Source organism: Hyalella azteca, unplaced genomic scaffold (genome assembly GCF_000764305.2).
Source record: "Hyalella azteca isolate HAZT.00-mixed unplaced genomic scaffold, Hazt_2.0.2 contig12810, whole genome shotgun sequence".
Classification (NCBI taxonomy): Eukaryota; Metazoa; Arthropoda; class Malacostraca; order Amphipoda; family Hyalellidae; genus Hyalella; species Hyalella azteca.
In genome coordinates, this window is record NW_025942756.1 from 97298 (window position 1) to 164360 (window position 67063).

Here is a 67063-nt window from a genome sequence, read left to right on the forward strand (position 1 = left end):
GTATGTTCTGATTTGAAATGCCTCGCAGTCTGTAACTTTAGTGTAGTCTATAAATTTTGCTTCATAGAATGTTGTAGACTTTCTTTATGATTTGGAATATATTGGACAGATTTGACTAACAACCAGGACGTCGAGCCGCTGTCTCATTAGCTACCCTCAACCCGGAGGATAAGTGAACCACGACAGACAAGCTCACAACCACACCGACAAACGCTCTGTGCTGGAGGAACCCACCAGCATCGTCATCATGTAGTGGCCCAACAACATCTGACCGAGGATAGGTGGAGCCTTCATCTCTACGGATTGGACTCCAGTATCTCATTACGACCCGATTTTCTTTATTCTGAGATTGTTTCAGAGTGATTTTTGTTACAGATTTTCGTGTTGCATCATATTTACGTGTATCATGTACTTAGAGGTCCATCGAAGTTTTATTATAGAATGCTTCTTGAGAGTTGAGAATGTATGTTGTTGCATTCGAAAAGTCGTTAATACATTGAAATTACTTCCTTGAAACTGCCTTGTGATCAATCAACGTTATCTGAATTTATGTTCGGCTTGCTAAAAATTTAAATCAATGAATTATCTGATCAATAATTACACGTCACCGAACAACCATATAGAATTAAAAGTGAAATGATTTTCAAGTACAAAGATGTAAATTTATATTACTTCTCCTGCGTAGATATAACGAGAAGCTATCAATATTCAAAAGCCTTCAAACATTTCTGTATCTTCAAAGATTCTTACACCTATGCAAACAATGAATTTATTGACAAAGAACGCCACATTCAATGAACGGTCTTGAAAATGCTATGTGCTAGAACTCACCTAAAATATCCTGTTGAGGTACCATGCCTGTAAGGAGAACATTACCGCTCCTACCACTTGCTTGTCCGTACACATTCATTATGACTTTGTAGGGAAGCTTCTTGGAGACTGAGAGCAGAATATCTTTTTTGTCTCGAGGAATCGAATCGTTACGTATGAACGATACACCAAAACTAATATATATAACCGACGTGTTGCCGGACATGAAGTCTAATATGTCCTGAAATTAAAATTTATTGGCTAAGTTATTCAAATGCTGTGAAAGTAACTGTATTATTTTCAAAAATCCTTTTAATGAAGTACAGTAAACTGATAATTTCTGTTAACAAAGGACACCGAGGACTTAAATAGTCTGGAGATCGGAAAATTTACCCGTTATAACATTAGAAGGAATGTTCTTTATATCAGAATATATCCACTCGCGGTTTATATGGCTGGACTGCCAACATACAAATGAACGTTTTTCTTGTAATTTTATTGTAATGTTATTATTTCTTCGTATTGTGTTATTGCTATGTAACTTGTTTCTATTTACGCTACTCATGTACTTATAAAGTAGTAAGTAAGAAACCTTGGGTAGAGGTTGTGGCGGCCGCAGCACGAGTCCGGCGATGGGCACCTGATTAGGTAGCAGAGCCAGCGGACCATCCAACGCCATGCTGGACGTCACGAGATGCAAGCTCGCATTCCGTTCGATTTCTTTGAATGAAGGAAGCCAAGGGAAGCGTTCGCTCATCTGTATAGATCAAATGAGTTCAATTCTCCGTTGCGCATGCCACTTTATATGTAGATAAACTAATAATTTAATCGAGTCAAAACTGGCAATACTGATAAGAAATTCATTGCGATTAAGGATTTCGGCTGATCTCGGTGTCTAGGAATTGATGTGAAGTTGACATGTTCGTTCGATTAAAATTTCAACGAATTTTATACTTTTCATCATTTGTTAACATCTATGATTTCCTGTCTCAGTGCCATGGCAGCGAGGTTGAGAAAAGAAACACGGAATTCCTCGTGACCATTAATTAATGTTACACTTCTTATATGTCTCTTTTTTGAATAGTTGGAATATCCATGATGATACCCTGCCCAATTCCTTTCTTGCTATTGAACACCACGAAAATCTTAATTTAAATGCTGATATTTTAATGTATTAAGCGCTTACAAGGGTCTCACCACTATTTCTGATTGGGAGTGGATCGCCCAATAAACGTAGCACTGAGCCAAAGTCAGTACAATGTTCTTGAGCCGGTCGAAAGTTCCATAAGGTTGCTTGAATTCCATGAGAGCACTTGAAACGAAAGCTGGATTTGGGACGTTCCCCAAGCTTGCGCTTTGACATGGCAAGAGAGGTGAGCACGACAAGATTGCGAACGGCGTGCCGTGCGCGAAAGGGTAAAACATCTGCAAGTGTGATGACGTTACATATAATAATAGAATGTTATCGAAGTATTTTCATCAGTAGTTTGATTAAATAGCACATTAGCGAAGAACCTAAAAGCAGAGATAGTAGCATTAGTACGCGTAACTTGAGCAAATCTTTATTCGAATTAAAACATTTCAGAGACCAGCTCTATCACCTCTTCAAACCTTACAGATTCCAAAAACTAAGGAAATAAGGCAAAATTTTCTAGGAAGAGATTAAAACATAGTCCTAAAAACATATCACCCATTATAGCCCATTAGCGGTAAATGGTTGGGAACAAAAAAATATATTTATTACAACCAATAAATTAAATGCATCTAAAATGCAGTAAATTCAACCCACATGCGATAGTAACTTTGCCATTCGGCTCGTTGGGCTCAACTATTTCATCGTGCGTCGAGATTTACTAATTAAAAAATCATGTTAAAAACAGTTAATAATTTAACTTACCTTCGCATTGGAACAGAAAAATTGGTGTTTTGAATTTACGAGAGCCTCTAAGAATTTTCAAAAAAATGCATATCATATCGAATTTAAAAATCAAACATATGTTTTCATGACATTCAAACTTTTCATGAACTTTCTGTTTTAAAAGGAACAAAGTTGAACTCTAAAGCAAAGTAACTTTCACGAAAGCTGATGATTTATTGATCCTTTAATTAGTTATTGAGAGAAACTTACCGACAAGCCCAAGTGATCAATCACGATCAAGTCGTATTCTCCCCGACGCTCGAAGACTTTCATGGTTATGTCTGAATTGAACATTTTCTCTGCATCGTTTGCTGCCGCATTAGTGAAAGTTTTCAGAAGCGAAAGGGGATTTCGCACGACGTCAAACGTGTCGACATCTTCAGGCGCGGAAAGTCTAACGCCATGATTAATGCACGTCACGTTAGGGATTTTGAATTGGTTCCTAGAGTCGCAGAACATGTGCACCTGAGGGGAAATATGTAACTAATTCAAGTCTCCGCAGCCCTCGGTAATATTTGAGAGTATAGATTTGCAACGGTTAAGTTCACTCCACCTGTCGCGATGAAACTATTGATGGTGTTATACGATGACCAGCTATGAGGTGGGATTTCAAATCAATCACGCAATTACTTAATGGCATTATTCAACCAAATATCATTTCAACTTTTACACCAAAAATTTTAATTGTTGATATGTATTTCAATTTGCTTAAATCCTCGTTCAATTTTAAATTTTTACTTAGTAAATCAGATAGTTCACAATTCCAATGTTTTTCCTATGATCATAATATTCATTCGTATTTTGGGGAGTATTATTCTCTGAACTGCAGGAAATACTCATCAAACAGGTGAACACTTCAGTGTAAACAGTTCCTATTAAATGGCGTGGTATTGCAAAATGACCCTACATGAACAGGACACACCTAAAAATGTTTCAGATACCTGAAAGACTGACATTTTACATCGTAATCATCATGACAGACTATTTGACACAAAATAGTTTTTTTCGGTATACATTTAATTAAAAAAACAATTTAAAAACCAGCTATTGAATTTTAATTGAGTCGATTCTTAAACAATGGCTGCCCGTCAATCTTTACCTCATGTCCTCTTCTAGCCAAGTCGACCAGCAAGGGCGCTGCCATCCAAATGTGACTCTTAAAAGTGGTTGGTAACAAGAACAATATTTTGAATCTCTCAGTAGGAAGTGGGACGGAACTCGTGAAGTATCCTGAATTCCAGGCTGCAGTAGCCGTGCTCAAAACTGATAACAGCATCAATAACTGTAAACAAAACAACGATGAAGGCAGGCATCGGACGATTGCACTGTCAATATCTTATCAAGACATAATTATTTACGAACGAATCTGTCAACGTATTAGAGGGTAAATTATCAGATATCCAGAGTTAAGGCTGCTGCGAACAAGTTTTGATTCAAAATCCAAACCATTAGCCCTGTTAATTTTATAAACACACAAAGACTTATTTGCGCTTGAATATAACTCCATGGAGCAAATAGTTGGTTATCACGTTGTATGTACTGATTTCAATGAGCGCATTTTAATGGGATGACCTCTGCCTAGCTCCTATTATGCCTCCGTATATATGGGTGGTTCCCAAAGTGGGCGGTACCGCCCCCCTGGGGATGGAGGGTGGTGGAAAGATATGGGGAGGGGGCGGTGAGGAAGAAGAGAGCGGGTATGAAGGCGGGAGTCCGAAGTCGAAGTCAGAACTTCGAACGTTTGTTTGCCGATTTGTACACAACACGTGCGGCACATGACTCCCAGCGATGGGTTTTTCCACCCAGATCTGTTTTTTAACATCTCCTGGCTTTACGTCTCGAACAAATTTACGGCCGGTCTCACGGCCAATTATCAAATTCAATGATCACGGAATATATCCCAAACTATATAACGAACGTAACGCGTTGAAACTTGGTACACGGACGTATTTATTAGGACCCAACGGTGATATTTAGCTCGTGAAATTTTTTTCGATTTTGCCTTCGTTCGCGTGTTTATTTTCATTTCACCTTCGTTCGTGATTTAAACGGCAATACGTGCTTAAATTCGCAGTGTTCAAGAAATTTATTCTATATTACCGAACAGATTTGAACGAAACTTTGTATATAAATACCTAACCTCCCAACGGCGATGTTAAGCTCCTGACAATTTTTTCGATTATGTTCTTGGTAAAACCGGCCAGTCGAAATGCCGGTCGCTTCTCCGTATATCCGTATAACTAGCGAAAGAAGGCAAAATATAAAAAAAATTGTCACGAGCTAAACATCATCGTTGGGAGGTTAGGTATTTATTTATAAATTTTGTTCGAATCTTTTCAATAATTTAGAAGAAATTTCTTGATCACCGCGAATTTAAGCGACAAATTACCCGGTGATAATGGCCGAATAAGGAAGTGTGAAATGCCGAATGACGGTGAAATAAAAAAAAATTCGCAAAGTAAGGCATAATCGAAAAATTTTCAGGAGCTAAAAATCACTGCTTGGTAGTTGGAATGTATATTCAAAATTTCGTTTGAATCTGTTTAGTAGTTTGGAAGAAATTCTTTGATCACTGCGAATTTCGGCCCGTATCGCCACATAACTCACGAATGAAGGTGAAAATTAAACAATTTTCTCGAACTAAACATCACCGTTTAGTGATGTTTCTTTGAACTAATGAACTAATTTTGAATTAATGAACTAACGTTTTTGAACTAATGAATACCTGTTCCAAGTTTCATCGAGCTGCGTTCATTAGTTTGAGATATAGTCATTGATAATTGAATTTTGAGATTGGTCGTGAGACCGGCCAGTAGTCCGGTCGTAAATTTGTCCGTGACGCCCTATAAATTTCTAGAGCTGAAACATTTAAAACTGCTTAAAAGTATATGTATTGGTTTAACAAATGGAGTTGTATTTGTGAATTTGAAATACAAATTTGTGTTCAACCTTACTCTCTTAAAATTGCAGCGTATTAAATATCTAGAAAGAGGTATTCGTTTTTACATGTGTATGTGTGGGGGCGCTAGAAATTCACTGGGGAGCCAAGGGAAGAGCCAGCCTGAAAAAGTTTGGGAAGCACTGGTATATATATTCACTGCCGCACTCGTCACTGGCGGGCAAAACCAGTTTTAGACGTTTTTCATCACCTCCACATCAGGGCTCCCAGCGCTGGGTTTTTCCACCCAGATCTGGGTTTTTTGCCGTCCCCTGGGTGTCTGGGTGGATTGTTCTTTTAAATGGCAAGGTCTGGATTTTTTCGTTAAGGAAGTTAATTTTAGCCAATAATATAATTGAAATATTCTCAATGCCTTAAATTAGATTATGCAATCAATACACAATGAATGGAGTAACGCTCTAACCGTCAGACTGTATATTTTCCCTAGCTAAGAGATGGTACTGGTATTGTATGCGTTCATTACCAGTCAAAGCAACGGTTCCCAACTTCTCGGCGCACACTGCACAGTACCGCGCTCGCTATTGACAAGTGACAAGTTATAGTTGTGTCGTGCGTTACGTTGAGCTTACTGTTGCTTCTGTACCTTTGAACATTGAGTTTCAATCAGAAAATTTCAGACTTCATGTGTTATATTCTATGGTGTATTCTGAATAAAATGACATTTTGAGTTAATTCATAAGAGAAGAGGCAGTTCAATCCACAAGAGCTTCAGATATTGATCCAAGTGATAAATCATTACATGAGCATGTTAACGATTTGTATTTGGGTGGACGTTGCATGAGAGCGTTATACTTGCTTCCAATCGGGGAAAATCACGTTAGATTTAAAACGGGCTGTTTGAAATTCTTAGTTGAGTTCAATGAGTTGTGCTTACAAATCAAAAAAAGATTCCCATTAGAAGAAGATGGCATAGTTGCAAATTTATATATATTAGACCCCGCTGCCTCAAGAGATATTACCAAATCTCCGAGTTCCATAGTGAACGTAGCACAGAATTTTCCCCATCTTGTTCCTGAGGATGTTCTTGACAAACTCGACGATGAATGGAGGCTCTTTCGGCAGTTTATCTTTAAACTACACTTCAGTCCCTGGCTTCTGGCATTCACTGCGTAACATTAAAGACGGGATGAATCGACCAAAGTTTGCAACTCTGTCTAGTTTTTTGACAAATCTAACTATATTGCCTCACTCATCCGCTTGTGTTGAAAGGATTTTTTCGCTCGTTAACCACGTTAAAACGAAGCAAACAAACTCGCTTAAAACTGAGACAGTGACAGAAAGATTATTAGCACGGCAGTTTCTTACGAGGAAGCAGCCAACAGAATTGCTACACATGGAAGCCGAAACAAGAGTTGGTGAAAGACGTTGTAGATGAAACCTGCTATCTATACGATATGAACAGCGTCCTAAACAAAAAAAAACAGAGAGAACATCAATTTAGCAGCAGCCGAATACTTATAATTCCATCAGAAGTAAGTAAAATTACAATGTTTTTGATGAAATTTGTTGTCTGGGTTTTTTCCCACAAAATCTGCAGAATCTGGGTATTTTTCAGCAACCATCTAAGTTTTTCTCAAATTATTGGCTGGGAGCCCTGCTCCACATGACCGCAAAAACAGGAGCAGTTACATCCGACTGCCGTGTTTCAATCCTCTATTATTTTCCAACAGTATTTTCATTATTCATTAATTTTTTCATTTATTAGCCATGCTTAAATTTTAGTCAATGGTTCTTCTCAGTGGAACATTTTTTCTCTGCTCTGAAGGGCAGAGGATTAATATAATACTGCCATTTGATTACCTGGAAACCTAATTTATTACGTTTATTTCGACAAAACTTCTTAATTGACGTATTATGCATTCGTATTATTTTGAATGCAACAACAATTTCATAAATTAATGAAGCTGGAACTTTCATTAAGAATGTCAGGAGTGATAGAAGCATATAACGATTACATAATATACATATACTGTATTACGTGGCAGTCATGACAGTCTCAATAACCTTGAAAGTTGGTTATCTCTGAACATGTACGATATATTTCAACAGATTCGTTATATATTTCATCTATAGAAAATAAATATTCGTCATTGTAATAATGAGTCTACATAGGTAGTATGAATGAATTCAATGAATTCAATGAGTATGAAGTATGAGTCTCATACTTCATGTTGTTGATCGGGCCTCTGATTATAAAAAATTGTACCGTTCGTGCATAATTAATGTTTTAATCATAAGTTTAAGGTAAATTTGAATCTGTGTACAAAGTAACAACCCTGAATTAGAACATATTTTGTGACATGTCATGATTATGAAGATCCTATTCATATTCAGCAAGGCTGCGGCTCATCAGATTATTCTCCCAAATCATATATCAATGTGTAATATGAATTAGGGAAAAGTAAATATATCAGAGAAACTTTATATGGCAGTTCAAGTGCATAAATAAACGATCGTTTGAAGTAAAACCTAAACACATAACGCGAGCGTTTAATATCTGAAACAATTTATTTGCAAAAAAATACCTTCATTTTTGTTCGAGCTGATACTTGCGCCCCAATGCAAGTTGTGAATCAACCTATGAGGAGAAAGAAGACGAGTTTGATAATTAAATTACACATGGATGATTGTAGCAGCATGGAACAGAAGTAATTTCTATGGAATGGAACCATAGACTGGAGAAGAATTTATCGTCAGTGACGATAAAAATTTTAGGGTATACCTCCCCCTTAACGAAAACGTTTCGGAGCCCAGCTCCATCGTCAGTTCGAAAATTCTTCTTGCCTGTGCTATAATAATTAACCTGTGTTCTAGAATTTCCGAACTAACGATGGAGCTGGACTCCGAAAGGTTTTTAATAAAGATAGAATACGAATTTATGTGGAATTTTCTTTGCTTATAAGTTTCTAGTGAATTTGCGATTAGAGCAAGCGAAGGATTTTTTCTGATTACGCAAAATTTTATTCAGTAATAATAAGAAATACATTTTTAAAGAATTCCATTTAAACAAATATCAGCTAACTTAAGAAATGTCAGCATCTAACTAAAATAGAGGTCTAATTAATCCTGATTGGGATTAATCAATTATTGATTAGGAACTTCTGATCAGTGTAGATCAAAAATTGCACGAAGTGGAGGTGAGAGCCTCAAATTTAGCCCTTAAAGTTCATTAGTTGTCAAGTAAATAATCCACAAACATTTAATAACTGCCCGCTAGCACCAGCCATCTTACCTTGGTCAGCGATGGCGTGTGTGTGCGCAGTAATTAAGCTCTGTCAAGGAATATAAAGGCCGCAGCTAAAATGAATACAAGCATATTACCTTGTCAATGCAGCTGGGGATTTCCATGTCCACTTTTTCCGCAGCTGCTTGGAGTCGTCCATGGAGAAAACTGGTTTTATTTAGTGACGTCTGCGACTGGCAAGGGATGATATTGTTCATTTTTTATTGAAATGTTTGCTTTTAAAATAGTGATTATCAGGCGTGGAAAAACTCGTTATTTGATGCGAAGAGCTGGAATCGATTTTACAATTCTTTTTTTTTTTTTTTGCTTTGCAGTATCCCCTTTATACATTTTTATCAACAAAGGAAAAAAACAGCGCAATGGTAAATTAATATGGATCAGGATTTTATGAATATATAATGGGAATTTTTATCATTTATAAGCAAATTGAGGAGACATTGCTTCCTAAACAATTCATTGTATTTCTTAATGATGATGCAATATTGTTATGATCATATTATAATTCCCCATACAAACTTGCACTATTCTATCCTTGATTTACATCTGCAACTGAAGGTCGTGCTGAGTGCTGAAAATGAACATAGTCCACTAGTTATTTCATTAACGGACCTGAAATTGGCATACGGTTTACAAAGCAGTGATTTGGCATTAAATTGGTTCTCGTTGCTAGGGACACATTCAATCAAAAAAACAATACAAAGCCATCTTCATCCCCGCATTGTTGAACCCGGCCATCGATTGGGTGGGTTCCGAGTGCTAAAATGAAGTACTGATCGGCGTTTCTTTTTATAGGCAAGCTAATTACATTAGAGTTAGAGCCATGATATTAATTTAGAAATCATCACAAGTCTTAGACTAATTTCAAAGCTGTCACTCATAATCCTGAAATAAAGGAGTGAAATTATTATTTAATAAAGAAATTGGATTTAATTAAACTTATGCATTCAAAAAAGCATCATAGATAATGGCATGAATGTTGAGCAGCTATGAAGACTAACCTTTAAATGCTTTCTATACATGTACATAAAAAGTCACGCTCGACGAATGCATCAACTAGGCCTAATATGGCCTAAGGTTTGCTGGATTTTCACTCATTTCTTTTTACACAAAAACGTGTCTGGCACATCAACGGTACACAATATATGATAAGATGGATTAGGTGATGCGGCTAAGCTCTTATATCAACTAAAATGAATACACGATCTAAAATGAATACACAATCGCTCTACGTAACTTAGTACGTAACTTTAAGGTGCTGCCTAATGAGCGGCCTATAAGTGGCAAAATATGTCTGTAATTTATTATACAGGGTGCATGGGGCAGAACCGATTGAGCAGTTTAGAGCAGTCAGTGCTCGCAGGGAAGCAAAGGGATGGGCTTGCGGGTCTTTTTTTCAGCCTTCCGGTTCCGGTATTCCCATTTCAGTAGCCAACATGGTGTGGTCAGGACAGCCTCTTAGCTTTGCCGTACGCGCATATTTCGAGAACAATCAATCCGTGATTGCAACGCAAAGAGCTTTTCGGCGGCGGTTCAATACAGTATTCCACGCAATGATGCTCTTCCTCAGGCGAACACAATTTGGTCCTGGGTTAGGCAGTTGGAAGCAACTGGTAGCACACTAAGAAGAGATACACATGGCCGACACAGGCCCATCAGAACTCCAGAAAATGTCGAGAGGGTGAAAGCTGCAGTCATCAACTCGCCAAGACGTTCTGCACGAAGGCATGCCGTTGTTTTGGGAATCTCTGCATAGGGATTTGCATTTCCATCCCTACAAAATGATGATGGCCCAACAATTGAACGAAGCAGACTTTGCCAGCCTCCGAAATCTGTGTGGGACCATGCATGAACAGATTGCTCCCGACACAGCCATCTTCAGTAGTCGATAAGGCGCATTTTCACTTCTGTGGGACTGTAAATAAGAAAAATTTTCGTTACTGGGCTGAAGATAACCCACAAATTATCCATCAAAGACCACTACATTCTCCCAAACTAACGGTCTGGTCTGCCATCTCACAATTTGGTGCGATAGGCCCATACTTCATTGAGTAGGAGGGAGTAACCGTGACAGTGAATTACAAAGGCAATGCTGCAATGTTGCAAAATTTCTTGCAGCCCTGGATGGAAAACAAAATGAAGCATTTGGAGACGTGTGGTTCCAGCAGGATGGGGTTACAGCTCACACAGCCCGAATGTCACTCAATGTTTTGGGACGCATGTTTCCCGGACGTCTGGTGTCTCTGAGGGGTATGCTGCAATGTTGCAAAATTTCTTGCAGCCCTGGATGGAAAACAAAATGAAGCATTTGGAGACGTGTGGTTCCAGCAGGATGGGGTTACATCTCACACAGCCCGAATGTCACTCAATGTTTTGGGACGCATGTTTCCCGGACGTCTGGTGTCTCTGAGGGGTGATTTACAGTGGCTTGCGAGGTCACCTGATTTGAGCATTTGCGATTTCTTTCTTTGGAGGACATCTAAAAGAAAGGGCGTTCAGAAGTCGCCCTCACACCCTACCACAGACAGCTAAGGGAACGGATTATTGCAGAGGTTATGGCCATACCTCGCCATATGTGGAACGTGCTGTAGGAAGCTTCCGAAAACGACTCCAACAGTGTGTTGCAGCTAACGGCCACCATCTTCCTGATATTGTTTTTAAAACATAAGTATTTTAAATGGTATGTTATGCCAACCTCGAGAAAAAGAAACTTTCTTATATAGGTACCTCCATTACTCTTTATTTCGCCTCAAAAGTCAAAACTGCTCAATCGGTTCTGCCCCACCCTGTACGCACAATGAAATATGGGCAAACGATCATAATACCCATAAAAATATCTTCTGAACAATATTTTCAGATTGCTTATAGAATTTGCTAGTGACATCACTGTTTTATTTTAACTCATTATGCATAGATGGCTTCAATTATTTGAACATATTCAATTAAAATATTTGTGCTGGTGTACAAAACGTCACTTATAGAAGCTTTAGACCAAATGTTTCCGTTTAATTTAGAATCACTATTATGATAACGACTATCATTAACTTGCCTGTCATTTAATTGTCGGTTTACTGGATTTTGTGACTTCTTCTGGAGGATCTATGTTTACATCTTATGTGAGAACCTTCTTTTAAATCTTAATTACATTCAAGATATTTTATTGTGTCTGTAATATATTATTCGAAAATTCATAACATAAATCGCTTGTCTTTTAAAATGAGTAACAGTTCAAAGATTATTAATTTGTTTACAAGCGTTTACGCATGACCAGATTTTACAAGAGGTTCGTCGTCGGGAAGCTTGTAGTTCATCTTATTTATTATTCCACACCTTTCTACAAGGCTGACTATATTTTCGAAGCAATTGGTACAATATTTACATGCTTGATGCTGCTATTCATTCAAGCTTTCATTTTTCTCATCTTGTCAAATTAAAATATGATAACCTGCGCTCAAGTGAAACTCATTGCTTGTTCTGTGTATGAGCTGCCTAAAAACATTTTTAATCGAAAAATACAAATTGGCTAAATGATAAACCGACTCTTGAGATATAATTTTTTCATTATAAACAGTTTGCAATATTTCGAACAGTTGCGCTAGTTTCCCATTGAGAAGTTTGTGAAGGTAAATAGTTTTTTGTCTTATATCTACTGACTAATCTAATTAAGCTCAACTGAACGTAATAGAAAAAATTTCTCGTCGTTAATAGCATTGTCTCGTAATATTTGCTAGGTTTGAATCCTTCAATTTCATTTCATTTTGAAAATTTATAAAACAGTTCAATTTCCTTAAGTTGTTCAAAATAAACGCATTGAAAAAAAAATTGTATGTGCGAAATATTATTATTGCAATTTATAATTTTTCAATAAATAAAGTCAACAATATCGAAGTTTTTCCAGTTTCATTTTTGTAACCACTAGTAAGTATGCAATCCTATCCTATCGGGACTGGATCGTCCATTGCAACAGACAAAAAATAGCCATTCGAGGCTTACCATTTGCAACAGACAAAAAAATAGCGTGTCGTGCGTCGTTTTTTGCAACTGACTTGGAAGTTCCGTTTCGTAGCTCGTCATTCTGTAGCGGATCTCACTACATAAAACTAAAAAGACACCTACTCCTTACCTTTCCTTACAGATTTTACAGCTGAACTCAACGGTAAAAAAGTGTTCGCGCGCATAGACTTTAAATCTGCCTTCATACAGGTACCAATTCAGCCCGATGGCATTCCAATAACTACAGTAGCAACACCGTTTGGTTCTTACGAATTCCTCAAGATGAACTTCGGACTCTGTTCTGCCAGTCAAACATTTCACGCGCCAACAAGCGAAGGAGGTTTCCATTCAGTCACCTTCTTCAACTACATCGACGACATCCTGATAGCATCAGACGACGATGAACAGCATCTGGAAGACATGCGTGCCTTGTTCACGCGTCTTAAGGCCCGTTTACACTAGGGGCAACACACGAGAGTCAAGTGCCTCAAAGCGCATGAAGAGGCGCTTTGCAGCCTCTGCATGCGCTTCTTGACCGATTGACGAGCTAGCGATTGACAGGGGCCATGCCTCATGCAACAAAATCGCGGCACTTAGTAGATAGCTATTAAAGAATTAATGTCACTTGTATGCTTAAATCGCAAATTAACTAAGAATTTGAATTAAATTAAAAATGTAAATCAAAATAAAAATCTTAATTAATTAATTAAAGAAATTCAATTCGTTCTATGGTTTCAATGTATTAATTTGTGACTTCTGATTTGTGATTCCAGATTCTACGAACTGACGATGGAGCTGGTCTCCGAAACGTTTTCTATAAAGATATGAATTTTTGTGGACTATTCTTTGCTTTTAAATTCTTAGTTAGTAGATAGCTGTCTAGCTGTGATCTATAAAGGTTGATTGTGTACCCTGATCCGGCACACCAAATGTCGACTAACATCACTCTCGTTTGGAGTCATTCTCTAGTATAGAGCCTAATTGATCTTTATAGAGAAAATGAATGCATATGGAGTGTTCGGTCATACGAGTACAAAAATCGAAATGCAAATGATGTAAGTTATTTTTACATGACGTGTTTAGTTTATGTGATTTTAGCAACTCCTGACAATTTATGCATTACCCTTTAGCGATTTCAAAGGATGATATAATATCGGTACGAATATTGGAACTTTTTATTTAAGAATAGACTATATTTTTTATAAACTATATCTTTTTGAATGTGCTAGTTCTCTAATTATGATGCCTATGCTAAATTCTCGTTTACAACTGGCATTGTGCGAAGAATGACGGACCGCAGCACATCCGAGAACAATGGCCCACAGCTCAAATTCGGTAACATCCATCCTCATTGACGTCTAGGTGGCAACTAGTGTTCAAAGCGCGCGGTCTCGAGCTATCGCTTACAAACGTAGTGTGAACGGTTGTGCGCGGTGAGGCACTGCAGCAAACGACTCAAAGCGCATGTCGTTGCCACTAGTGTAAACGGGCCTTTACTCATCACGGCAACCCGCTGAAATGCGAACTAGGCGCGTCACAACTCGACTTCCTGGGACATCGCATCACAAGCAAAGGAATTGCTCCCTTGCCAGAGAAAGTGAAGGCAATCCAGGATTTTCAGCGACATGAGAAAGCCAAAGGCCTTCGGCGTTTCTTAGGCATGCACAATTTCTACAGGCGTTTCTTGCCTCGCGCCGCGTCAACGCTTGCTCCTCTTTATGCAAAATTGGCAGGCATTGCAAGCACCAAGAAAAACCCAACTCTCTCCTGGACATCCGAAGAGATCGAAGCATTCGAACGCTCCAAGAGCTTACTGGCTGAAGCAGCGATGTTGTCGCACCCAGCTCCTAGCACGGAAATGTGCATCGCCTGCGACGCATCCAACACGGCTGTAGCAGCAGTATCCCAACAAACAGTCAATGGAGTGACAAGACCGATATCATTCTTCAGCCGTTCTCTCACCTCAGCTCAGAGAAGTTATTCAGTCTTTGGCAGAGAACTTCTTGCCATCTATCTTGCACTAAAGCAATTCAAATACTTAATTAGAAGTGTCGACTTCTTCATAATTACTGATCATAAACCATTCATCGGTGCCGTCGAGAACCCTATACAGAGGGATAACCCAAGAGAAGTTCATCAACTGCAGTTTATCAGCTCCTTCACCTCGCGAATCAGTCACATCTCCGGTGACAGCAACGTAGTCGCCGATGCTCTTTCACGCATTCTGCCCGAAGATCCTGCTTCTGAAACCGACGACCGCTCTCCATATCCGCACTCTTCGTTCATGAAGATGAAGCTAACCTGGCGCTCGAGCAAGAAAAGGATGAAGAACTCCAAGCTATACTAACAGGCAAGACTCCAACATCCTTAACCCTGGTTCATGGAGGTGGCATAGTATGCGAAATTAATGGTAAAACTGCAAAACCGTACGTCCCGCAAGCATGCGCCGCAAAATCTTCGAGCAAATTCACAATGTGTCTCATCCCGTAGCGCGATCCTCGCTAAAGCAAGTGCGAGCTCGCTTTATTTGGCCTCGCATAAACTCCGACATCAAACTGTGGACAAAATGTCCAGCTTGTCAGCGTGCCAAGGTCACACGAAACAACGTCTCTGCTGTCTCCGCCATTCCTACTAAAGGCGGCAAGTTTGATCAATTACATGTGGATCTCGTAGGCCCGCTCCCTTATAATAAGGGTTACACCTACCTACTTACAATGATCGACCGCCACTCAAGATGGACAGAAGCTGTACTATTGGCAAACATCACCACTGAAACTGTTGCGAATGCCATTTGTACAATTGGATCGCTCGCTTTGGTGTTCCAGTATCTATCAGCTCTGATAGAGGAGCCCAATTTTAGAGCAGCATAATGCAAAGCCTCATGCAGACGCTCGGATGCCTGCGGATAACTACAACTGCATACCATCCTAGAAGCAATGGTCTAATTGAAAGATTTCACAGACGACTAAATGATGCCCTAAGAGCCTCCGCCGATCCGCACCACTGGGTTGACAAACTTCCTCTGATATTGCTCTCACTGCGCACAGCAATTCGCAATGACGGCCAGCCTAGCATGTCAGATATTGTATACGGCACTCTCCTGCGCTCGCCAATTGATCTTCTCTTCAAGAACCAGCAACCCTTCCTCGATCTCTCATCCTACACAGAGCGTCTTCAAACATTCATGCAGTCAATTTGACCAATAATAATATACGTTTAAAAATTACTTTTTAGAGTAATTTTTACAACACTTCCAAAGAATCTAGTGTCTCCAATCTTACATATGTACAATGAACTTCTCATTTAATTTTCGAATATAAAAAATTAATTTATCAAATTTTTCAATATATAAAAAAAATTTATACATACCATTTTTTACAATTATTTATGCTGTTAATTGATTCATGCATTGCCTCTGAATTCACACAAGTGTGCAAAATTTCAGATCAATTAGACAGGTAAAAGTGTCAAATATCAGTTATAAGATTTGTAGCTGACAAAATTATTTTTTCAATTTTTTTAATAAAAAATTCAATTTTCAAAATCATTTATTTTGATATTTAATTCATGAATTGTCTCCAACTTTGCACAAGTGTGCAAAATTTCAGATCGATGGGACAAGTAGAAGTGCATCAAATTTCGATTGCAAGATTTGTAGCAGACAAACAAACGAACAAGTAGTGAAGTTAAAGTGAAGTGTTGTAAAAACGCGCCCACCCTCATCTGCTTCTCATGTTGATCCAAATCTGTTACCCTGCGAATACGTTTTTGTGCGCAACAATGCCAGAACTGGATTAACCCCGAATTATTCAGGACCATTTAAAGTCTTGAAAATAACTAACAAATATCATCATGTCTAATTCCCAAACAGAACGGATACCGTAACCATCGATAGACTCAAGGCCTCTCACTTGCAGAACGATGTTCTTTCAACAATCAATCAACGATGTTCTTTCAATCCCAATACCCGTCAACAATCCTTCAAATACGCTACCAATAAACCGAGCAGAACCTGTGGCACCACTTCCAGCTGAGACAAGCACTGGTATACTGCAGAACCCTCGAGCCGCGTCCACTAGCTGTTGCGTCCCGTACGCACGAATCATTTCCTGAGCAAACGGCCCCGATCAAGTCTTCCGTTTCAGCCACAAGAGGGGAAGACTAATTCGTCACAAACACCTCACGCCATAATGAGTAAAAAAGCTTCGCACTGAAAGAGTATGAGTTGCTTCCTCCTTGGCCTATCTTGTTAATCTTTACTAATATTTGCTTTTCTCCCTCGCGTCTTCCAAAGGTGGGGAGTGATGTAACGGACCTCGCTACATAAAATTAAAATTTATGGATAACATATCTCGCTACCTAGAACTAATGTTATGTGTTAATATTAATGTGAACATAAAATTAATGATCCAAAACTATCACAATGATCCAAAATTATCACATTAAATAATTATAAAATCACCGTAAGAACAGTCCAGAGAAATCTCATTTCCGCCGTTTGGCAACATCCTGCACCTCCCTCCCTCTATGGTCTCCTATTCTCGCGTCAATTTGCTTTCTGACATCGAGCTGCCAGCATCTCTCGTAAGTTCCCTAACTTAGAAACTCTGCCTTAGAATAGCTCTTATTCGATGTGTTAAGTGTAAGCCCTAACTTAGAAACTCTGCCTTAGAATAGCTGTTATTCAGTGTTAAATGTAAGAGTAAAGTCATGACAGAAACGTTGCACGTTTCTAAACAATCAAATATGCAGTGAAACGTAGCTCACGTGACTTATATAGCTAATGTGTGGAATGTGTGGTAAATTGTGTATTAACGTTGCAATATTTCGCAGTGTCCCCCGCAACGCAACCTACAACCTGCAGCCTGTATCCTATAACCTTCAACCCGCAGCCTGCAACTTATAACCTTCAACCTGCAGCCTGTAACCTCGGCGTCCCAGCGCCAGCCTCTTCCCGCCAAGCGCACGACGCCATCGTGCCGCGCTACGTACCTGCGCCATCTTTGTTTTCGTGCCGACGCTTCTCCACTCAACAGTGATCATTACCCCCACGTACAATTGAACACAAGCGTGCCTAGAACGTTATCTCCACATCCATGCATGTCCGTACTAATACATAAAGGCGGTTACTGCAAGCGGCAGAGTCATTGCAACCGTCAACAACACTGCGCTTGTGAGTGCTCTTTATGCGTGATTAACCGATTATAACGTCGTATTGCTTTTGCTGTTATCTGCGTACATTGTTTAAAACCGAAAATGTAAGTATGATTATGTAAGTAATTTGGTTTTACTCTCTCATACTGCCGAAATGTGTAAAGTGATGGAACTGCTGCCCGTTGGCAGTCAAGTTAATTAGGTAGCTAATTCAATTTCTTTCTCTATTAATAAAGGTATGCAATGTACTTCATCATCGTGATCATCAGAGTTCTATAAATATTGAACTAACTTGCTACTATCATTTTGATTCCAATGAGTGAAGTAAGAAGGTTGTGTAGTGCCGAGTGATGTAAATCCTTAGTCCAAGTCTCACCGACCACCGTTAGCATCTTAGTCGTAAGAGGCTACATGAATGCAGTACCGAATTTTCCATAACATTCTGCTGCCATGCCTACTAGCTATGGAGAAGCAAGGCCATTATAAATTGTGACAATACTGTGACATATAATGACAGTTACTGTTCATTTTCCAACAATATTTTCAGTCGTCGTATAATTATCAACACGCGAGCTAATTAAATAACTGATAATAAATACTATACATAAATGAGTAACTATCAACAATAATTTTGTTTCGGCCGCATCCCTAAAGACTGTCAGCGTCGCTGTAAAACTACAGAAGATAGCTCATTCTAAGCAAAGCATACCTTTCCATGCTGAATACCTCTAACTTCCAGCCTTTCTAGCTGTCTACGAAAGTACTAATAAAATGTTCTAGCAAAATTCATGACTGCGACAGAAGCGGTAATTTTCATCAAATTAGAGTTAGATGTGAGGAAGCAAACTTGTTAGATATTCCAGGAGTCATTGATCAGAAAAAAATTGTGCCTAGTGTAATACGATCTGTTATATGTGTAATACTTTCTTACGCAGGTATAAATTTGATTGCTTGCCAGCAGCTAACGAATTTATGTCAACAGATGAACGCGGTGCAAAGTCTCGTCAATAAGAAATTGTGGCAGCAAGCAGCTGAGTATTTGGCGCAAAAAGGACGATACTCGACCACCTCTGAACTTAAGAATGAAGATGAAGAGTCTTCAGAATCTGAAGATGAAGCAATGAAATTAGAGCAACGCGTGGTGAACGGATTCGTTCTTTCCATCAAACATCCAAAAGAACAGGTCAAAAAACTGTCATATCAGCGTTTCGGGAAGCCGGTTCTGAACTACAAGCGGCTAATTCTTCCGAGGTTTGTACACTAAATAGAAAATTGCTAGTGCGATAGTTTGCAACGTGATATGTTTAAATTTTTAAACTCAAACGCTATAGTTGATCTTTATAAAGAATATGAGTATACTACGGAGAAGCGACTGGAAAATGAACTTTGTTTTGATGAATGATAATTGCTTGAATAATTCAGTTACGAATTACTAAGCACTTGTACTTACAGTAGAAATGTTTCTTGTCGTGTAACAGGGAACCGAAGGAAGGCAAGGCATATTACATCTTAGCGACACAGAGGCATTTCGCCTCTTCCAAGTCCCCGATGTCGCTTATGTCGGGTCCTACGCAGCAGTATATGAGCCTCAAGCAGCTGGGAAAATATACAAAATCCCCGTCTTTTCTACCAAGACGTCATTGGTACCGATTGCTCTCTCGCCAAGAACATCGAGTATCTTCTTGAACAGCACGCTCGGGAGCGTAACACCTCAAGAACCAGTGCAAACTTTCGTGATCGAAGTACCGGCATGAGAGGTCCGTCTAGAAGCAGTGGGCCTTTCGCCCCCCGCGTGCAGTGCTTCCATGTGTGACAGCCAGCACAAAGCAGCTGATGACGAGACAAGATGCCCGGCAATGACAGGTGGCCGCAATGGAATGCGAGCGCTTAGCTGCACCATCAGCATACGACGACACTGAATCAGACGTGTGAACTCTGCAGCGTAACGCTTGCAAAGCTACTTGTATCCAAGGCTGTATTGCAAGTAAGTTTGCGAATTGTTTACTGACTAATTTAGATTCGTTCGACTCCTTTTCTAGTTGAAAATAAGTGTTTAAATTTGGTAAGTACTTGAAAATTCGACAATTTTAACAATTAACCGTTGAACTAGCAAAATGTGGCTTGTATATTGGAAACATTTCATGAAACTTTTTGTCAAAATGAATTCAAGAAACACTTTTGCGTTGTATCCATGTTCAGAAAGAGCTTGAATTTTGGGGTTCACGTCAAAAGTAATCTATTTCAAATTACAGATGATTAACGACCATAGCGAGACTTTTTTCTGTCTAAGCATTATCCGTTACGTGGCGTCAAAACTGAATCGCAGACCGCGAATATTGACATTCTCTTTAAAGAGTGTATCGGCCCGTGACTAATTTATTTCAAGCTTAGATTTGTTCCCACTTTAATTCCTAACGCTTTCCATAAATCCACCACAGACGGAGGATATCGATCATGACAAGATCATGCAAGGCATAGAAGACATCATGAAAGAACTTACTCAGAGAGGAATCGACTTCGTTGTCGTAGGGTGGTTCAAGTTATCAGTGACTGCAGGAGAATCGGGCGAAGCCGCTCAGCACAAGCGGACAATTCCCATATCTCATCCAAGGCCAAAGAATTTTCCAACATCGCTTCAACTTGTCATGATTCCAGAGAGGGCAGTAAGAAACCCTGTGGCTACTACCCCCAACAAGTCGGTGAGACTAGTACGTATGACCACATACATGACTGCACACGCTGGGTCGGATGACGAATCCCCAAGTCCTGTGGGCGCTCAACGTGCGGGCACCTCAACTGGTACCATTTCCAGAAGCCGCAATGAAGAAACCTCTGCAGAAGCAACCATATTCACGTCAGTTTTTCAAGCTCAGCCTACGAAGCAGCGTTGCCAGATGGTATATTTCTATACCAAATTTCACAATTTCTGGTATTTTCAGAAGGTGTCAGGTATGAATATTTTAGATCTGTTATTTTTCGGGTATTTTCTTGCTTACCTACAGCAAATTTACTGGATTTAAGTTCCACCTCGGAAGTTTGAACTTCCTCCAGCGTAGGCGTGGATTGTATAGATTACCTTCAGAGCGGCGCGACTAGAGCTTTCCCGCCATTTTTCGACCCGCAAGTTTACCACTTGATGAAATAACCCCAATCCAATTGTTAACATTTAACAAAAGTGCTTAGTACAATATAAGCACGAGAGTGATGATTTTGATTGATTACTGCTCAGTGATGATATGGCCTAGAACGAGTGAGGTTGGCTAACCGATCTCTACTATGCAAGTTCCACCATTTTTGTTTGGTGGTTTTGAATTCTAGTGTGCACTCATTAGAGTGCCACTTGAATTATGGGGTGCCATTCAATATTTCACTGATCTTGAAAATCATCATCCATTCATAGAACTGGCTGCCTACTGCATCACTTGTCTACTTTGACCTGTCTCCAATGCATTCGTGGAGTGAATGTTTTCACAAGTCACCTATGTGAAAAACAAGCAACGAAATAAAATTTCAACTAAGGTACTGGAGTCCGTTATACGGACCAAAAGTTTTCTGCTCAGCTGCAACAAATGATCAAACCCGAAATGTTAGATTAATGCAATATGCAAAGATACTTTTTTTAATTTATAACCAACGTTTCTGACGAATAATTTCATTAAATTTAGAGGTAATATTCTGTTTTTGAACAAAAGAATTTTTGGTATATTTCTGGTATTTTGAGCTAGGCAATCTGGCATTCTCGCCGAGAAAAAACCTGGCAACACTGCTACGAAGAAGAGGAGGATGGAGCCACACGATGAAGTGGTTGAAGCGGGAAATTTGGGAGAGAACTAAGTACCTACCAGCTGCACTGACATCCATTAATTTTTTCACTACTCGCTAGATATGTAAAAGCCTCGTCTTTCACGAAAATATTTCTAAAATGCAGTTATATCAACAACAAGCGTAATTTTAATAGTTTGATTCAATCTTTCACGTGGTTAAAAGCAAATTGAACTTTAGTATTCCCTATCTATTTTCAGCCAGTACATACTTGGAACATCCATTTGGAAGGAAAATAAGTATTATTATAGGGATTAAGAATAGACTCGGCACATTGAATAATTTGAAAACACAATTTTTTACTTCCAGTTCGTACTAAAACCCTGTCGAGTGTTTCATGTAATCGACATGATGTATTCCGAGTCGATTTTCTTGATTTTAAAAATCTAAATATCCAATGTATCAGGAAAACGAATGGTGTCAGCTATGAAATCAATATCACTTTGATCAGGAGTGAATTACATTCTCACTTGAAAATATCAAATATAATTATCAACAGAGATGATGTGTCGCAGAGAAGCAAAATCGTCGCATAAGTGCGGACAGTCGTTAGATTATTATCGAAAGAATACGATCATTTGATACATAAAAATATGATACAATATTACAACTTCGTAGGGAAAATGTGAATGTCTATGCATGGAGTTAGAGATCTTCCCGTGAGTCAGCCACGGAATATACATCTTCTCAGAGATAGTTAAATAATAAGTAGCTCAATATTCAGATGCTCAGCTGAACTTCTACGAGACTCGAGTGATCGTTCAATAATAGAAATTTAGTTCCAGTTTTAATTCCAACTTTGAGCTTATCATGATTGAATTTTGACAAGGAGGTAATTAGACACTAAAGTGCCAACTGCAAATTGTGTATTAAAATTATAAATTATTTTGTGAAAACTTAAACCTATTGAAGATTTCGGAATAGGCAATCGGTGTCTCTTGAATAGACTGAAGAAGTCTCGATACAAACTTGTCTCCTTTTACATTGTCATCATTCCAAGTGTCACATCTCCACGACGACTCACCACGCAACCACGGTGGCACGTCGACCTGCACACCGTGGCCTGGCCTGCCAAGTACCAATTCCTCCTGGATCATCACATCGAGCAGGTAACGTGAGCTAAACGATGAATTCAAAATCAACCTATGGTGTACTCATTATCCCGATCAGTTTCGTCGTACCGCTCCTTAACCCTTCCATCTGAGTTTAGTAGATGATGTGATTTCTATTGGCCTCAAATAATCCACTGCTGCGAGTCTAAAACATATATATGTGGACTAATAAAATTAAATATTTATAACACGTTAAAATAAAAAATATATATTCTGGCTTTTTCCTTACTTGTTTGGTGCCATTTTAATTGTTATCGTTTTCAAAAAGACTAAAATGATTTTTCATACTTTTTCCGAAATAATCGCTTTTGTTTTCGAATTTTTTAATTTTTATCATACTTACTCAAAGTAATCCTTTGAGACGACCCTTTTAAGCCATTAATGTTGAAGGGACAGCCCTGTCCTTTGAGAAGGGTGAAGGCCCTTCTTTCCCACATCCATAAGCAAGAAAATTTTGCCCGAATATGTCATTCAATCTTTCTACTCTACATTTATGCACAAATGGAAAAAACATTTTGAAAACACACCAACAAGATGTTCGATGATCTAGCTCGTGCACAGCCACAATATCTTCAATTATTGCTCATTCATGGCTCAAACTTGAGAGGACGGCTCAATGACCAGTAGGATGAAGCGTTATTTTTAACTTTTTGGAGTTCGGTTTCTCAATAGTGCGGAAAAGTTTTGGCTGTGCGAAAAAAAACGATGCTGGCAAAATTTTAGACCCCTAGCTTGATACCATCATGATTCGAGGGTCGTTTGAAATTTTCACAAATTTTAAAAAATAGCTTGTATATAAAAATTTTCTCGAAATTTCATATTGCCTTTTTGGACAAAAATCACCACAATACGTTTTGGTGATTCTGAAGACGTTTTGGTCCAAAATCACCACAATGGACCAGTCTCCACAAAAACGTCTTCAGAATATATGTTCCCAATTTCAAAGCTCTACCTTACCATCTTCATTATTAGAGAAGCATAAGCATATAATCATGGGTAAAGCGTTTATATCTAGAAACATATTTTTGAAAATTTAATCCAAAATAATTTTGGTTAGTTGAGGGTCGCAGCAGGCATAATCCATTATTATTTTATACCATCTGTTTTTCAATTTTTTTAATTTTTTAGAGATCTAATATAGTCATCTTCAAGGTCAGAGGGTCATTCTAAAAATGAATAATAAACCTATAATTGTAACAAGTAATTTTTCATGAATCAGGCATCAAGACTCTCTTTCCCTGTTTGTCTCTGAAAAAATATCGTTTCCGCTCGAAAAATAACAGTTGTCATCTAGTAATGAGCAGGCGTAAAAATTATTCAAGTAAATTACTGAATTAGACATAAATTACAAAAAGACTAGAGATAAAGAGCGAAAAGTTCAGTCTATGACGATATTTTCATTTGCTACAGCGAACCAGTAACCACTCATAACCACAAAAAATAGATCATATAAGCAGAGGTGGGCAGTAGCGCGCTACATGTAGCGGCCGCTACATTTTCAGTAGCGGTAGCGGTAGCGGCTCTACAATTAAGGCAATGTAGCGGTAGCGGTAGCGCCCGCTACATATTTAAGTAGCGATACGAGGTTTTGCCGCTACAGCGCTACCGCTACATTTATAGATAAAGCATTTAGATTTTACTTAAGGGGACCGGCTACCCCTNCTCTCTACATTTTACTGTAGCGGTAGCGGTAGCGCCCGTTACAATCTAGTGGGTGTAGCGGTAGCGGTAGCGCCCGCTACATTTAGAGCATGTAGCGGTAGCGGTAGCGCCCGCTACATTTCCAAGTAGCGCTGCCCAGCTCTGCATATAAGAAAATATGCCACGCACCATTTTCCAGTGGTTACAGTTCACAGCAGAATTGTAGCAGTGAGTTGCGAGTTCGAGACCGCTGTTAGGGAACGCTTTTAAATATAATAATTTCATCGATAGTTAGGATTGTCATTTTGTTTTTGAGTGAACTATGAAGTCACCTCGTGTAGACCCGCTATGTACCTCGTCATTGTTATGTGATCCACCACAGAGCGAGGCTCCGAACCTAGGACACGATTAGGAATTAATAGGCAAGGGCTAGAAAGACACGCGGTTTATATTTTTGTAATTGGTTTTCTAGTATTTATCGTTCTTTTGTTATTATAGTTCTTAACTTATCAGTTTTCATTCATCCTTTATTGTCGATCATTGGCCAAGTGTTCGGGGTCAGAGAATGCTTATTTATTTATTGACTAGTCCCCAACACCGCAAAATGATGTGAATGTTCTGTGATGTTAAGGATCGGCTACAGGCCTGCGGCCTACTAAACGCTGAAACCGCTAATGTTATTATTAATATCATTATTATTATTATTCAGGGTGCGTACCGATCCCGGAAAATCTGGCAAGTCCTGAAATTTGATTTTTCATTTTCCAGGCCTGGAAAGTACTGGAATTTCATTTCAGATTATGGAAAATACTGGAATTTGCAAACAAATAAATAAAAATTAAGTATTTTTCTGTGCTGCGTGTATTAACCCTAATCGCCACAGGTTGTCGTGTCACGCCACAACATCGGGTGCAAATGATATCTGCCCTTAATTTTGTTAAGTATTATTTAGGTGTCATCTATTTTACATACGCTACGATTATTTTACCAGGCATTAATATAGATTGTTTCCTATCAAATGCAGTCTTCAAACGCACAGCTGTGAACTAGAATCCATTTTTGAAAATTATGAGAATGAAAGGACCTAATTTCTGGCCTCAAGCAGAGCCATCTCCGTGTACGACAACTACGACCGCTCGAACTTGTGTCTATGTTACGTTGTTACCCATAGGGAGGAGACTATAAGTCATTCACGTGTGCGCGTGCCTGAGATATCGCTGGTGCAGTGCAGCTTCAGCACTGGTGCACATGCATCCTCATCGCTAGTTTCTATCAAAGTTTCTTTGTTCTTATAGTTTTTTATCTCATTGTCTGTGACTTCGTTGCCCGCCATTGAAAGAACTGCATGAAATGAAACACATTAGCGGAGCGCGAAGCTCGTTTAGCGGAGCGGGAAGAAGGACTGTAAGGAAGCCAACAAGACACAGTTGAAGAACTGTCTCAATTTGCTTGTTATGCCAAGAGATTCCCTAACACAGATGTGGATGGTGTTGGGGATGAGATGTGCAACTTTAGAGATGAATCGCAACATTGCGGTGAACTGAACGCACAGTTTCAAGCATTTTCAACTTCTGATCGACTGGACACTTTTTGGCATGCCATGCTGTCAAAGAGCGCCTACAAGAAGCTCTGGAATGTAGTGCAGATGCTCATGCTCCTGTCTCATGGCCAAGGCACGGTTGACAGACGGTTTTCGTTCAACAAGGAAATCATGACTCAGAACATGAAAGAACAAACGATGGTTGCCCTGCGTGCTGTGGTTGATCATTTTGCACATGTTGGTGGCCTGGACAAAATGACCATCACCAAGCAGATGCTGCTTGCAGCTGGTAGTGACAAAACAGCCTACAATAATTATTTGGCGGAAGAGAAAGAGCAGAATGCGAAGGCCCCGAAAACCCGGAAGAGGAAGGCTCTGTTGGATGAGCTAGAACTGCTAGATGAACTGAAGAAGAAGAAAAGGCGTATGGATGAGGGCATCAAGGCGCTTGAGCAAGCAGCAGATGAATATGCAGAAGCAATAGGGAGAAAGGGGGATTTGAAAATCATCGCAAAGTTTAACACAACGAGGCGATCTTTGAAAACAAAGCAACAGGAGCTAGACACTCTTGAACTGAACATTAAAGAAAAAGTTGATGAAATAGCTGCCAGGTGAATGTTAGGGTAGTGGTGAACTGGTGTTGAATAGTGTTCTGAACTGTATTGACATTATCATGTGCAATATTGAGTGTATTACTCAATTTTTGTTGTGATTTGACACTATTGAATTCATAATAATAAAAGTGTGGGCTTGATTTCCAGATTTGTGTCATTTTTGATCCTCTGTGTCTGCCCGCTCTATGCATTTACACGTTTGCTACATAGTTATCAACTTTAGGAGATGATAGAATATGCACGATTACTCTTTCAGTCATGCTAAACCTGCCGTATACGACTTCTGGAAAATTATACTGATGATCATGGAGAGTCCTGGAAAAGTCCTGGAATTTTACCTATTGCGATCATGGAGTAACCTAGGTAAATTTTTATTTTGGGCTAGAAATTCAAACATATTTTTATATATTACTTGCCATCACATTTTCTTATGATTCTCTAATAATGAAGATGATAAGGTAGTTACAGAAATTTGGAACATATATTCTGAAGACGTTAAATGAGTAATGAGATTTTCATCTATTTGAACTGTAGATAGGCTACTCTGTATTTTTTTTTAATTTTCATATATATTCTATTTTCGCTTATATATGATTATGAAAATTTGGAACTGCCCTCGGAGGCTCGGATCACGAAAGAATAAATAAACAGGTCTCGGACAAATTTACAGCCGGACCCGCGGCCAGTCTCGCGGCCAAAAGGTTTTCTTAGTGTTTTTATGAGTTTTTCTAGTTTTTTTGTGTTTTTAATTGAACCTGTTCCTAACCGGACCTAACCTGCGAGGTTTTCGTTGATTGGCTAGGTTTTTTCTATGTTTTTAGTACGGCGGCCGCGAGACCGGCCGTAAATTTGTCCGAGACGTAGAATAAACCTAGTTAGAAATCTATAATTTTACACATATCGTTTTTTGCTAATCCACAACTTTTCCTCACTACTGTGAAACTGAATTTCAAAACGTTGAATATATCATTATATTCTCCACCCCTAAACATCGAGTCCTATGAAAATCTACTCTCAATCATCTGTTATACAAAATTTTCTGCGGCTAAAGACCAGTCTCTGAATATTTGTAGTCTGTAATAATTTTGCAAACTGCATATTGATGCCTTAGCGGTAATGTGTAATCGTGATCTCAGGCCTCAGCTACATTATGTTGTGATTAAATCCCAATTATTTCCAAAACACGAACAATGTTTTTTTCCCAAGTGCAGTAGTTTGTCCGGCGTTTTCGTTTTCAAAAATTACGCGGCAGCCAGATGTTCGGACATTTGAGCCACCTATATGATGACTGGAAAACGGACTTCGTCGAAGACGGACGTACGTGAGTAGCTCTCTTTAAACTAATCAATCTTGTATCTGATTCGATAGTTTGTACTTTGTAGGTTACTTTCACTTAACTTGGGAATAGGAAGATGGGGAAGGGGAAACGTAGAAAAAAAAAGTAATAGCCATTCATCTGGATCGACTGATGACGATGTAGACTCAGACATGTCTCAGAGTCAGTCAATACTCGTGTCTGGCCCGTCAGGCTTAGCGATAAAACATGCAGCAAACCAGAGCATCCATTCTGACTCACAGACCCAGTTCCCGAGTGGGACATGTAACAACCTTAACACTGTGGATTGTGAAGGCTCTGATTTGTGGCTAGGTTCTGAGACAATAGTGAGAACAACTGTTCAAGATCAAGAGGCGCAGTTGAATATGCACCATGATGAAGATGCAAACTTTGAAGGGTTCTTGCCCTCATTAGGTTCCAACAATGAGAGTGATGCTGACTCAGTCCTCACAGCTGGCCAGAGGGTACACTCCTCCCCTTGTTACCCAGACTTGCCTGAGCTGGGGGAGGGGGACTCTCCATCTGCAGATGCCAATGCAAATCCTCTGGTCATTGTAGTGGAGCCTCTTCCAGATGAGCGACCTGTATCGAAGTTCTTTGCTAATGATATAGCTCTTAGCAAAGCTTTAGCCACCTCAAGTTTTGGTACAGCTGGTATCAAGGGAATTCAAAAGAATATTAACAGAGGCCTCCTGATCATCAAGATGGGAAAACACAGCCCATCCAATATACCTCAGCTTCTTTCCACGACTGAGANTCTGGGTTCTCGTATGTGGCACAAGGTAGGGCATCCTCTAGCTACTAACTTGGGCAATTTAGCTTAGTGCTAATAATGTAGTCCTTTGTTTTAGAAGAGCAAATTGCTAGCAATTCTTAACAAATAAATGTCACTTTATTTTGAAACACATTTGTACCCTGATCTGCCTTCAGCAAATTATTTCCCTGAACATGATACTGAAATTTACACCCCAATTATGTGAGCTCTAGTTGATCAATTGATACAATGTTTATGATCCTGTATACTAATGATATTTTTCATGTGCACACAGTTGCTGGGACTTCTGCACGGACTAAATTCCTGTGCAAACGTGGGATACTGAGACTTCTGGAACAGCCAAATCCCCCTGCAGACGTGGAGCTACATGGATGCGTCTCCAAAGCTCCAATAAGCATCAAACAAACAAAAAAAACACCTATATGATAATCTATAATTATTATCATCGATGATTGTGTCTTGATGTTCTATGCGGTCAAATTTGATTTATAATTTTAATAAGGTAAGAATTCAAACAAATTGATTTCTAGTTGATACTTGATAGGTTTAGGGCATGGGCTACCTCGATATTGTCGATAACTGGGAGGCTGAAATCATGAGATTGAGATCTACCTATTCTATCATTTCTATGTGACCCGATGGGTCGATGGGATTGTGTTAGCATTATAGCGCAAATAAAGCCAATGAATAAGCTATCAATGAATCCTTATTGCTAAGTTCCCTTATGTTCAGAATCCAGATTGCAGAATAATTCATTAGTTGATAAAAGCAAGAATAAATTCACTGATTCATCTGCTGTTTCATCCTCTTTCATTTGCATTATGCTTATGGATGCTATGGTCTCCAGACTCTACCAGTCCACCTGGTATTATTGCAGATTAACTACATCCAAAAAAAAGGGTGTTTTTTTTTTAATTATATGTTTTTTGGGGTGTAGATTACGAATCTGAAATCCATTTTTGGCGGTCGGCATCGGAAAACCGATTTTTTTCCGACCCAAAAATCGCGCTAAAAATGCCTAAAATCTGCGAAATCGGCGAAAAATCAGAAAACATTTTTGAACTAAATCGATCTGGGAATGACTGTAAACCTATGTAAAACCCTAAAATCGCGCTAGGTTAGGTTAGGTTAGGTTAGGTTACGATATAGGCTGCTATTCCGCACCACCCAGGAGGCTGCTATTCCGCACCACCACCCATAAATCTGGAGATACATTGCCACATCGAGAGATCACAACCTAACGCCAACTCGCAGGTTGGGTTGGTTCGCCCAGGTTCCTTTTAGATCAAAATGCTATCTAAAAAAAGGAACTTGGCTGACTTAACCCAACCTAAGAGCTTTTTGTAAAATTTTGATGAACAATCCGACCCTTTATATAAAGGTGAGTGGGTAACGTAAGTTACGTAACCCCCATGTTATTAAATTAGGGTGAGTGGGTAATGTAAGTTACGTAACCCCCATGTTAGTAAGTCGCGAAAAAAATCGGTTTTCCGATGCCGACCGCCAAAAATGGATTTCAGATTCGTAATCTACACCCCAAAAAACATATAATTCAAAAAAAAAAACACCCTTTTTTTTGGATGTAGTTAATCTGCAATAATACCGTCCACCTTCATTATTTGGCCAAATAATGTATAGTTATTTGTATACCTACGCAATGAATAGTCTAACAAAACAAAACAAAGAATAGACAGTTATAGACACATCACTCAAACTCATGGTTTTGAAATTAGATTTTAGCATGAAGCATGAATTTAGCAAAAATTTTGTGTGATGAGAGAGTACGGTAGTAGGGTAAACGTGGTATATTCCGACACATTAAGCACGCATCGAGAAATGAAAAACTATAAAAAAAAACCTTATGCGTTACGTAAGTTCTGTTGCCTTCACATGACCTCAAAACACTTCACTACGCGTCAGCCATAGTGACAAACCACAGCTTTTTTAGAATCAGTTCATTTTCAATTTCCTCATTTACCCAAGATTTAAACCAATTTCTTAAGTATGATGATGCTAGTATCCAGATCAACTGTCAAATTTGACACATTTTTCGATGATCTCACCACGTGGCATGCATTGTCTCTCTTTGGATCTCAATATTTTCCCACTAGATGGCCAAGACCTAGTGTTTTTGCAGTATTTCGACACGCAAATGTATGACGTCACCATTTCAACCATCAATGAACACATGGAACTAAAACAAAGCTTAAGGGGACCGGCTACCCTAAAATTTTCAATTTTGGCGTTTTTCGGTTTTTGTACTCGTCTGAAAGCTGGAATTCTGCTCTTTCCAATGGTACCACTGCCATCGCTGTACGCCAATATTTACGTTCATGACGTCTCTTTAAAGGGAAGCGGGTGGGAGAGTTCTTTAAGAAATTAGATATAAAGTAATTACCTGCTGAAATCTTTGAATATAGTTTCTACTTGAGTTGTGCTGCAGTTACATGCTTGGTCTCATCTTAATGCTGACATTCTGAGCTTTCCAAGGATACTACTGCGATCCATGTACGGCAATATTGACGCAGATGGCCGGGCTGTAATGGGGGGCGGGGGGTGGAGTTCCTTCACTAAATAGACCTAAGAAAATTACAGCGGCAAGACTACATATCTTTGTGTATCTGGCATCTGAGCTCAGTTACCCTCCTAACATTCTACGTAGAGGTGCGCTACAAGTTGCTGCTAGCATCCTTGAGTGGATTAAGCTACAGAAGCCTGTAGTTTGGTATCCATGCTACATTGAGTGCCTATTTCGTAGGCGCACGGGACTTTGTCACGCCGTCCTGAAAGGTTTGAAAAGTTCAACTTATTGTCTCCTCCTACAGTTTTCAAACTACAGCAATGAGACATACGTACACCATTCGATTCGTAATGAAATTACCTAAAAATTTGATGATAATTTTTTTGAATTTCTATCTGGTTCGTTTTTTATATGGGGGAGAAGGGGGGGAGGGGGGAAAAATGAGAAAAATGGGATAAAGCGCACATAAAAACAAAACTAAGGGGAAAATGAGAAAAGTGATCATCAAATTTTTAGGTATGGTCCTTACGAACCGAATGATACGTGTCTCGATGTTGTAGGATGATATTTGTAGGAGGAGATAGATTTTCTAAAGTACCTCCTTTTTAGCCGTTTTCTATGAATTTCACGTTTTCTATCAATTTTTTCGAAAAATGTATACAAGCAAATTGTTTTCTATTTTACATTTTACGTATGAATACGAAATTTCAGCAAGATTGGATGATAAATGTAGAAGTTAGAGGGTAGCCAGTCCCCTTAATATAAAGGAAAAGCTGGAGAGGTGACGGAATTACCTACGATGTCGGAAACTCGGAATATACCGCGTTTACCCTACCTAGCTAATGAGTCTTGTTTCTCACTTTGACATTTTCTAGAAAATGCCATTATACCAGCAATATGAATGCTACAACTAAAGCTAAAAAAACTAGCCAACATTTCCCAAAAAATGTGTGAAAAAAATGCAAATATTTCAACTTTGAAGGTCTTGAATTTTGAACTACAATTTAATGCTTATATATTTTCTGCTTGTTGCTTAATGCTTTGCTGCCTAATCCTACTTGCCTCATGCTCTCAATGTCTCAAGAAAATGTTATTCATTTCTTATAACTTCCTTAAAACAGTAACCAAAATCTCACAGCCTAAGCCAGTAAGCCTTGACTACCAACTTGCCAAGATAACACAGGTAATGTAGTTCACTTGTTTTTGCATTAGGTTTTAAAGTACAAGCTAATTTTAAGGTATACAACCAGATGCAATTTTGTAAGGACTTTTAATATTAATAGTATTATTCTACAAAGCTTTTATAGGGTAAACGTGGTATATTCCGACATAACAACATTGTGGGTAATTCCGTCACCTCTCTAGTTTTTCCTTTATATTAAGCTTTGTTTTAGTTCCTTGCGTTTGTTGATGGTTGAAATGGTGACGTCATACATTTGCGTGTCTAACTACTGCTACTGCCAAAACACTAGGTCTTGGCCATCTAGCAGGAAAATATTGAGATCTAAAGAGAGACAATGCACGCTACCCAGTGAGATCATCGAAAAATGTGTCAAATTTGACAGTTGACCTTGCTCTACCAAATAGTGAATAACTGTTTGCATAGGAAGAATATATTAGTTTGCATAGGAAGTCTGTGAATATATTAGGAATCCTTTAAGTATACTTGTACTCGCTGATTTCAAGTGGTAAATAAATTAATAGATGATTAAGTTGAGAAATGGATTAAGACACATGAAAACTAATTCCATCACAACTTTAATTGGACACACACAGATCGTTCCAAGCTGTGTACAAAAATTAAAATTTGCTTAATTAAAAGCTTAATAGTTGTTAAATAAAAGCGTAATTAAGTTGTGTTCAATATTCATTAGTGTTCTAATTCAAAGCCGTGTTGTATTCCAATACAGCTCACACAGCGAACGGAATTTGAACATGTGGATGTTGGCATTAGGTATCAGTAGAATTTGAAGCGCAGATGGAATACGCCTCACCACGTGCCGAATATAGCCACACACAATGATGGAATATAGGGATTTGGTAGGTTTGCATTCTAAAGGCTTTTAAATAAATATGGCAACATTTTGTGACGTTTTGTTATTGCTGGCGTGTAGTGCGGTGTTTTGAGAGTCACATAAAGCAAACAGAACTTGAGTAACGCATACGGTTATTTTTTTATAGTTTTTCATTTCTCGATGCGTCCCTAATGTGACGGAATATACCGCGTTTACCCTAGTGGCATCTGGATCAAACAAACTTGGAGGGCACATCACACACAAGATTAATAGCAAGCAAAAAATAAATACACACAAGAAAAGATGGGAACAGATAAAATGACAATGCTGCTTGAGCTCTAGATTTATAGGTTCTACAAAATTGTTCTGTCTTTAGGCATCAACAAAACACCTGCAACAAACTGATCAAAGGAGCTAAAGTTACAGAAGTGGGCAGACTGTTCCAGGTTCTGATGGCAGTGACCGGGAATGTCAATGGTCAGGCAACCAATGTTATTTACAAATTCTCCTGCTTGAATGAAGGGTGTAGACTTCTCCAAAATGTTAGATACATTGATTGGACCAGCACAACATTGAGCCACAGACTCGCATGCCATCTGCAAGCTGGAGGACCAAAGAATCATATGCAGGTGGCCTCACAATATGATGATCACCCATGCCATGTTCAATGTTGGAGGCCTGCACCAGTGTCATCATGAGTTTCTCAACACTGCAAGACTGTCAATAGCAGAGGCTCTCATCATCAAGGACGAGGCCCCTGCTATCAATTTGCAAACCTTGGGATTTGTCAGGATGTTGAAATTATTCTTGGATTAATTAATTTTTTTATTTTGAACCATATCTAAGGTAGTAGGTACCTACTTGTTGTATGTACTTGTTATGTCATTTCCAAATTCCAATTTTAAGTACCATATCATAATAACTCTCCACCTACTTGATAATGAATATTGAATATTTGAAATGTCATATTCCAGTAAAATGTCATTTGGTAACATGCTTTTTGATCTCAAGCACCAGCTAGAAATTTCATTTGGTTTATTGAAAAAATAATAATAAGAAGAAAATTGTTAATAAAATGTGTGCTCTGGTCTTCAGTCAAACCTGCATAATCCTCTATAACGTCAAACGGGGTAAAAAGGGACGGTTTTGAGCGTTTTCTGTTAATAACTTCTTACCATGAAACATTTCTCAAACAAGTTTGAGCTCATTTTAAAGGTCTTTGCAAGGGCTATCGTAGGGCACCTCCAAAAAAATTTCATATGCTATTTGTAAGGTGCTAGATGCAATATAAAAGGCTCCTGAATTAATTTGGAAATGGGGTAAAAAGGGACACTTGAAATAAAACTCTATTTTGCTAACCAAGGTTCTACTGTAAATGCAATTTTAGGGGTGTCCCTTATTACCCCTGGGGGGTGTCCACTATTACCCTGTTTTGCGGAAATGGCCACCATTTCTTCTTGGAATGAGATATGCAAATTCTGTCAATCACATTTTTAAGCCAACACTAGTGTGCATCTTTTATGTAAGTGAAATTTTTCAGTATGACAAATATTTTTTCTGCTACTGACCTTAGCAGAGGTACTTTTCCAAAATCTCACTTTTCACACTTTTTTTCAGGGATTTTTTAGAGGTAATAAATGTATGATTTTTCAACTTGCTTTATGCTGCATAGATAGCAGAAATGGTGAATTTTACACCACTATTTATAGTTTTGCAATATTTTAATTAGTTTACCTGCTACAACATTTCTACAAAATGCTGGAGGACTGTCCATTATTACCCCATTTGACGGTACCTACAATACTATTACTAATTTCTACAGAATATTTGTAATATGTGTTTGTCATGGCATGTTGCTAAGAACAACAGGGGGAATAGCATTCAATGTGCATCAGTGAGAGCTAAGCACATTTGCTGGCTCCTTCCCCACTCCCTTGCCTGTCTTGTGAGTGCTGTTGGCCTCCTATCTTGAATATTAGTCTGCATTCCAGTAAAAGCAAAGGCATTCCACCAAATTTTTCTATTCTTGATGCAATTTTTTCTTTAGTTGAGATACATCACAGTAAAGGACTATGGAAGTCATGACCATGGATAAATTTCTTTTAAGCTACCAAATTATTTCTTCAAAAATGCCAAGGCATTAAGATGATGAAAAACAGATGTTGACTGCACTTCTCCATCTCCATAGTACGTGGGAATTTGGGATCAACTTAGTCAATATTAAATGATATGGACTACAATACTTTTTGAGTGTCTCAAATTGTAGCAATTGTAGAACATTGCCTTACAGTTGCTATCTCTAATTGTCAAGTTTGGTTCAATTGAGAAAATGTATCCTGTAAGATTTATTTAGACTTTAATTATGCATTTAATTCTAAAATTGTATTATGTACCATATAGGGTTGCCATTGCCAAATTATTCTTTAGGCATTGTTGTGAGGGCCATATTGCCAGCTATTAATGAAGAAACCTTTTTTTACCCAGAAATTTCATGCAGATTAACCTTGACTAGGAATTTCGATAAATATTTAATGAACAGGTCATCAAATTAATCTATACATGCATTTCCTATTCACATAAAATTAAAATATGAGATTTGACATGTGTTTAAATTGTTATTGAACTTTCCAATATGAGCTTAATCTGTCCCTTAATTTTGGGACTAAAAGATACAAATTACATCTGATGTGCTTCTGTCGTCACCAAGAGTAAGAAGTTTTTATTTTGTAGGTATTTTAGGCAGAATTTCTATTTTGTTCACTCTCTGTTTGTCTGTAAAGGGCAGGCAACATGGGACGCAAAAAATTCTCCAAAGAGTTGCGGTTGGCAGAGCAACGAAATGACTGGCGTGAAATTGCAACACTTTGCAATGCTTTGGGCAGTGAATTGCAGTCCACTGGGGACTTCAGTGAAGCTCTCAATTACCATCGACGGGAGCTTCATGCCTGCACAAAGCTTAATGACACACTTGGTGGGTGTTTTTCTTACTTTGATTTGCATTAAATTCAAGTGAATATATTCATTCTGCTCGTTATTGGAATTGGTTTTGAGCCTCTGTTTCTGTGATTGCAGGCATGGGTGTAGCGCACCGGCGCGTGGGTGAGGTGCTCTTTGAACTTGGCGAGACGGAGGCAGCGCTGCAGCACCAGGAGCAGCACCTAGTGCTTGCTACTGAAGCGAACAGTGTATTGGAGCAGCAACGTGCCTATGCCACCATTGGCAGGACGCAACTTGATCGCATCGAACGTGCGACAACCTCTCCAGAAAAAAATGACGCCATAAACTGCGCCAAGGACAATTTTTTGAAGTCCTTAGAGAAGTGCAAGGATCTGATGCCTGGCGAAGTGTTGCCCAATGAGTTGGCTCTTATGCGCTGTCGTCTCTACCTCAACCTTGGACTGGTTGCAGATCACAAGGGTGACACAAAGCAAGCCTCAGACCTTATAAAACAAGCGGCGACATTAGCGCGTCAACATTCGTTTCATGAAGATTTATATCGATGTCATGACGCGTTGTGTTTTCAATATGTAAAACAGGATAAAATAGGCCTTGCTTTGGAAGAGAGTAAAGTCGCAGTGACTATTTCTGTCAAATTGGAACCTTGTAAAAGAGTGGAAGCTCATCGAACGTTAGGGCTGCTGTATCTTAGGCTTGACAATATTGCGCTGGCTAAACGAGCATTTACGTCTGCTTTCAAAATAGCTCAAGCTGATCGCAGTGACGTTGCATCTTTGAAGCCTTTAGTGAAGACTACTTCTGAACTTTTTAAACTAGAAAACCAAGAAGAAATATCAGATGAAGAGCAACTGAAAATACTGGAAAAGAGAGGTGACTTATACGCTAATCTAAAGTACCCTGATCAAGCCATTCTGAATTACAAGAAGTTGATAGAGAAGTCTTTAACATTAGGTAAAAGTGAGTCTGAAATAGCACCGATTTATTATTCACTTGCGAAAACCTACGAAGAAGACAAGAGATATGCTGAGGCAAAAGCATATTACAAGAAAGAATATGATGTGCGGCTGAAGACGGATCCAAAGGAGGCGTGTAAGACTCTGCTGTGCATCGCTCTGCTTGGTGAGCAGCTGTCGGAGAGCAGTGAGCAGCTACAAATATATTATAACGAAGCCTTGGCCCTAGCACAGCGCGCGAATTGCGGCAAGCTACAAATGCACGTCCTGCGCACACAAGCCGCTCTCGATGAACTTCAGCCGATGGTGAAAGAGTCTTTACTGCAAAAAATTGAAACTGTGAAGACTGTGTTTAATCTTGATTCCGATTGTGAATTTAGTGAAGATGAAAGCGACAAAGAAAGTAATGAAAGTTCCTTCGAGTTGTCAGAAAGCGAATCAGAAAATGAGGCTAGTCCTCGAGCTCGGGCTCCTAATAGCATAATTGTTCGAAACATTGAAAAATGTAATTATTTCGGTGAAACTCCTCTACACAAGGCCTGTATAAATGGAGAGCTGGCTAAAGCCAAGACTTTGGTTAAACATGGACATAGAATTAACGTACGAGACAAAGCTGGCTGGCTGCCATTGCACGAAGCGTGCAATCACGGTCATTTAGAGCTGGTCAAGTTCTTGTTATCAGTCGGGGCTCACATTAACGATAGAGGAGGAACCGATTGCAACGGAATCACTCCCTTGCATGATGCAGCATCTTGTGGTAATCTCGACATCGTAAAACTCTTGCTGGAAAAAGGAGCCTCTGTCGTATGTAAAAATGATGACGGCGAAACGCCGCTGGAATGTTTGCTGTCGTATAAACTTCGCGCGGAAAATTTGACCGATGATCAGATTCTTGAAATTGATATCGTAGCAGAAGAATTGAAGTCTATGATGGAAAAACAAGGATGTTATGTAAATCTGACTACCTTCATGTCGAAAAGTTCTAGTTCATCTGAGGCAAATCATTTGATGAGGAAATCTCCTACAGGAAATAATCAGTTTTCCCTTAGTCAAATAACTGACAATACAGAAAAAGCCGATGAACTCGCCTCGGCCATTGTTTACTCAGATGACGATGACGCGCTTCCTTCGGCGCAGCCTCGTCGACCGCGCCCCAGAGCAGGCGCTGTGGCGCGGTACAGGAACGCCATCAGCGAGCTGGGCAGCGCTGTCTCTCGCAACGCGGCAGATGACCGGCCGTCAGTAATTGATTTGCCGCTACTGGACACCTCGTGCGCTCACAAAGAGTTGAAGGCAAAAAGCGGATTGATTGAAGAAAATGAATTTGTTGGAGAGAATGATTTCATTGAGCAAGACACGAGAACTTCTTCTAAACGCAAGAGGCCTCTGTCAAAATCGTATGTAGATTTTACTGTGAGCTCGAAAGCCAGAAAAATACTACGAGAGAAGAGTCCTGCAGAAAGATTGTCGAAAGACCAGAAAAGTCGGCGTCGTTTCAAGCAGGTGAAACTTAGTTCAATGCTAGAGCGATTTCCAACGGTGCGCAGAAACGAAGAAGATGACCGCTCGGTTGATAGTGATAACGGTTATTTGAGTGATAACTTGGAAATCAGCGATGTATCATCTGTGTCAAGGAATCATACTGCATCTAAGGCTGGCGCCAGTTCTTCAAATTTTTTATCATTTGCCGACACTGTTTCTGCTGGTCCCGGCACTCGTGTTGCTTGCGATAGTTCCAACAACGCTGCTCCAATCCGCATCCGCGTTAATGTTGAAGACAAAATTCTATTGGTACCTATTGCCGACTCGCGTCGTGATCGCACTATTGAGTGGCTGTGCTCAGAAATTTCTAGCCGCTACTATCAATTGGCGGGCATCAAGCCAACGTTAGGACTACAGACCCACGACGGTGCGCTGTTGCATCCAAGTGACCCCATCACCATGGTGCTCGGTGAGGAGAAAGAGGAACTAACGGCAATTGTGTCAGCGTGGGAGCTGCCACCGCTACACCTCCGTTACAGTCAGGATTGCGTGCTACAACAAGTCGCTCCGTGTCCTCGTATCATTACTACGCTTACGAAAGCTGAGTCCTCGTCAGTCCTGGAGTTGCAACGCGTCACCCGATGTCCAGCACAGATAAGGCTCGTGTTACGAGCGTTACAACGCAATCAGAGCCTTCATTCTCTGTCCCTGGCTAACACAAATTTGGGTGATGATGGCTTCGAAGTCCTATTAGATATACTTCCGTCGATTCCAAACCTGTCGTCCCTCGACGTTCATGCTTGTGCTATTTCACAAAAATCTATATCAGAATTGATAAAAAGACTACCAAGCTTCTCCAAATGTGGTATCAGCGTTTTGAATCTTGGGTATAATGCGATGTTTGGATGTAGTTATTCTGAAATCGTTGGACTGCTTTCTCTCCCTAAATTGACATCTATTAATTTGCAACATTGTTTACTCGATATCAGGGAAGCGGAAGCGGTGCAAGTTAGTGATAATGTCAGGACACTCATGCTTGACGGCAATTCGTTTACTGCTCCAGTTATAAAGAACTTGTTGATGTGCGTGCCAAATCTGAAGCACTTGTCTCTGCGCGGTGTGCGCTGCACCACGGAGGGTAGTGCTGGCATAGGCGCTGCGCTCGCTGAGCTGCTAGGCGGTGGAGAGCAATGTATGCTCGAAACTCTGGATTTGACGTTTGCCAATATTAGTTCTTACGACTTGGAAGTCATTCGTCCTTACTTTTATCGCTGTCCATTCTTGTGTTCGGTCAATATATCTCATAACGCTCGATTAACCAGTGAATGTATCAAATCATTGTTGAATGAGCTAGAGACTAATATGGCAGTACCGGTATCTACCTTGCTGCTGCACGGAATCGATGAATTCACAGAGGAACTCTCTCTCGCTTTTGCTCGATTGATAAATGTTAAGTTCAGACTTAATAAGCCCTTTCAATCTGTATCATTCAGAGTCTCTACGCACACGGATATTATAACAGATGCTTGGAAATTGATATACGGGCATAAATCTCAGGTTAGACGTGTTGGACAAGATTCATTTCTGGACGTTTTAATATAAAGTGGGTTTTATCTGTATCTGTATTGCACTTTCTCATCTTGAAGAACCGTTCTTAATCTGAAGCTTGATACATCTTTCGTTCTCTGAACCACCTACCACCTTATCAATATTTACAAAATTTCATATTTCCATTATAAAAATTTTAGACTCGTTAGCTATATTCATTTTCCTAGATATATACCATGTGCATGGAGGTGGACGAAATACGATACATTTGATTTGCAGAAATTTGTATGGCACTTCAAACATTTATTATGTTTGAGCTGTTTTCTCGTGTAGAACGCTCATGAGGTGAAATGAGAGACCAAATTCATCCGTCACTTATTGAGATCTATAATTAGTATTACAGGACTGAACATTTTGCATTATTTAGGCGTGACAGTGAATATGAAGTGACTAAAGGGTGTTGAACAAGAGGCTATGTTTGACACTTATCGTGAAATCTTTTCATTCAAAGCAGTCAGGCTACTTCCAAAGTAATGGTTGTAATTTGTTTTAGGCTTATCATCCAAGTAATTAACCGTAAACTGAAACTGGAGGATTTATAAGTTGCAGAAAGTAGCAATTGAATAATACAGTGTACAGAATTTCCATACTTCAGCGTTTCTCTTCAGGTTCATTTCAGATGATTATTCTAATGCGGCACAAATGTTACCGACCAAAATCTGAACGGTTGACTGAGCGTCGTTGCGCTTAGCACCAAGTAAACTTGTACGGATTTCGGAGGGAATGTTGAGAAAAATGACATATATTGGGTCATTATAATACCGAGAGTAGCATACTTGAACAAACAATAAGGAACCATTCATGAAGGGTGATCCCCTTTAAAAAAAATTAAGCCATTGATCAGTGTGAACAAAACGAAAATAGGCTTCACATTTCCTTCAATGACTACATACTACTTGTTAACGCCCGTGTGGGTCATAGAAACGAAATATTCCTCTTGAGCAAAAATTCCAATTCTTGAAAAATAATAATCAGATTTAGCCAATATATGTAAACCTCACGTTATCGTAAATGGGGAAAATGATTCTAGAACGATATTAAATCTAAACAGCCAGCCATCTAAAGTAGACTAGCGCAAATCTACATGTGCGCCTGACGAGAGCGACGCGCCTTCTGGCCTCCACGGACGCTGCGCTGAGTGGTGAAGCCGCCCCTTTGCGGCACCTCCACTGGTGCTTGCTGCTGCTGGCGTCGTCCTAGAATGCGGTCGCTGCTGCGGTACGGACCTCGCACTCTCTGACCTGCTGATTACAAATTTCATAAACTTCGGAATGTAAAATACACTGCAGTTTGATGTAAATTGGGTCCTCGGCATGACGCTACTAAAATTTAAACAAGCTCAGGGTTCGGTAGGCCTCGATTGAACGTTCTATCAAATTAAAAAAAAAAACTGAAAATAATTGCCTGGAAAAGGACCAAGCGAAGCTGAAAATAGATTTTTTCCATTTACAGTCAGACAGCATACCGAATAATTCACGAAATACAAAATAGTGTAGCGTGGCATCAATCTAACTAGTCTCTCAGTAACTACCTATCCTGCTTCCGTGAGTAAGATTGTAGAAGTAGAGGCCTACCTTTTTCCGTAATCGTGCTCCGATTATAAAATAAGACTGATCACTGCGATACCACCAGAAAAATTCCAGTCATCTGGTTTCACATAGATATACTGCTATAAACCTTCCTTAATACCCTTAGTGTTAGAGAGTGGGGTAAGTAAATAAGTTTATTGAGATGAAACCATTTTTGTCTGTATTAGAAAGTTAAGTGTGAGCAACTGAGACCACTAACCGCGAGATCCGCGTTGAGGTTCGCCATGTTGGGGTGTGGAGCGGTCCCAGGTGATCGGGGTGATGCGACGGGAAGAGGATGACGATGGGGAAGCTGGGGCGGTGATCGATGATGAAGAAGATGATGGAGCCGCATACGACGATGATGATGGGCCCATGCTTCCACTCACCTCCTCGCCACCGCTCGTCACTTCATCAACATCTCTTTCCTACAAACATAAGCTTTATTCTTATATCTGACTCATGAGAGAAATTTGAGAAAATATTCATCGTGCAAACAGAGAAAGTACCAGACAGAAATATACACAATACTATATTTGTAACATATTAAATTAATAGATTTATTTCACGTATATTTAAAACCATATTAGTTTAGAAGCAGGAATGTGTATTAATTAAAGCAAATTCAAAAGTGGAAGGTGTATTTTGACATCTCCCACCGCCAGACACTTCATCCCTCTCACATGGCCATCAAATGTACACGAAGCTCTGAAAGGCTCACCTGATGTACGGCCTCTCTGGGCTGCTGCAGCGCTTCAGAGCTTTCTTCCTCTTCTTCATCATCCGGGACTTCAACGACTGCAAAAACAAAGGACAATCGAGTAAACCGTAAGATTACTGATTACGAAACCTTGAAGTGTGATAAACTAACAAGTACGTCTACTAGGCTAACACCGTACTAATATTCTTCAATAGCACCATGAAAAAAATTTACCAATAACAATATTTCCCCCACAATGAATTTCCTTGTAGGAACTGAGAAACTAAACGCGCACTTTAAAACCAATAATTGGCATCGCCTAGCATATTTTAATGGAATGCTCATTAGAACTCTCACAACAAGGAGATTTTAATGACAATCAATCACAATTGAGCTTGACTTGCGCGTATATTTTCTTCAATGCACACTTGAAGCATCACAAATTCACTCCCAGTATCGAACACACGCCACACGGTCGTTTCCCTGCAGCTACCCTATCATACCATCGTCTTCTTCTTCAACATCTCTGTTGTTTTCAGGCGAAACGTCGTTCTCTTCGTCAGCTTGTTCATCATCTTCACCGACATCTTCCTCCTCATCGTCCACTTCCTCTTCCATCTCCTCGTCACCGTCGTGAGCCGCAACGCTGTCAGCCTCAGGGTAGTTGCCAGATGGAACTGCCATCTCGTCTGCCGAGAAAAGTACATCGTCGCACTCATCACTTGCTGAATGAAAAATGTGCGAATGAATGAAAAAACTAATAAATAACCTAAATTCGGGGCCATTTCTTACATAAATAATAGTTGACACAGTTAAGGTTTACACACAATCAGCGAAATAATGGCGCATATTTAGATGCAATACAAAATAAATGAGAAATCACCCAAAAGTATAATGAAAGTAACGTGGAACAAACATGAAAAACGTTCGTTGCATAAAAACGTTCATGAAGTGAAGGTCATTTCATGGTCATCAAGTCCATTTAGCTAGTAAGCCATGTACTTGAAGCTCATACAAAAACAACATTGAATTGATGTAGATAGAACGTAAAGACAAAGAAGCTCTACCAGGCGAGTGCTGCAACTGCTGCTGTGAGGTGCCAGCTGCTGAGTCAGCTGAGGGGCCGACGGCATCACTGGTGCTCACGCCGCTCTCGCTCGTCGCGTCAGTCCCAGGGGAGAGAGGTGCTGGCGGTGCCGTTCCGCGCTGCAACACAACGAGGTCGTTTTCATCTAACTATCAAACTTGAACTTCTATATAGACTTGTCCGCATCGAATAAATGATTAGAACAACAGCACAAAGACACCAACATCAGCGAGTAGTACTAATCACTCTTGTAGGAGGTTATTGATACGTAACTGACCTGAGGAGAGCTCACTGGTTCAGGCAGCGCTTCAAACCGAGATTGGGACGCGTCACTGCCATCCTCGTACAGACTTGCAGTGCCTCCGTCGCTGCTTCCTGAATAATTTTTGCGTACTATTTAATATGGTCTTGCGCCTAGCTGTTATTATCCAAAAACTTGTTTTCCATTGGCTATCAGCCACATTGAACCATTATTGTACATCATTCTCATCATCTATGAAACACAAAATGGAAAAATGTTTAAATTTCGAGAAGAGCTTACCATTGCATTACCAGTTCAGCTACAATTTCATTATGAAGAACTAATGCAAAGTACTCCATCCTTAACAATAGGTAGTATGAAAGATTCTCACCAGAAGAGCCAACTCTGTCATTATTAGCAGAAGGCCGCGGGAGGACGAGTGCAGACTGCCGATGTCCAGGTGAAGATGAGGAAGGCTGTTGCTGCTGCGCGGCCTGCATGGCTTCGTGGCTCTCACTGGGCACCTCGGCAGCCTCGCATTGCATGGGCAGTTCATTATCAGCCAAACTGCGCCGTTCTTCAGCCTCGCGCTCTTCCATGCGTTCTGCTGGCAAGCTTTGCTCAACTTCATTAGAATCTTGCCGTTCACGATGCTCCTCGTCATCAGAGTCTACAAGAATAACATCGTCCTCAGCCCTCGAAGCCTCGACAGCACGCGCTTCAGCATGGAGAGAATTAGAGGAGCTCGTTGCATCTCCAACTTCTTGCTGCGGCTGCTGCTCGCTGCTTTCCCCCAAACTTTCAGACGGCGTTTCTAGCTCCACACGAGTGCGTTTGTTCTCATCTTCGTCAACGCATTGCTGGTCTTCACCTTCGCGTTTACGCTTGAACGAAGGACCTGGTACTGCGGAAGGTATCTCTTGGCTAGGCGCAATCAGAGCAATGGCCTGTGATACAAATTGGTCTGCGGCAGTTTCTCCTTCTGCCTCTATTGGCTCTGCTGATTCCAATACAACCGCGGCAGTAGCCACTGGCACGCTGACACTGCTTGAAGAACTTCCGCTTGGGACGATTGGAGCAGCCACGGCGGGCGTGGGTGGTACCGTGGCTGTGAGCGTGGTACCTTGCACCAACGAGACGGCCACAGCAGCGATGGGCAGCTGGGTAGCGGTTGTAGCAGTGGACGTAGGCAGTGTGACTGTCGTTGTGGCAGTAGAAGTGGGTAAAGAAGCAGATGGTGTGGGGGTGACGGTGGCCTGAGGCAAAGCCGTTGAGGACGATACGAGGCCCTCGCTGTGCACATCTCTATGAGGCACCACAACCATGCTAGGAGCGGACGAGGAAGGTGGAGCTAGTGGACGGATGCTTGCGGTCGGAATTGTGCGGGAGGGCGCGGTGGTCACAGCCGTTGGGCGAGGAGAAGATAATGTCACAGAGGGCGACGCTGCAGCCAAAGGCTTTATGTTGGCAGTGGGTGGAGATTCGCTTGGAGCTTTGTCCAATGTTGCAACGCTTGTGGACGGCTTCGACGTCTGCATGAAAGTAGGAAAGTCCCGTAAGTTTTTTTTTTTCAATGGGAAAGAAACTAATAGCAATCAAAACTAAATAATAAAACGTCAAAGCACGAGACGACAAGTTGAAATATTCCTCACCCCCGTTTGCTGCTGTTTAGGCCATGCGGTGGGATCCAGGTTGATCTGCCGCTGCATCGTGGTTACTTTCAAGTTCAAGGCCTCCACTTGCCCAGTCAAAAGCTCTTTCTCTTTTTCTAGCTGAACAACGCGCGATTCGCCAGCCTGAAGAGAATAATTAAGAAAATATTACAAAAATTGCAACAAACACCAATCAAGCAGAGTTCACTACAACTAACAATGATTAATTTCATCACAACGATCAAACCAGTGCTGAGTAAACCTTAACGAAGGTTAAAATCCATGATTTTGATTCACAAACATTTTAATTCAGTAAGCGACTTACTTGACTCTTCGCATTGGCCTCCTCTAACTTTTTGCCGATATCTGTGAGCTGCTTGTTAACAGTGCTCCTGAGGGCGTGAGTCTCCTTGGTGCGCGCCTCCAGCTCCTGACGCAGACGGGTCACCTCTCCTTCCATCAGCTTGGCACGCGATGCTCCTTCTTGGTCCCGTCCATCTCTGAACATGTGAATGCGCCATAGCATCTTAATATCCAGCTACTGTGAAGCACAAACTATTAAACAAGTTCACTCACTTTCAAATTTGATCAAACATTGATGCAGTTTAGTGAATTTTGAAAATTTTAGTAGAAAATTTTATAAAACAAGAAAAAATTTTATCACCACCAGATCGTTTAGTGCTAAAAATCGAATTAGACAGCCTCACGTCTTAGAAGCTTCTTCAAGCTGACGGCGCAATTCTTCGTTAGTTTCTCCGAGCTCTTTGACACGAGCAGCCAAAGATGAACCTTCCTCTTCCTGATGAAATAAAAGACGTGAGCGAAGCATCCTTATTTGCTACCAGAGATCGATTTCGTGCCTGTTTCATGAAGCGTAAATATGGCCAATCAATCATTCACTTTTTTGTGGCTGTACGATTAACAAACAATGTCTAACAAGTAAGGGTGAACGATGTGGCATCACAAAAACGAGGAAGGAATAAGAATGTGGCACTAGTCACATTTTCAGTCACAGATCCTATTTAGGATAAGTATAAACATTCAACTTCGCATATGAAGTCTGGATTTCGAATTTTTTGCTGAACATTAGCAAACACTGCAATGGAATAAACCAATAAGTAGATGAATAAAAACGTTTTTGTTCTTAAATTTGTGCAATTTTATTCTCACACAGCTTGTTGACTTCTTTCAAATGAAATTTCTCAAAGCGCTGGATGGAAATGAAAGTCAAGTATTAACTATTAACCCCCTGCTTCCATCCCTGATAAAGTTGGATAGGATAACTCACCGAAGTAGATTCTGCAGCCTTCTTGTATTTCTGGGCGATTTTCCGCAACTAGAAAGAATTTAAATGAAATTAAATTATATCAGAGCGTTAAAAACTTTTAATTAATGACACACAGGTTAGGCGAGGCAAAGTACATTACAACACACACACTCGTACAAAATTGTAAAAATCACAAATCTTATGAAGCTAATGTATGGTTTACTCAATGTTTGGTTGGACCATATAATAATTTTCGCAGGTTATAGTTATAGTCAGTACTACATCAATTCGAAAAATTTGATACAAAATTTATAACCTCTATTATTAAAAAAAATGAAAAAGTAAACAAAACTGTAACAACTGAACAATAAACATTTTATTTCACCTGAGTCAAGGCTTTCTGGAGTTCAGCATTCTTGTTCTCAGTTTCTTCGAGGGTGGTATTAGTTGTGTCAGCAAGGCGCTTGGACGCCTCCGCTTCTTTCTTCAGCAAGTCTGACTCCCGCCTCGCTGCCTCCTCGCGCTGCTTTACTTCGCCGAGCTAAGCAACACACAACAAATGCTCATTCTCCGACGCAATCATCATAGTGGTCATGAATTTTAATGATTACGATTACGTTTTTCACACAAGGCTACATTTGTTGACGCATGAGTCTAAGATATTTTTGTCACCTTGAATTCAATGATAACAAAAAAAAAGCTCGTAGTACAGGCAACAATAAAAAAATCAGACAAATAATCTTGACGTATGAAGGATATTATAGATCAGGAGAGCTACCTGCTGCAAGAGCTGATTACGCAGCTCGAGCTGCTTCAATTGCTCCTGCTGCTGGGCTGCCTGCAGAGAGGAGTTGCGCTCCTGCAGTTGTCCAACCTACAGAGGAAACGTGGCAAAAAAATTAAAGGTCTTCTACTGTTGTGTATTTAACGTAATATCATCAATTTACATTAAAGTATGAAAAAATCATCCTAACGAACGTGAACAATAGTAAAACTTTTCACGGAAGTTGCAACATAAGTTTAGTTGTAAACAAATGAACAGTTAAGAGATAAGGGTGTCAAGGAATGCCAATAAATTAAATGAAGCCAATAAATTTACAAGATTTGTACACAAGAGCAATCAACAAGGAATCAATAGGAGAATATACTGTGTGTATATTGTTAGAAGCAAGTCCGAATGAGCAAAGATTATTTTTTCACTTCATAATCCATACGTATTGAACCAATAAACTACAGGTATGGGTTATAACAAAAGAAACAAAGCAAGAACCAGTGAAATAAAAGTGCTGAACACAAACTTTTTCAACGTGAGATACCTGCGCAACAAGCCTGGTCCTCTCAGCCACAAGCTTCTTGTTCTCTTCCATGAGTTTAGTTTTCTCTTCCTTGATAGCAGAATGCTGCTGTTGGAGGCCATCACGAGACGTCACCACCATTCTAATATTCTTCTGAAGCTGGCCCACCTGCGAATAATTTTTTATTCAATTATCATTTACAAAAAAAAAATAGAAGCAGAAAAAGAGACACACATAAAAAAATAGTTAAACTTCAAGAATCTTATGATACATTGGAGAGGATATAAAGGATATCACTGTTATACTTTCTCGAGGTGGTTTTCTAGTGGAACAAACGCACTAAAAAAAACACTATAATGTAGCCTAGATAAATTTGCTCACCTGTACTCTGAGTTTGTTGTTATCTGTCTCCTTGAGGGCAAGGGCATTCTTGGTGGCGGCCAACTCCTGTCTGAAACACGGAATCGTGGTGATGAGATTCGGACGATGGAAGATTCCGTGGTGATTACCCACAACCACGGAAGATGGTGGTGGGTAAATAAGCGCTACTAAAATGACAGTGTAAACTAGTGTCAGTATTTATGAAACAAAATACATAAATCATTATAATCAATCAATAGTATCAGAATAAGAGATTCGTCTATTGGGGAACTCACTGCATCTTCATGAAGTCTTCGGGTTTGGCACGATTTAGTTTCTCTACAAGTTCTTGAGTTCGCTTCTTGTACATCTCTATGTCCTTCTCCAGGGCCTTCTTCTCGACCTATAAGACACATTACTAATATTGTTACGATAATTTGAATTAAATTGCAGTAATATATAATGCGATAAATTTCACTAGTGGTGCAAATAATAAAAATTCGCATTTTATGGAATGAATGAATAAAATAGCCTCGATAAACAAGCAAACGCATGAGTATAACATCTTTTTTTTTTCAGACAAGAAAGTAACCCTAAAATTAAGCAATCAAGTTCTCTAATGGAGATAGCTTTCTAGAAGTATATACGTGAGCAGAACATGTAATTAATGAAATCCATATCAATAAATCCTATTCATACAGTAACGAATCAAAAGCAGATAAACCTTTCATTCGAAAATAGTTGAACTGCAGTAATTTTTTCAACTACACATAGTGATGTTGCGGACTATTAAATAGATACCTAATTCACCATTTAAAAAAAGATCAAACGGAAAATTCAGGTGTAAATAAGTGAAACAAAATGTAATTGTTCTGACTTGAAGAGTCTCGACTTCAGCGAGAGTTTCCGCGATCTTGATGTTAAGAGGCTCGACTTGGGCAGCGAGAGCATCAGCCCTTGCTCTGTCCTGATCAGCACGCTGCTGTAGATCATCTTTCTCCTGCCGCAAGAGTCTGTTGCTGTCGGCCAGGGCGTCCACTGTGTGCACTTTGCGCAGAAGTTCTCCATAGCGCGATGTTGTATCCAGTGACGCCTGAGTTCCCATAGAAGAACGCACAACACTCAATTAAATCTATTCCTAAAAATATGGACAGTTTAAACTAACTTGTTCAAGAAGGCTTAAAAAACGATCAAAAAGAAATAAAAAATTAAATTTGTAGATAAAATAACTGTTCACGACTTAGCAGGTGTGTTCCCTAAGTTCATCATTAAATTTAGTCTGCAACAATACAAGATATTTGTTATTGCATTTGAAAAGATTGCATCTAAATGGAGCTGAATTTCTGCATTAAATATCGAGGCACTAGACAAGAGAATCTGACGTACCTGCTGGTCAAGTCTAGCCTGGTTGAGCTCAGCAGCTAGATGCTCGGCTCGCTTGTGAGCGCACTCTATCTGAGCCTTGACACGTGACAGCTCAGCCTGAGCAACATCACATCGTCCAGTCGCGAGTTCGCGCTCCCGCCTAAGATACTTGATGACCTCACGCAGCTGATCTGAAGTGCGGCACTCTTCTTCGCTCATCGACACGTTTCCTATGCTCTCATTGCCATCCTAGACACGAACAACGATAAGCTTATAGTTGAAACATTTTATAACTATAAGCGTTAATAGTCATTGACAGAACAATTTCTTGAGCAGACATCTTAGAAATTCATCATATTCTTGCATGTGCTGACTTGAATAAGCATCAAGTCAGGTTATTGAGCATATTGATATTGTTACTTAGAAGTAAAAAGTTACTATCACAAAGATTTGGTGCGTTAGTAATAACTAAGCATGATCATACAAAGTTGTGTGAACAACTGCAAACAATCCGTGGACTACCCAACATAAGTTAATGCAAACCTGAGACATCTTCGATTGTAGGGAGGCCATCTTATCAGAGAGCTGTGAGAACTGCTCGACGAGGGAATTGTTCTGGTCCTCGAGCTCCTTGATGCGCTCGGTGAGGCTTTCCCGGTCTCGTTTTAGCGAATCTGTGAGCTGGTTGCCGGCGCGCTGCACCTCTGTGGACAATAACTTATATTAATTAGGTTCGAAAATGTATTAATACTCTTCGAAAATGTAATTTTAGCAATGACACCTGCAAGCTAGCAATAGGGAAAGCAGTGAAAGGCAATAAACAAACTAAGCAGTAGAAGGCAATACTAGCTCACCCTCAAGAGTTTCCTGCGCAGCTATTTTCTCAGCTGTAATCTTTCCTAAGTTAGCTTGGTAATGTGCTGCTTCCTCCTTGAGCTTAGCAAGCTGCTGCAGGTCAGAGCCGTGCAGCATCACCTCGCGCTCGTATTTCTGCTGCACCGCCAACGTCTCTCTGACAACAAAACAAAATTAGTGGCGCACTCATAAATGATTCATAAAGATTGAATGCACTGTTGGATCATATATCTTAGAAAATTTTAGGAATGACAGCTAATTTTAAATATTTACAATTAATAATTTTGATCAAGCTCTTAAAAACTGCGTAAATCAGTTGGTTAAAAACTCAATGAAATGTTTAACAGACCTCTGAGCCTCCTCAATGATCTTCTTGGCATCATTCTCAACTTTTTTGGCCATTTCGAGATCAGCTCGAGCAGTCTCAACTACGTCCTTTGAAGATAATACATCCTCTTGAGTCTGTAAAAATAATCACAGTCAAGGCTAACAAATAAGATTTCTCTTACATCTGAAGAAGTCAATGGAAGTTGAATAGAGCATCGTAATTATAGGCTAATAGCGGGCTAGTTTGATCAAGTCAGAACAATATGTGAACCACTTCTGTGTCCAACCGAAAATATTTCTCAGGAGCGAGGATTGAAAACCCTTCGCGAACAAGTATATAATTAGCGTACAAATTCGTAAAACGGATGCTAAAGTAATTTAAAATGCCGTACCTGCTGCAACTGACGTGTCAGTTCTGCAATTCGTTCCTCAGACGTCTCCTGCAGTTGCTGTAACTTCTCTTCAATAGCGGCAAGCTGCTTCTCAACCGCTAACTTCTCGGCACTCATCTCCTCTAATCTGGAATGGTTGGCATTAGAGCAACCCCAAGTACTAAGCAAAATCATGCAACATACAAGCAGGCACTCCCGAAACCAACAAATTATGTAGTAAAATGCAAGCTTAACACCAAAAATGCGAATAAAAACTATTAATTCTCTTAACTTGATCACTTTAGCCACATTATTTAGAAGCAGACAACCTAATAAAATTTAGCACCAAAATACTGCTCAACATTTAGACAAATTTCTAAAAATAACAAGATGACAGGAGCTCTTGGCATTTCTAATAATCAAGCTTGTAACGCTTACTTCCATGTACATATTTAAACCCATTACAACCATGGGCTAAAATTTGATTTTTTCAGATAATGCCCAAAAATGAGATGAAAAGAGGAGATAAAACAACGAAGAAACGAACTTTTTGAGCATAGTTTGAGTAGCCTCCGCAGACTGCGCAAGCTCCTTCTCCTGCTGAGCGCAAATTGTTTGCAGGGAGGCGAGGCTTTCCTTATTGAGCGACAGGGCGCGCTGCAGGGCCGCTACTCGGCCCCGCTCCTCGGCCAGCTGCACCTCCACGTCGCGCACTGACGACCCATCATTGCCTGCAGAACTCGTGTTCTCATTGCCGTTATTCTCGCTCGTTCCTGCAAGCAGAAATAACATCGGCGCTAGTAATTAATGTTTAATCGTTCAATAAAAGTTAGGGTGAAGTCCTGGAGGTCAAGTAGATGAGGGAGTAATTAAAATTTTAAATTATAAGCAATTTCTAACAAAATTATTGCATTTTCAAACAGGTGATTCACAAACCTGTTGTCTGCAGCTGCTTGAGTTGCACAGTAAGTTGCTTCTCACGCTGCAGAGACTCTTCATAACGGCTCTGCAGTGTCTGCAAGTGCTCCTTGGCAGAAGCAAGATGCTCAGATTTGGTGACGCGTTCACGCTCACACGCCTTCAGGCGCTCTTCAACAACAGCCAATCTGCAGGACAAGACATGCGTCAATTACCCTCAAACTTAGAAAAATCAAGGAACGAAATATTATAAAAAATCATGATGTTCTATAACTCCAACTATGAGTACTATCAACTTTCTAAATGTATGACTCAAACACTTGAGATTATCTGAAACAGAGACGCACAAATTTGAAGAGCGTCACTGATATAACACAACAATATTTCAAGTTAACAAGAAGAGCAAAATACAAACTTGTTGGTCATCTCCTTAAGATCTGTATTGGCTTCAAGCTTGGCCTTGAGCCTGAGATTTTGATCTGTGAGATCAGCTATTTTGTTCTGGTATTGCATTCTCTCTGAAGCGTCCTTGTGTTCCAAGTTATTTTTGATGCTCGCGAGGCTGGCCAGCACCATTGCTTGGGTTGACTCTTGGCGTGAAAAATTCTCGCGCTCAGCGAGCAAACGTGCCTCAGTTTCCTGTACAAAAATTGTTCTTTCATACACGACAAGACGAGATATCTAAATATCATCTTATTACAGAGAAAAAATAAATAAGAGGTCAACATCGTCGCTTGCTCGTCGTATCAACACTGCAAGTTAATGGGCTGTCACCAAAGCAAAGGGAGATGAATACTGCTTTCATAGCCAAATTAATCTCGGTAGCAATTGTACCAGAAAAATCAAATGCAAAGAAAGATAAAAGTGAGAACCAAACCTTAAATATGAGCTTTTCTTCCTTCAGATTGTTGGCAATGACTTCAGCATGCGCCAACTTCTTGACAAGCGTCATATGTTCTCCGCGTAAGTGGTCCATTGTAGCCTCGTGTCTGCTTACAATGCCTGCACGGTTATAAGCCATTCTAAACAACGACACTAATTTTGCCAATGATATTTGCATCAATGTTGCTATAGTTAAATAAAGTCACAAACCATTCCATTTGCTAGATTAAACTCAGTCGCTGACTAACAATAAAATGTACTAAGAATCTAAAAGCAACCTTCAACTTTTGCCAGGCTACATAATTTAAAAATTCTACATTTGTAGCAAGTGTAATTCCTGTAGTACCTAATCAGCCAGACTCTACGGCAATGAATTACGTGCTGCAAATTCGTCAAAATGAAATAACCAGACGATGAATGATGAAATAACCAGAGTCCAGACAATAGTGAGAGAACTTGCATGTGCGGAGCATAGTGAGCTAGTGACAATTCCGTCGCATTATCATTAAAAATGCGTTCAATCTATTACGCGCACTTCTACCGCCAGCACAAAACTATACATACCAGAGCAAGCAAGGTTGCATAGCTGCATGAAATTTTGAAAGTGAATATAGGATTTAAAGGTTAAGTAGCATAGAGAAGAAGTAATTTGTAAGGCAAATGGCAGAAAACATTCACTAGAAGCAGGAGCGTAGCTATCAATAAAAGAGAAATTTAGAGTACGTAGCGATTGCTCACTTTGCAGGGTTGTGTTCTTTTCTTCAAGAGCGTTCACTTGGCGCTGGAAGCTCTCACAATTACCCTGCATTGTCTTGATGCGCTCATCATTATACTCCGCGTGCGACAGCAACTTCACGTTTTGGGACCTAGATATCAAAATTAGTTTTAGATAAAACCAAATTACACATAATTACATCCAGACGTCCATGTTAAAAACGATCAAAAAACTCGAAAAATTGAACACAGAATATTTCATTGTTAAAATGTTATTTGAATTCGGCAATCCTGATAACATTAATCGATATCACACACAATATTTCACTATGTTTAGTAAGCATACAGAATCATTGCATACGAATATAACAAAGCAGGAAAAATTCATCCACAAGAAATTTGTTCAGTAGGAAAATACCTAGTCTTGTCAAGAGTAGCCCTCAGATCATCCAGGTGCTTCTGAGATTCCTTGAGCTGGTCTTGATGCCTCCGCTCTGTTGACTTGAGTTCTTGCTGGGCTGAAGCGAGTGAAGCCTTACAGGTCTCCAGCTCCTTGGAAACTTTGTCCAGCTCTTCCTTCAGCTGCCGAGCATGCGCTCCTCTAGCCTCGGCTTCTGCGTTGAATGTGCGAGAGGTGTCTGCTGCAGAGCTCTCCTGCACAACATAATTCTGGTATCAGAGAATCGAATAACTACGGTACTAAACAAAAAAAAAAACTGAACCAAGGTAGGTTTTAACTAGAAACTACAATCTTTTACGCGGGAATCTGGCCAAGTGCTGCAAATTCTACAAGAATCTACACTTGCATCTGATTACATAACTTCAATTCAATAAATAGTGCATAACTTCAAGTCATTAACTAGGGCAAAACTCACAGCAGGAGCAGTGGCTGAGGACCAATCTTTCCCCTGTGTGGCAAGAAGACTTTTGTACGTGTCACGCTGACGGACGACGTTCTCAACAATAGCTTCGATTTTGTCCCGACTAATGCGCAGTTTCTCGAGCTCGGCATGTGCTTCATTCAGCTGTTCCTGAAGTTCCTTAATCTGCTTGTCCCTTGAGGAAGTGTCTGCAAGCTCAACTTGGTCAGTGAGAGCACGCACAGTCTGCAGAAGCTTCTGGTTTTGCTGCTGCAGTTCGCTAACATCGCGGAAGCACAGCAGCTGAGCACTCACCATCTCTTGACCATTCACACCTCCACTGATGCTGTCATCTGTGCAAGACAACGGCATAGAATGTATGAACATTTTATGAATTACCCACATCTGTGATAAAATGCATTAACATTCTATGAACTATCATTTTGAAACTAAGCACTCTTGCATATAGAATAAAATAACATGCACTACGCAAGTGCAGATTAAAAGATATTGAGTGAAACAAGTTGATTTTTACAACACTTCTCTTTAACTTCACCAATAGTTGTTTGTTTGTCTGTCAGCTACAAATCTTATAATCGATAGTTAACACACTTCCACCTCTCCAATCGATCTGAAAATTTGCACACTTGTGTATAGTCGGAGACAATGCATGAATCAATTGACACAATAAACAATTTCGAAAATTTAAATTTTTTCCATTTATTAATAAAAAATTTAAAAATTATTTTTTAATACATGGCAATAGAATTAAAAATTCATTGTAGATGTGTAACATCGGAGACACTGTATTCTTTAGAAGTGTTGCCTTTAAAAAGTAATTTTTGAACATGAAGCCTTTGAAAAGTACCCATTTTTAAACGCATATTATTCTATTAAAGTTAAAAACCCGGCAGTTTGCCACCTGCAAGGGTTTTGCAACAGAGAAGGATAATATTTTAAACCCCATTCATCCTTTCCAAATGTTGTATTTACATTACGTATACATAAATGTATTTTGTCTTCATCTCAATTCAACAGAGATCATCAGAGAAAGCAACAAGCAAAATGTATTCGTGACAAACTATAATAGCTCAATAACACAAAGTTTATAAAGCAACTGGACGATACTAGATAATAGGTGCAGTGATCTCACCTATGTTTGGGGGCGGGAGGCCAGCTCTAGCGGCCTCGACCTGCATGAGCAACACGGCCACCTGCCTGTCCAGGTCTGCGTTGCGGCCCACCAGCCGCTCTTGCTCGCGCATCAAGAACTTGCAACGCCGTTCCAGCTCACTGCATTCATCCCGCTGCACACAAAACCATTAAATAATATTCAATATACCCATGAATCAGCCCTTATGCATCCTCTCAACTAATTCATAACGCCTTTAATTGATTCATATGAAGAAAATATTATGCATCAATTTGAAGAATCCAGTTGATATTGGGCAGAATGTTGATTTCCTGGCCGCTCATTAATGCTCATGACCAAATTTACTTCCAAATTTATAGTTATGTCTGAAACAAGTTGATAATTTAAAGATCAATGCAATCACCAAAGGTTAAGTAACATGATTAAAAATCTAATAAATTACGGTTATTAAAACTCACAATAGTGCGCGAAGCTTCATTGTTCTCATCAATCTGCTTCTGCAGCGCCTCAACCATCTCAGTGGCGGCAATGTATTCCTTTCGTTGCTTCTGCAGAGCAGGCGCTCGTTCCTCAATCTCCTGCAGGATCTGGTCGATGTAACGCGTGAGGTTTGCATTTTCTTCCTCCGCCTTGAGGAGCTTGTCAGTGGCCGTCAAGTGTTCAGCATAGAGTTGAGACAGCGTCAGGCCTTTGCTCAGGAGCTGGCTTGCAGCATTTGCAGCCGGGGTCAGGGAAAACATCGCGTTTTCTTCCTCTGCTTGATGAAAGAGAGGCAATCACTTAACAATTATGATACTAGCAGGCGCAATGCAGTAAAAGTTAAGAACAATAAATTATTAGAATACAAAAATGAAACCACTCGTGCTTTGAAACAAGTGGTTCAAAAGCTACAATTACTTGAGCAAGATTGACAATATTTTGAACGTGACAAGAGTGATAATTAAAGTTACCATATCGACTAATTCTACAGAGAAACTTGCCTTTTTTTGCGTTTGCCTCAAGCAGCATGTTAACCTTATCAAGTTCATCTCTAAGGTCAGCAATAATCTCCTCTCTCTTCTGGAGCTGAGCGTCAGCCTCCTGGGCCTGGCTCTCCTTGGCCCTCTCCAGGGCCCCGTATTGCTCACTTGCCTCCTTCAGGAGGGACCTCAGCTCAAGCACACCACGCTCCAGCTCATCGCATTGGGTCTTGAGATCCTCCGATGATACTTTGCAAATGATAATTCAAAAAGTTAACATCAATACACAAGAGAGAATTAAAGGACCCATTCATTAACCAGTAAGTATTCTCAACAATACACTAATACGTTACACAGACCTGCTGGAACCTAACATTTTCCATGAATATGAAATATCAGCCTTAACATATTATGATGTGATATTAGCTATAAGGCTAATACGAATTACGAGATATTAGCCTTAACAAGTGCGGCTATGTCGTATTCAGGGCGTAATTATTTCATGCCAGTGGTAAAACCCACTGGTGGGTTGTGCCACACTCAATGTGTTAAGGCTGATTTACTAAACAATTGCGAAAAAAATGCATATCATATATGAAACTTGGAACTGTTGACTGTCCATGATGACTGCCTTCTGTTGACTGTCCATGATGACTGCCTTCGTAACTGAAGCTTTGAGTTTCAATTTACGTATTGAAAATAGGAGTCAAGACTTGGTCATGAATCATCATGAGTTATAACGTGGAGAAATTGTCAAAAAGGACCAAAGAACTCAAGACGTGTCAGTATCAGTGCACGTTTGCTAAAGTAAATTTGTCTAGTGTATGCTCATCTCATTGCTTACTTTGATAAATAGAGACAAGTTTTTGCTGGGCACTGAGCTCCATCCTGAAGCTTTCCTCGAGTTTGAGCTCATTGTCACGTGCCTCATTGAGCGTCTCCAGCAGCTCGCTGACGCGCTTGCGGCTTTCTTTAGCTGCTTTTTCCAGCTGCTCCTGACTCTCCTTCAGCACGCGGCTCTGTGCAAACCGGCAGTGAGTCAACAACATAAAATTCAAATGGGTGAAGTAACAGGGATGGTTTTATTGCTTCAAGTGTTGCTATAAATAAATCTTCAAACGTTTCAACACAAGTAAAAAATCACATACACAAATAATATGTAATGGTCAACAGCAACTTTCATCTAGTTGTAACTTTTATCAAGAAATACGATAAATTTTTGCACCACAATGATAACTACTAATTAATGCTGAATTATGAAAAATAAATAGGCAAAATCAGTCAAACTTCTCTGGCATGTAGCCCTAATTTAGCCAGAAATTTACTTCGGGGAAAAGGGAAAAAAAACTTGTCAGCCCAAACATGGACATGTATGTTGATTGATTAACTCATAAAACATTCACAAAAATGAATTTCGATATTCTGTATAGATTACAACCCAAAATATTGTTAAAATTAACATGAAAATGTGGTTAGCATACCTCTGTAGTGGCGATGTGAAGATCTTGCTGCAGCTGCACCAGTTTGCTGGAATGTTCATTGCGAAGTAACATAGCCTCCTGCACCCGCTTCTCCAGCTGCTGCTGCAGCAACTCAACTTGGCCGCGCAGCATGCTACGCTCCTGAGACAGCAGCCTTTCCCTTCATGAACATGGTGCATAATTATTATACAAACTATTTTTAACCCTCCAAGGACCAAGGATTAAATTATAAAGGTTGTCAAATAGCATAATAATGATAAGACATATATGATATAAAATATAATAATATAACAAATTACTGCAATAAAAAATCAGCAACATGAGTGAAGCCCTTCATTTAAACAGGACAAAACAACATGCAAGTTAGAAGAATTGACTGCAAAAAATATCAATTAATGAACCCATAACTGATAAATTTTCATAGCTAGGTAATTTATACTGATAAAATTATTTCAAGAACTTACTTGTTTTCAAGTTGTCTCTGCAGGTTGGCTGCTTCTTCCGACTGTATTTGCGCCTCAGCCTTTGCTCTCATGGCCCCAGAGACCTGCTGCTCCAAGCTAGTGATCTGTTCAAACAACAGCATAACTACAACAAACCTGTCATATATCAATGCTTTTCTCAATTTATTCATTTATCATTACACAAGAGATTTTATTTTCATGTTGCAGCTTGATGCTTAATTTTCCTTCCCAACTTATCTAAATTATAATGTGCAAACTAGTTTGGCATGTAAAAATTAAGATTAACATGTAACAATTAAGAGTGTATAGAACTGAGGCCTAGCAAACCATGAACCAATGACTATTAATAAAAGGTGACTATTAGAAAGGTGACTATTAATGACCACTATTCATTTGAGATAACAACCAACAACTAAATAAGTTTAATACACTAACCAGTCGGTATTCATTTATTTTTAACAGGTTGGATAGAGGTAGGTAATGGTTGAAAAATAGAGCATTAGTAAATAATAAATTTCTAAGAGACATACCTGGTTCTTCAGATCTAAAATGAGCCCGTTTTTGGTCTCAATGGTGCCAGAGAGAGCATTGCAAGAACTGGTAAGGGAATCAGTCTCACTTCTTGTGCTGCAGAAAAATTTAAGCATGACATGAAAATGGCAAATCAAGACTGACTTAAAACCACTAGCTACAATTCTGAATTATTCACAACTTGCAAATCCAGTACATGTACGTATATAATCTCAAATGGTTTAACAATAAAGAATAAAAAGCATCTAAAAATTGGTAAGATCAAGATACTTACATTTTCAATTCACATAACAGAGTCTCATTTTTGGTGTTGAGTTGTTGTAGCTGCTGCTCCAGCATGGTAACTTTCTCGAGGGCATCTTCAGCTTTCTGCTCAAATTTGACACGGGCTTCATGCTCCTCTTCATACTGCTGCTTCCAGTGTGCAACATCACGTTCCAGGTCAAACTGGCGTTGCTCTAGATGTATAAAAGCATGTGTAAGGCAAATGATTCAAAATTATAGCAGATCTTCAAATTTACATGGCTCATTTTTATTAGGCTTCATCAAAATTTAATCTAAATTAGGTACATAAAACTTTTTTCTTTTACAAAAGGATATAAAAAATAATTTGACACTTTGAAATCCACTAAATAACTAATTTCTCACAAGCTACTCTAAACTGGCTCAAACGAATAATCTGAATGAATCTAACTAACTACATCCTCACTACAGGCCGTGGTGATAATTTCATTGAAAACTTGATGATTGAGGTAGATTATTTAAGACCAAAATGTCCAATTTGAGTAAAACATTGACTACTGTCAAACGGGGTAATAAGGGACGGGCAGGGTAAATCGGGACAGTTGTCCCCAATTTCATAGAAATGTTGTAGCAGCTAAACTAATCAAGGTATTGCAAAATTTGAAATAGTGGCATAAAGTTAAACATTTTTACTATCTTTATATCATAAAGCAAGTTAAAAAATCATTAATTTACAGCCTCTAAAAAATCAGTGAAAAAAGTGTGAGAAGTGAGATTTTAAAAACGTACCTCTGCTAAGGTCTGTAGCAAAAAATTTTTTCACCATATCAAAAAATCTTACTTGCATAAAAGTTGCACACAGGTGTTGGCTCAAAAACGTGATTGACCAAATTTGCATATCTCATTTAAAAAAAAAATGGTGACTATTTCCTCAAGACGGGGTAATAAGGGACACCTCCCGGGGTAATTAGGGACACCCCTAAAAACACATTTACAGTAGGACCTTGATTAGCAAAGGCTCCAGTTAACAAAAAAAATCAATTAACAACAAAATATTTTGATTATGTCTATATATATCTTGCTCAGTAAAAAAATTCCACTTGACAAAAAATTAATGCATCATTGGTTATCACAAAATTGTGCAGAGAATGTCCTGGATAATTGTGCACCGGGCAGCATAAATTACATAAAATGAAAAAGTAATTAACCTAAACAATGATTAATTTCTCCAAAAAACATGATAGTTGTCCCTAGAATATTCCTTTCTGTTTCAGGTATGTTTTACGATCTTTTTTGTTATAGAGAATTTGCTTGACCCAATTAAAATGGTGTGAAATTACAAGCCATCCAGTAAGCTTACAGATACAGAAAAGTGCTATACAGCTGCTGATATGAAGCTTGCAGTGGACAAGGTTGTTGCAAATGGTCAATAGCATGTTCATAAATATGGTAATATCACATGAATAATATGGTAATGTATGGATATGGCAATATCATATCAATAAAGGAAAAGCAAGTAAAAATCATAGAAAATGTCATTTATTCTACATCTACAAAGGAAGAGGAAGACTTCAGAGCACTGTTAGTAATAGATGATTACACTCTGCATGCTTCAAATGTTTTAAAATCAAGTTTTATTTCAAGTGTCCCAAATTACTCTGTTCCCAGGGGTAATTTGGGCTGCTTTTATTTTGTATCTGACACCCTACAAATTATAGCATATGGAATTTTTTTAATATGCCATACAATAGCCCTCGCAAAGAGCTATAAAATGAGCCCAAACCTGTTTATGAAACGTTTCCTGGTGAGAAGTTATTAAAAAATGCTTGAAACCTTCCCTTATTGTCCCATTTGACAGAATATATCATTACCAAGGATACATGGTGGTATATAATCAGAGCACAATGCCTCATAATGACAGGCACCATTCATTAAGCACTGCACAAATAAAGTCTGCTACAATGTTGCTGCTCATGTGCTAACATTAACCAAAACAGATTATACTTCAGCACATTACATTTCCATCAAACAGGGTAATAAGAGACAATTTTAACCTTTTTTATTGACAACTTTTCATCATGAAACATTTCATAAACAAGTTTTGGCTCATTTTAAAGACCTTTGAAAAGGCTATTGTATCATCTCCAAATTAAATCCATGTGCTATTTGTAAGGTGCCAGACACAACAGAAAAATGTCCTGATTTGCAACACTTGGAATAAAACTCAATTTTAAAACATTAAAAGCATGCAGATTTTACTCATCTATTACTAACAGTACTCTGAAGTCCTCCTTTTCCGTTGTAGATGATGTAGATGTAGAATAAATGACATTTTCTATGTTTGTACTTGTTTTTCCTTTATTGATATAAGATTATCATACCAGCCATATAGCATTTCCATTCTATCTGTAAGCTTACAAGACTAGGATTGAAATTTTGCACCATTTTAATTGGGTCAAGTGAATTCACTATAAAAAAGAAGTGTAAATGACATACTTGAAAAAGAAAGGAATATTTTAGTGGCAACCATTATATTTTTTGGAGAAATAAATCATATTTCAGGTTAATTAATTTTCATTCTATGCTGCCCGATGCACAATTTTACCTATGACATTCGATGCGCAATTTTTTTATTACCAATGATGCATTAATTTTTCATTAAGTGAATTTTTGCTGCATAAGATAGTTATTAAAAATTTTTTATTGTTAATTGATTTTTGTCAATTAGAGCCATTGCTAACCAGGTTCTAGCGTAAATGGATTTTCAAGGTATTCTCGTATTACCCCGGGGGTGTTGTGCAAGTGACCATGATGGCATTCTAAATGACCATGTGCCTATGTAAATGAGAGCAGTGGCCAAAAATAGGAGTGCGCTGGCTCCAATACAGGCATGCAGCTGCTGCTGCCAGCCCACATGTATTGGAGCGCTCTGGCCATCCTGGTGGATTGCCAATAATTTCCTAGAATTCCACCAGGCATGGTGGTGTCCCTTAAAAACCACGTCATGTGGATATGGCAGCTGTTTTGTTTTAGATTGATGTACAAAAATTCCGTAAATAAAGTTTTAAAGCAGACACCTGTCTGCAACTTGTTTCAAGGAAAAATTGATAGGTGTACTTTTCAAAATATCTTTTTTTTCCATTTACTTCAGGGATTTTTTTAGAGCTAGTAAATCTATGATTTCTTAACTTCCTTTATGCCAGGCATGGAATATATCAACTTGGCAAGCCGCAACTGAATTTTTCAAGCCCTGGTTTTATGGCTTTGCCAACTGTGATTACATTTCTTTGAGCCATGATTCCATTTCTTCAAGCCATGAATTCACTATCTTGGCCATGAAAAGCCATTAATGAGCCGCGAATGTATTTACAAAGTCTGTGCACATGTTCCCCAAATCTCTACTTTTACCATAAAACAGTAACAGCATAACTAACATTTGGCTTTAGGGTAAACGTACCATATTGCGGCACTGTGGGTAATTCTGACACCCCTCAATTTTTTCCTTTATTACCACGTTTTTCTTAGCTTGCTTTCGTGTCCCTCTGTCTGTCTGTGATGATCAAATCTTGCAATCGATATTTCACCAACTTTCCCGCTAGCTAGCGCTCTGAAACTTTTAGGGAAGCTCAGCTCCCGATAACAATACAATAATCAATAATTTGTTGCACATTTCCAGGCGTATAAACTCTAAAGGAACTCACAAGAAGGGGTTTGGGAACCTTTAATGCACGTCATCCTCGAGAGGATATTCATGTTTAGACTGCGTATATTGATGATACGCTGCGTATCATCGATACGTACGTCAAGTCAAGTAAATTGGCTCGCAACAACGTTTTTCATGTCTAGCACAGTGACACTCTACTTTAGTCATTCTTATTCTTTATAAAATGGAAATTTAAATTTTGATTGCAAGATTTGATCAGCACAAGCATACAAACTAACATAAAACTAAAAAGCAGAAAATAACATGTATAAAAAAATTTTAAAGACCATGTTTTTCATGTGGACTAAAAAGTAGAAAATAATTTTTCGGCAGCTACTGATCTCTGTTTGCTTTCATTCTCTTGGTCTTTTGTATTTCAGTTAAAATATTTTACATCTAAAATGGAAAACGTGGGGCGCATATGTATTTAATTGTTTGGTGATTACTTGATATAATGAATATGATGGTTCATTGAATATTTGATAAGTGTATTGCTGATATATCTGATCTGAGCAAATTTTGTTATTTACTGTTGGTATATTGATTTATCATGTTTCATCCAATATAGGTAGTTTGAAATGTGTATAAGTAATTCAAGCAAGTAAAGATATGAATCATGAATGGTCAGGGTATGTGAAAATTTTAAAAGAATCAAATTTGGAGAATTTTAAATGAACGCGAGGACTATATGTAATCAATTTAAGAGCCATATTAAGACATTTGAAAAGAAAATGCATTAAGTATCTAAATATTTCACCATTAAATAGCTCACTATCAAAGCAAAGGTATATGGAGTAATGAATAGTGATAGAGTAATTCGAAATAGTGGTTGAATTCAAAATTGAAATTAAGGCATGCCTAAATGAAGATGCGCCCCACGTTTTTCATTTTAGAATTTAGATGTTGTAAAATATTTTAACTGAAATATAAAAGACCAAGAGAATGAAAGCAAACAGAGATCAGTAGCTGCCGAAAAATTATTTTCTACTTTTTAGTACACATGAAGAACGTGGTCTTTAAAAAATTTTTTTATACATGTTATATTAAGCTTGGTCTTAGTTCCACCCATGCGTAGATGGTTGAAATAGTGACATCATGCCATTGCACGCAAGATTTCTGCAAAACACTAGGTCTAGCGGAAAATGTTAAGATCAGCAGAGCGAAAGTCCAAGTCAGCTAGTGGAAACATTGAAACATGTATGAAAGTGTCTAATTGACCTTGCCTTACTAAATAGTGATAAACTGTTTGTGTAGAAAGAATATTATGATTTGAGACTTTTAAATAAGTCTGTGAATATATTAGGAATCCTTTGAGTATACTTGTATTTGCTGATTCTAAGTGGTCAATAAATTAAAAGATGATTGATTTAAGAGATGGTTTTAGACACATGAAAACTAGTTCCAACACAGGGTGTCGGAATTACGAATTTAAAGCGTTGTCAGAATTACTCTCAATATGCCGCATTTAGTCACACTGTCACATAGTGTCGGAATTCAGCAATTTGGTAGATTTGAATTCTTAAGGCTTTTAAATAAATATGGCAACAGTTTGTGACATTTCATCATTGCTAGTGCATAGTGTGGTGTTTTGAGAGTGACGTAAACCAATCAGAACTTGAGTTGCACATACGGTGATCTATTTATAGCTACTTATTTCTTGCTACGTCCTTAAGGTGTTGGAATATGGTGTGTTTACCCTACTTAAGTGGCAACTGAACACATGATGGTGCAGTCTGACTGCTCTGATGGTGACGTGACTGTAGCTATGTGATCTTCAAGGAAATGTTTTGGGTTGACTTGTGTGTGTTATTACATTTTGCAGGATAATGTTGGGAAAATTTCCCAACCTGACTTCTTCTCAAAAGATGAAGAACTAGCACTTTCTTCTTTATATAAACTGAGCCGCAGCTTGCATAAGAGAATTATCAAGAGCTCATATAGCGCAATCACTAAAGTTCCATACCTACCTTAACTGTGTCACCATATTTTCCTGAATTATTTGTTATTAAACTTATTTATTTGCAGTGCACAACCCTTGCTTAATTGATCTTTGATTTGGGGTGTATGCTTTATTCACTTCTATGTTTGATCACTTTGGCCAGCCAGCTAAACCTTATTGACTGACCTCTTAAATAACCTATAATGCAGTACTTGCGCTTTATTGTATGCAAGTCTCAAATTTAGAAAGTATCCTTGATAAATTGGATATGCCCTTTAAATATATATCCTTGAAAACTTAACTCTTAACTGAACTTACATGGCCAAAGAGTTCAATGCTCCTTCCTATGGTGACGTTTATTAATTTGGAACTATTGTATATTAAACTTACTTATGCTGTAAAGGATCTAAAATTCCACTCTGAAAGCACTACTCTACCTGTGCAGTTATTTGTCATTAAATAAGGTGAGCATTTTTTCCAGTTAACAATGAATTGTGTGATACTGAAATAACTTAAAGCGTAGTTGTGGTTCCGGTGTGGTGTTAACTTTGTTCATTTCTATACCCAGTATCCCAATTTGTGAAACTTCATATGTTGGCCTCCCTACTGCTCGCCTGGACCTTTCTTTCTTGAATACTGGAAGCAAGGATGCTAATTTGGGACTGGCTTCTTTGAGAAAAATAAAATAAATCTGCTTAAATTTGAAATTTGTCTTAATCCTTGATAGCAGTCTAACTTAGAAATTTCTTGAAGAGGATTTCCTCCTGCATTGGGAAAATTCTCAACAATATTTTGGCAGGAATATTGAAGTAGGCTAATGCGGATTGCGCCATCATTGCATCAGTTGAAAATTTTATGAATCCCAGGGTGCAGAGGGTGGAAGCAGCATCGCCAATATATGGATTTTTAAGCCCAAAGCATTGCCAACCATTTTAAAGATGCTTTGCCAGGTAATTTTTAATGAAAAGCCAATAACGCTGAGTATTGAAAAATTATTTACAAGCCACTAACTTATTTACAAGGTTGCATGCATGTGTTACCCCAAATAACTAATTTTACCCTAAAAACAGTCCGATTGTACAGCAAGTGTCAACTGAACATGTGATAATGCAGTCTGACCACTCCAAGTCTAATGTGACCGCAACAGGCGCATGGCGCAAGTGCGCAACTACACAATCATAAACTTGTTATTTACATTTTTTTGGCAGGAACTCATGGCAACTGATTTCCAGACAAGCTTCACGGCATCCTGATCCATCCAACGTACCGGAAATCTTACTTTTTTCTAAATAGTTGGCCAAAGACTGACAAATATATTAAATGCAAGAATTTCAATCTAAAATTTGTCGGCAAGATCTTCTGAAGGCGTAAATTTTTTGCTACTCAAGCATTGCCAAAGATCTTGCAATATTCATCCACTCTCTGCACAGTCCACTGTGCAGAGGTTGGGTATTGGGTTGGGTAAACGCGGTATAATACCGCGTTTACCCAACACATAGGGTAAACGCGGTATATTCCGACACATTAAGGACGCATCAAGAAATGAAAAACTATAAAAAAAACGTATGCATTACGTAAGTTCTGTTGCCTTCACATGACTCTCAAAACACTTCACTACGCGTCAGCAACGATGAAACGTCACAAAATGTTGCCATATTTATTAAAAAGCCTTTAGA

General features: G+C 39.1%; 3 protein-coding genes across 9 annotated transcripts in view; 1 reads left to right on the forward strand and 2 right to left on the reverse strand.

Annotated features, from left to right (window-relative positions):
- LOC108682314 (UDP-glycosyltransferase UGT5) overlaps positions 1-8958 on the reverse strand; it is a 15309-nt gene extending 6351 nt beyond the window's left edge. The window contains exons 1-8 of one of the 2 annotated variants that reach the window (XM_018171452.2): positions 8920-8958; positions 8213-8265; positions 5878-5977; positions 3828-4010; positions 2939-3193; positions 2008-2235; positions 1403-1567; positions 832-1051 (exon numbers count right to left, since the gene is read on the reverse strand). In XM_018171452.2, coding sequence (XP_018026941.1) covers positions 832-1051; positions 1403-1567; positions 2008-2235; positions 2939-3193; positions 3828-4004 — 1045 coding nt within the window. In that variant the 5' untranslated portion in view covers positions 4005-4010; positions 5878-5977; positions 8213-8265; positions 8920-8958. The remainder of the gene's footprint in view (positions 1-831; positions 1052-1402; positions 1568-2007; positions 2236-2938; positions 3194-3827; positions 4011-5877; positions 5978-8212; positions 8266-8919) is intronic. The other variant, XM_018171451.2, reaches the window with a different exon arrangement.
- A 19949-nt stretch (positions 8959-28907) lies between these two features.
- On the forward strand, positions 28908-40598 carry LOC108682319 (tonsoku-like protein). Of its 4 annotated transcripts, XM_047883401.1 has the most exons (4): positions 28908-28922; positions 29190-29417; positions 36232-36422; positions 36524-40598. In XM_047883401.1, the coding sequence occupies exons 3-4, from the start codon at positions 36242-36244 to the stop codon at positions 40444-40446; spliced, it is 4104 nt and encodes a 1367-aa protein (XP_047739357.1). In that variant the 5' UTR covers positions 28908-28922; positions 29190-29417; positions 36232-36241; the 3' UTR covers positions 40447-40598. The 4 variants fall into 4 exon arrangements, with proteins under 4 accessions (XP_047739357.1, XP_018026949.1, XP_018026950.1 ...); XM_018171460.2 differs by lacking the exon at positions 28908-28922 and having other exon boundaries at positions 28935-29417; XM_018171461.2 differs by lacking the exons at positions 28908-28922; positions 29190-29417 and adding an exon at positions 35214-35242.
- Positions 40599-40755: 157 nt separating this feature from the next.
- LOC108682318 (nucleoprotein TPR) lies at positions 40756-59964 on the reverse strand. 3 transcript variants are annotated; one of them, XM_018171458.2, is made up of 37 exons: positions 59777-59964; positions 59502-59598; positions 58972-59075; positions 58508-58667; positions 57871-58045; positions 57048-57275; positions 56526-56821; positions 56068-56221; positions 54930-55267; positions 54473-54708; positions 54079-54206; positions 53336-53460; positions 52874-53097; positions 52477-52646; positions 52088-52313; positions 51562-51688; positions 51192-51304; positions 50842-50999; positions 50531-50691; positions 50009-50236; positions 49500-49715; positions 48919-49025; positions 48644-48713; positions 48284-48430; positions 47746-47841; positions 47353-47508; positions 46989-47036; positions 46408-46499; positions 46026-46200; positions 45701-45844; positions 44440-45580; positions 44085-44182; positions 43788-43926; positions 43224-43409; positions 42742-42818; positions 42241-42448; positions 40756-41693 (listed from the first exon to the last, which is right to left on the reverse strand). In XM_018171458.2, the coding sequence occupies exons 1-37, from the start codon at positions 59839-59841 to the stop codon at positions 41533-41535; spliced, it is 6774 nt and encodes a 2257-aa protein (XP_018026947.1). In that variant the 5' UTR covers positions 59842-59964; the 3' UTR covers positions 40756-41532. The 3 variants fall into 3 exon arrangements, with proteins under 3 accessions (XP_018026947.1, XP_018026946.1, XP_047739355.1); XM_018171457.2 differs by having other exon boundaries at positions 40756-41696; XM_047883399.1 differs by lacking the exons at positions 57871-58045; positions 58508-58667; positions 58972-59075; positions 59502-59598; positions 59777-59964 and having other exon boundaries at positions 40756-41696; positions 56526-56823; positions 57049-57171.
- Between the last annotated feature and the right edge of the window lie 7099 nt (positions 59965-67063).

Bases quoted from the DNA above. Each gene is read 5' to 3' on its own strand.
- LOC108682319 (XM_047883401.1), top strand. From the start codon at position 36,242: ATGGGACGCAAAAAATTCTCCAAAGAGTTGCGGTTGGCAGAGCAACGA. The intron at 36,423-36,523 runs GTGGGTGTTTTT...CTGTGATTGCAG, and splicing joins AAAGCTTAATGACACACTTG to GCATGGGTGTAGCGCACCGG.
- LOC108682318 (XM_018171457.2), bottom strand. From the start codon at position 59,841: ATGCTGGAGCAGCAGCTACAACAACTCAACACCAAAAATGAGACTCTG. The intron at 51,689-52,087 runs GTTCGTTTCTTC...CAACCATTCCAG, and splicing joins ACTCAAACTATGCTCAAAAA to ATTAGAGGAGATGAGTGCCG. The intron at 42,449-42,741 runs GTGAGCCTTTCA...TTATGTTTGTAG, and splicing joins CCAGAGAGGCCGTACATCAG to GAAAGAGATGTTGATGAAGT.